This window comes from Solanum lycopersicum, chromosome 10, assembly GCF_036512215.1.
Source record: "Solanum lycopersicum chromosome 10, SLM_r2.1".
In the NCBI taxonomy this organism is placed as follows: Eukaryota; Viridiplantae; Streptophyta; class Magnoliopsida; order Solanales; family Solanaceae; genus Solanum; species Solanum lycopersicum.
In genome coordinates this window covers 57,811,520-57,883,608 of record NC_090809.1, presented here as the reverse complement: position 1 = coordinate 57,883,608, position 72,089 = coordinate 57,811,520, and the positions used below count along the sequence as shown (strand labels likewise).

General features: G+C 33.4%; 7 protein-coding genes across 7 annotated transcripts; 6 read left to right on the top strand and 1 right to left on the bottom strand.

Moving 5' to 3' along the window:
• The first annotated feature begins 3,713 nt into the window (after positions 1-3,713).
• LOC101266879 (non-specific lipid-transfer protein 2) lies at positions 3,714-5,374 on the top strand. Its single transcript, XM_004249003.3, has 2 exons — positions 3,714-4,223; positions 5,092-5,374. Exons 1-2 carry the CDS (start codon positions 3,892-3,894, stop codon positions 5,099-5,101), a joined length of 342 nt encoding a protein of 113 aa, XP_004249051.1. The 5' UTR covers positions 3,714-3,891; the 3' UTR covers positions 5,102-5,374.
• Positions 5,375-26,933: 21,559 nt separating this feature from the next.
• LOC101267363 (non-specific lipid-transfer protein 2-like) lies at positions 26,934-27,765 on the top strand. Its single transcript, XM_004249005.5, has 2 exons — positions 26,934-27,331; positions 27,438-27,765. The coding sequence occupies exons 1-2, from the start codon at positions 27,000-27,002 to the stop codon at positions 27,445-27,447; spliced, it is 342 nt and encodes a 113-aa protein (XP_004249053.1). The 5' UTR covers positions 26,934-26,999; the 3' UTR covers positions 27,448-27,765.
• Positions 27,766-28,394: 629 nt separating this feature from the next.
• On the bottom strand, positions 28,395-29,301 carry LOC101265787 (lignin-forming anionic peroxidase-like). Its single transcript, XM_069290053.1, has 4 exons — positions 29,089-29,301; positions 28,804-28,998; positions 28,545-28,710; positions 28,395-28,405 (listed from the first exon to the last, which is right to left on the bottom strand). The coding sequence occupies exons 1-4, from the start codon at positions 29,299-29,301 to the stop codon at positions 28,395-28,397; spliced, it is 585 nt and encodes a 194-aa protein (XP_069146154.1).
• A 5,364-nt stretch (positions 29,302-34,665) lies between these two features.
• Positions 34,666-38,944, top strand: LOC101248288 (uncharacterized). Its single transcript, XM_069289705.1, has 5 exons — positions 34,666-34,752; positions 35,280-36,696; positions 36,795-37,157; positions 37,286-37,840; positions 37,916-38,944. The coding sequence occupies exons 2-5, from the start codon at positions 35,902-35,904 to the stop codon at positions 38,444-38,446; spliced, it is 2,244 nt and encodes a 747-aa protein (XP_069145806.1). The 5' UTR covers positions 34,666-34,752; positions 35,280-35,901; the 3' UTR covers positions 38,447-38,944.
• Positions 38,945-39,237: 293 nt separating this feature from the next.
• LOC138338954 (AP-2 complex subunit alpha-1-like) lies at positions 39,238-40,688 on the top strand. The gene is made up of 5 exons (XM_069290052.1): positions 39,238-39,729; positions 39,815-39,919; positions 40,034-40,154; positions 40,350-40,529; positions 40,626-40,688. The coding sequence occupies exons 2-5, from the start codon at positions 39,861-39,863 to the stop codon at positions 40,686-40,688; spliced, it is 423 nt and encodes a 140-aa protein (XP_069146153.1). The 5' UTR covers positions 39,238-39,729; positions 39,815-39,860.
• Positions 40,689-45,125: 4,437 nt separating this feature from the next.
• Positions 45,126-46,043, top strand: TSW12 (protein). The gene is made up of 2 exons (NM_001247145.2): positions 45,126-45,547; positions 45,814-46,043. The coding sequence occupies exons 1-2, from the start codon at positions 45,213-45,215 to the stop codon at positions 45,821-45,823; spliced, it is 345 nt and encodes a 114-aa protein (NP_001234074.1). The 5' UTR covers positions 45,126-45,212; the 3' UTR covers positions 45,824-46,043.
• Positions 46,044-67,255: 21,212 nt separating this feature from the next.
• Positions 67,256-68,318, top strand: ltpg1 (non-specific lipid transfer protein). Its single transcript, NM_001247806.2, has 2 exons — positions 67,256-67,707; positions 67,994-68,318. The coding sequence occupies exons 1-2, from the start codon at positions 67,373-67,375 to the stop codon at positions 68,001-68,003; spliced, it is 345 nt and encodes a 114-aa protein (NP_001234735.1). The 5' UTR covers positions 67,256-67,372; the 3' UTR covers positions 68,004-68,318.
• Positions 68,319-72,089: the final 3,771 nt, after the last annotated feature.

Sequence of the window (72,089 nt, the reverse complement as noted above, 5' to 3'; positions counted from 1 at the left end):
CCCTCCAAATTAATAAACCCTTTACATTATTAATGAAACAACATAAAATCTACTGCCAATTGAGTGTTTAAAAATTTGAGGCGAAAAATATCTATAGAAGTAAATTATCATATCTTCAAGTGTCTAAATAAAAATTACCGATAAAATTAAAAATCTAACTATGTTTATCTTAATTATTCTTACATCTCAATTATGTGATGTTACTTCATAGGTAACTTTTTTTCAAAACAATATATTAAAGATTTTAAAATAAATCATAAATATTTATAAAATTATATTTTTAAAAAGTGCATGAATTAATTCGGGATGTAATACTTCTTTACCTTTAATCATAAATTTCTAATTCAATCTTGAAAGAGAATCCTATTGAAAGTGTCCTCCTAAATAAGTGGCTCAACCTAAATTTAATTGGGCTTCGATTCAGACTCGAATAATTTGAACGTCATATTCAAGAATCTATAATTTCGTCGTGTTTTAGTAGTGTGTATGACGATTTTGATATTAAAATTGGATTATTAATTGGGGGGTTTAGTTAGTAATGAATGGGTAGTAGGTTGGTTTATAAATTATAATAATAAATTAAATTATAACCAATAGTTGAACGCCAAGTGTTTTAAAAAATACTTAAAGAGTTTAATTTTAAAACAATTAAAGAAGTTGTCAATTTTGAACCTAAAGGTGAATGACAAGGGTATTTTGGAGCTAATAGGTGGATGAAGGGTAATTTTGTAGCATTTTCAATACTTCAAGAGTATTCTAGGCCCTTTTCCGTAAAATAAATATTGATAGTTTGAATACATTCATAGTTTGAATATTGTATCAACCCTAAAATAAATAGACAAATACAGCCTGTTCAACTTTTTTGTGATTCACAAATTAAATTAAAACATTGATACATATTTGTTTGAATATTGTATCAATTCTAATATTAATGCACACATAATAAATATTTATTTTTTGTAATAGTTGTATCAATTATTTTTATACACAAATACAATATTATAATAATTGAGTCAGTTTTTTTTTAAAATACAGAAATACAATCTGGCACACAAATTCAATAATTTTTTTTATACATTGATACAATTAATTGTATTAATAATATGTATGGATGAAGAAGATACAGCTTGATAATTTTTTTCATTTTTAACGAACTTCTTTTCCCAGATTTTTTTTTCCAATCGCTATAATTTTTCAGTTACATCGCTGCTTGGAAAATTATGCCAAATTAGACAAATTGCTGAACAAACTTGACTAATTGGCACATGATTCCAAAAATCATTTTCTTGATAAGATGGCAAAATAATAGAGATCACAATGAATTTATAAGTTTTATTTTTCAAATTAGGACATAATTTGTAGTCCAGTAAAAGCAAATCTGTAGCAAAATATCATGAGATACTGAAGAAAAGTCAAATGTTAAAGAAATTATTAAGAAAGTTTTGTGAGTATTTTTAAAAAAAATAACAAATGATAATCTCTTAATTTTCTTTTTATAATGAAATTATCGTAGATTTGAACTTTTACTTCCTCATAATTCTATCTTTTATTCACAACTAATAATATACACCTCATTACACTACTTGTATATGCACTATCATGAGAAGTTTCTCTTTTCGATTCATTTTACTTGTCATGTTTTATTTTTTTTATGCATTTTCAAAATCATTAACTACAAAGTTTAGGATCAAATTACCTTCTGAACTATAAAAAAAAGTTTAAATTCATCCGATCTTGAAATCTGAAAAAAAAAGGACATTTATTCCTTTTCGCATAGTTAAGATGAGAAATTATTTCCAATTAGTAATAGCGATGGCATACTTGACCCATTTTAATGGGGGCAAATTTATTCCATTTTACCTAATTCGAAAGTAAATTTGGCCATTTATCCTTTATATTTATGCACATATGACAACTAAAATAGGCCAAAGAAAGAAGACCCTATTAGTTATAGGTGTCGAAAATCTTTCAAAAGAGTAAACAAGAAAATAGTGGGACGGAAATGTAAGTAAATCTCACTAGTTTAAGTATTTACATGTATGTCAGATATATCAATATACATGTATTCAGATATATGAAGTTAAAATTAAGTGTAATTTATTTTAGATATCTTATATTCGAGTGGATTCTCATGTATCAGTGATATATAACAAATCTTGTTCGCCTTTCTCTCATTTCACTCGCTACTTTTCTATGTATCCGGTGTCACAAATACATGTAAATCAATCCAGATACATGTACCTAGTGTATATCTGGTGTGATTCACATGTATTCGATATACAAACGAAACTTGCTTGTCTCCGTCCTATCCAATCTCACTCGCATCTCTCCCTATTTTTTTGCATATGGTAAAAAAAATACATGTATTTAAGTGTATTTTCTTTAATATATAATAAGATACCTATTATTTTAAAAGTATAGATAATAATTATATATATAGCAGTAAAACACGTCTAATTATATACTTAATATTTTGAATGTATAAGTAATAATATAGTATCTATAGGATTTATATTAGGAACATGAGATCATTGGTTCATAGGTAGAAATTTTATACTTTTCATCTATAAATTTCCAAGACGGAAGAGTAACGCAATTTAAAATATACATTAAAAAATATTCTTGATATTGAATTGTCAATATCTCTAACACCATTCACTCGTCTTAATAATAAAAACTACATAATTTATAGATTAGTTGAAGGCGACCTATAAGTTATGAAAAAATGTAATCTTCGCTTAGTAAAATAATTAAATATATTCATAGTCAATAGCGATCTCAGACTCAAACTATAGTTGCTTAAGAGAAAAAAAGAACGTTGTTCACACATGGCTTTAGCATCTCATACGAGATGTTGCTTCTTGGAAGATGATGCAAAATTGAAGACCAATCGATATATGATCAAACTTGACTTAGCATACGAATCCAAACAAGATTTTTCTTCATGCCTTGGCCACGTGACGATGGGTGATAAGTTGGCCAAGTGATAAAGATCATTATGAGATTATAATTTGGATTTTTCCTTCATGTATTGGCCATTTTCTACAAATCAAGACATTTGTGAAAGCAAACAACAGAGGAATAATGTGAGTTACCGACGAAAAGTCTAATGCTACGTACATAGCCATCGATCGTAGACATGGGGCAAGTGTTTGGGCCATTCATATTAAACAGGTGAACTTATATAAATCTTACTAGCAGTTTAGGAGCTAATTACTTAGACACACTTTAGTTTACAATATTACGTATCTTATAAGATTTGGTGTCTTGAGATATGTCCAAATACATGTATATTGGAAACATGGGGTCAAATTAGGTGTAATTTGTTATATTGGATTCACATGTACAATCTCACTCATTTCCCTCGCGTCTCTCCCTGTATCCAATATATATGCATGCAAATCACTCCAGATATATACGAATCTTGCTCTCCTCTCTCTCTATTTTTGTGTTATCGAATAGCAAAAATGCATGTATCTAAATGTAAGATATGTAGAAAAAACTTAATTAGTGGTAAGATACGTAATATTTTAAAAATATAGATAATAATAATATATATGATAGTAAAATATAGCTAATTATGTAGTTTTTCCTATTAAATATGAAAATTTTGTTTTGAGTTTCTGATTTTTGGATCTAAAAAATTAAAAACCAAATAATTATATTTTTTTTAAGTTATATAATTTGAAATTAATCTATTTGAAACTGTCATAAGATTTTGCTTTGTCAGTTGTATCAATAGGTGTTCTGGAATAAATTCCCCTACCATTTTATCATCTTTAGTTCCAATTAATTTCCTCTCTATAAAAACCCTAAGGTACTCACTTAATTTTTCTACCCAACACTCCTCACACTATTCTCTCAATTATATTTCTCTTCTAAAGAAAGAAAATGTTTGTCAAGATTGCTTGTTTGGTGGTTTTATGCATGTTGATTACAAATGCACCCCATGCAAAGGCAGTGACTTGTGGCCAAATTCAGGTTGGGGTAGTGAATTGCCTTCCTTATTTGCAGAACCGTGGGCCAATAGGAGGCTGTTGTGGTGTCATTAAAGATTTGCTTAAGCTTTGTAAGACACCACATGAACGTAGAAAATCATGTAAGTGTGTCAAAAAAGCTGCTAATACTATTAAAGGCATTGATTTTGGTAAAGCTGCTGGTCTTTCTGGAGTTTGTGGTGTCAAGATTCCTTTTGAGATCAGCCCCTCTGTTGACTGCTCCAAGTATGTTTTCAGTTATCGGTTGACCTAATTTAATCTTAAAAGCTGAATATTTAATGTGTCTTTGGTAAAAAAAAGGAAATAATACTTAGAATGAATCTAGATTTGATATGTCATGTCAGATTAAGACTTGACTAGTAATCGACTGACTTAATACCAGCACCACTAAAATAAAGAGGTGGCTTGATTCCTTGGCAACCTGTCCTGGAGGAGGAGATAGATAGCTTGACCTGAGTATGTAACACTATATCAAAAATGACTATTAGCGGCAATTAATTTTTAATTATCGCAAAATATGTATTTTAAGCGGCAATTAACACTCTTTAATTTGTATATGTCCCTAAAATCTTTAGCGACATTGATTCTAATGATACTCAACTAATGCTGGTAAAAACTTTAAGTTGTAGTGTAAACAAGTGGCTTGGTTCCTTGGTAGCCTGTTCCAGAGGGTGGAATAGATAGCTTGACCTGATCAGTTAATTAGTCACATCAACTCTTGGAAAAGAAAATAAATATTGACTCTATAGCATAAACTCAAAAGTTAACTCACTAATAAATACTTGTCCAAGATCATATAAAGAGATCACTTATCCCTTCACCAATAGATGTAGGACACTTCAAGTACCCCTTAATATACAACATAATTATTTCGACTAGTGGCATAACCGTAAATATATATATAAGAGGAATAACTTTTTTTTTTGAACTAATCTAAAATGATATACTTATGATGTAAATTTTAAAATCCGACTTAAATCCACTTTTCAAGCTTCTTTTTAAATTAATTACCCCTACTCCTTCTATTATTATACATATATATAGCTAGGTAGTAAATTTCTTGGTTAATGTTTGTTTTAATGTGACGATGCAGGGTGAAGTGACGTTAATGAAAGAGATTTGTTTTCCACATCATAATATATAGTAGTAGCACAATTATGTGGACAAGAATAAGATAATTAAGTCGATATTGATCCTGCTTAAATCACGGATTGTGTCTGTTTCTCTCTTTAGCTTCTTTGTGTGTTTTTTTAGTATCGTAATTGAAATCTTGTAATAGAACTTTGGAGGTTTGTTATATTACAACCCGATCGTAATAATGTATGTTCTATTTTATTAAGTTCAATGGAAGTGTGATGTACATTACTTGATACAAGGCGAAGCTTAATGACACCATTATAGAAAAATTTAACTATATTACGTTCAACGATATTGTACCTCCAACAAAAGGTTTGAAAACAGAACCACCAGATATTCAGCACAAAGCCTAAAATACATAAAACGTGTTCTGAATGGTGCTTCACTGAATCAAATAGAAAATTGTCACGATCCAAAACGGGTCGTGAATGGCACCCACACTTACCTCCTTAGGTGGGCGAACCAACACATCTAAACCCCAACATATACCAATAGTTCAACTATAAATAATATAAATAATGCGGAAGCTCCAAAAGATACTAAGCAACCAATTTAAATAAGTTTCTAAAGTTTAATACTTATCATCCCAAAATCTGATAGTCATCACATCAAGGACATCTAATCTCCAATACTAAGTCTAAGGATATCGAATACACTAAAATAAAGAATAAAATGGTATGTGTCCGAAAGTATAGGACATCATGTCGTGACCGAGAGAATCCAACACAGCTTAAATGGATAGCTCACCCTGTAACTTGATATGCGGGAGGCTGGCTAGAACTGAGGGAAATCAGAAGTCATAGATACACTCGTTGCATTTCATAAAAGGAAAACAAAGAAGAAAACAAGTAGGACTCAGTACGAGGCAACATGTACTGAGTAAGTATCATCGGTCAATACAAAATAGTAACTAATATACAAAGAATAATAGTATGAACTCAACTATAGCACTTAACATGTGATAAGCAACAAACAACATGAACAAGTGTAAGCACGTATTAAGTCAATGGTATCAAGATCACACATGAGGACTCATGCCTCCAAACCAAACCATTTTGGGAGTTGAGTTTTTGAGATTGAATATCTTCCATTAATTCAACATATTTTTCCTTTAATATTATCGTGTCGGAACGTGACACTCCGATCCAAAAATACCGTGTCGGAACGTGACACTCCGATCCAAGAATACCGTGTCGTAACGTGACACTCCGATCCAAGAATAGCGAGTCGGAACGTGATACTACGATCCAAAAATATCGTGTCGGAACGTGACACTCCGATCCAAGAATACCGTGTCGGAACGTGACACTCCGATCCAAGAATACCGTGTCAGAATATGACACTCCGATCCAAGAATACCGTGTCGGAACGTGACACTCCGATCCAATTATACTATTAATTTATCCTTTATTATCACCGCTTTCAATTCATTGTTATGTTATTTTCATCAAGCCTTCTTTATTCAAGGCATCACTTCGATAGATAGGATTAGAGAATATAAATTCTACGGTCTCAGGATTTCAGACCAATCACAAACCACACAACCAAATCACACAATCACACAGTCAAGTACATAGAGAACTTCACAATATCATTCAAGGCATATCAATCACTATTAAGAGTTTACTATCAAATAGCTTAAACCATAACTTACCTCCACCGAAGAATCGAAGTCAAGCAACTACTTCTCCAATGCCTTTCCTTTCCTTATTGCCTCTGAACCCTTCCAATCTATCAAATATATATATATAAGGTGTAAGTTCACAAGGCCATAAACACTCCGATTATCTGTGCCTAGCCTATACACATCAATTCACCTAATTCTATAATCAATCTCTTAAAGTTTAAGCCTAATGGTAAGTCTTAATTCCTCCTATTAGCATAACTTTAGTGAAATTTAAATAACTCGATACACCTAATATTTAATTACCTAACTCAATATTTTAAAACTTGGCTCATAACAAGATAACTATGGAAAGAATTGGAATTTAAGGTTACGTCTATGTCCAGTAACCTCTACCAGGGAAAATCAAAACAACATATTACATAATTTATAACACCCATATGCAAAAATTCCCAATTTTATCATAGAAATATCAAAGTTTATTACCCCACCTTACTCTCTTATTGGTTATATATTTGGCCTCAATTTTATAATCAATAATTACATAAGAATTTAAAACCTTCTTACTGTTAATTGTTTGTTATTCTTCAATAGACCATTAGGCCATCATTACATGCAATTCAAAACAAAGGCATTTGTCATTCAATATAACAACTTGAATGGCAAAGAACGTGATAATACATAACATACGAAATTTATTTTTAAAATAGTAAACATATGACGGTAACAATTTAATCCTCCATGAACTAATTAAATTTTCTATATATAACTTTCACTTGCCACTCATCCACCAACTTTAAGCCAATTCTACCAAACATTACACTAAGATATATATTAAAATGTACGTCCGATCCCTCTTCACAACAACATAGTACTAATTTATATTTATATGTATACATATATACATACACACACACACACACACACACACACCTTTTCCTTCCAATCAAGAACATAACAATAGTAGTAATAATAATACTCACAAGCAGTTTCTGTACAATCCAATACGACTCCACTAATTTTTCTAGCGTTTATTGAATATCCCTCTTTTCCAATTCAAATATTATACTAAAAATAATTAACACAATCATGCTAATACATTCAAAATCCAACTCTAAATTTGATTACCTGATGGAACAACCGCTTCATGACTGCTGCAGATATGGTTTCTCTTGGCTAAACCCTTATTTTCCCTCTACAGAATATTTCCTCCTAAATATTATATAACTAATTATAAGAGTGGTGAAAGTGACCCCCTATTAATTATAATATTATTTCTTAACCATTAACTAAATAAATTAGTAAAACTACCCCACTAATTTCATAATTATAATTATGAATAGTCCAAAACACTCACTTAAATCTATCAGAATGTATTTTCTAACATAAAAATTTCTGGTGCCCAAACCAACTACACGGTTTTTTACAAAAATGTAACTCAATTAAAAATTGTATCAATTACCAACATATACATCAAAGATTTAAAAACTATTCTTGCTCTTCACGCAGGGAAAAAACAGAAAAATGGGAAATTTAATTTAATTTTTCTTTTAAAAAAAATATTATGTAAATCTCATAGTTTAATTAGGAATTAATTACTTAGATATACTTTAGTTTGTAAAATTTTGTATCTTACCAGATTTTGGTGCTTCAAGATATATGTATCTCAGATACAGGGGATCAAATTAAAGTGTAATTTGCTTTAGATATTGCATACAAATGGATTCTCATGTATTCGAAATATAACAAATTTCACTGGTCTCTTTCTCCATTTTTTATATCTGAATACAAAGATACATGTATCCTAATATAAAATAGGTAGAAAACTCTTGATTAGTGGTAAAAATACGTAATATTTTAAAAGTATATATAATAATATTATATATGATAGTTTGTACCAAAAAATAAAAAAATAAAAACTCAAAGGGTACAATTTCCTAAGGGTGCAAAGGAACCCCTTGTTGGGTTTTAGCAAGTGTGAATGGGAAAAAAAGAGAGAATATGAAAAGTGAGGGAACTACTTTGGAAGAAAAATGAAAAGTCATTTGCAAAATGCAAATGAAAAGTCATTTCTCACATATCGGCAAAAGAAATGGAAATTGTTGTCCTTATAGAAGGAAACACTTCCATTACTTCTTAAAAGAGATAAGAAGAAGATGCCCCCTTGCGCCGTCGTCGCTCGCTCGGCTCGGCTTTGGCTTTGGCTTTGGCTTTGACTTTAGCAAATGATGTGATTGATTGATAAATTTATTGGACAAAATTTATTTAATCAGTTTTTGTTAAATCAAATAAATCCTGTTAATATTATCTCTTATAAATTTGCGGGTAAAGGTAACATTTCGAAAAGTTGTTACTTTTCCGAAAAGTCGTTACTTTCCAAAAAGTAGTTATTTTCCTAACAGACACATTTTTTCAAAAAGTTGTTATTTTTTTCAAAAGACACAACTTTCTGGATAAAATGGGTCTGAACAGATTTCACTGAACAGACATGTTCTTTGCTGAAAATGGCTATAAAAGGAAGTCAATTTTTTATTTTTCAAACACTGAAAATTTTTCTTTCTCTGCATTTATTTTTCTCTCAAATAAAAATCAAAGTGTCCATCGACTGAGTCTGTGTGACTTGTTGCTGTTCTTAAGTTCGCTGAAGTTAAAGAAATTTGAGGTACCGCTATTTCTTTAACAGGTTTAATCCGTTTTATCTTGGGAGAAATTAATCCATAACCTTGGGTACAGTGAGGGGATTAAATTTCTTAAGGACACACAGTAATTTCTGTGGACTCGGATTATTTCTTGTATTTTATATTTTTTTCTGCTTCATCTTATTTCTGTTTTTGTTTATTAACCTTATAAATACAGGTTATTGTAAGTATAACAATCTTAAGAAATTTAATAGTTTCTGTATTTGAGGTTTCTGGAGATTAAAACCTTTCTGGTTTTCTACTCTGCTTGAATTTTTAAAATTCATTCGATTAACGATTAAAAGAACATAAAAACTTTATCGTTAAATCAGAAACAATTTGTGTAAAGATTTGTTCTTTACTGTTAGTATTTTAAATACTTAATTTATCTGCCATTTGTGACAGAAAAAAAAAAGACTAATTCAAGTCAAACAAATTCTGAAACAGTAAGTGCTGCAACAACAACGGTTGCACATAATCGTTCAAATGATGCCTTAGCACCGGTTGAGAAACCTGCAAAGTTTTCTGGAGTCGACTTTAAGATATGGAAGCAAAAGATATTCTTCTATCTCACTACGTTGAGTCTGCAGAAGTTCATCAATGAGAATGTTCCTGTTATGTCAGATGAAACTCCGGCTGATGAACGATTCTGGATAACAGAAGCATGGACACACTCAGATTTTTTGTGTAAAAATTATATTTTGAGTGGTCTGCAAGATGATCTGTACAATGCGTACAACAATGCCAAAACCTCAAAAGAACTCTGGGATGCTTTAGAAAAGAAGTACAAAACAGAAGATACCGGAATGAAGAAATTCATTGTAGCAAAATTTCTGGACTATAAGATGATAGACAGTAAGACTGTCGTCACCCAAGTTCAAGAATTGCAGGTCATAATCCATGATCTCCTTGATGAAGGATTGATTGTGAATGATGGTTTTTCAAGTGGCTGCAATTATTGAAAAGTTACCTCCATTGTAGAAGGACTTTAAAAACTACTTGAAACACAAAAGCAAGGAGATGACTGTTGAAGATCTCATAGTAAGGTTGAGAATCGAAGAGGATAATAAGGCTGCAGAAAAGAGGTCACGTGGTAATTCAGCAATATCTGGAGTAAATTTTGTTGAAGAAGATTCCACAAAATTAAAGAAAAGAAAGAAAACATCTGGTCCAAAAAGCAATCCTCCTAAGAAGAAATTCAATGGAAACTGCTTTAATTGTGGTAAACATGGTCATAAGGCTAATGAATGTCGGGGTCCTAATAAGGACAAGAAAAAGAAAGATCAAGCAAACTTGGCTGAATCCAAAGGAGAAATGGATGATCTCTATGCAATGCTTTCAGAATGTAACTTGGTTGGAAATCCAAGAGAATGGTGGATAGATTCTAGTGCCTCATGCCATGTTTGTGCCAACAAAGAATTGTTTTCATCATATACTCCAGCACTTATAGATGAAAAATTGTTTATGGCAAAATCCGTTGTTGCAAAGATGAAAGGAACTGGCAAAGTCCTATTAAAGATGACATCAGGCAAGGTGGTGACTTTGAATAGGGTCTCATATGTTCCAGAATTGAGAAAGAATTTAGTTTCAATTCAAGTTCTGACCAAGAATGGATTTAAATGTGTATTTGTTTATGATAAAGTAGTAGTAAGCAAAAATGATATGTATGTAGGAAAAGGCTACCTTAGTGATGGCCTTTTCAAACTCAATGTAATTGCAGTTGATATGAAAAAAGATTTTGCTTCTTATTACTTGCTTGAGTCTAAATGTTTATGACATGAACGTTTGGGACACGTTAATAACAAAACCTTGCGAAAACTGATTAACTTAAATATTTTGCCAAAATTTGAATGCAATAAATCAAAATGTCAAATTTGTGTTGAATCTAAGTATGCTAAGCATTCTTATAAATCTGTTGAAAGGAATTCAAATCCTTTAGAATTGATTCACACTGATATTTGTGACATGAAGTCAACACCATCACGTGGTGGGAAAAAGTATTTCATAACTTTTATTGACAATTGCACTAAATATTGTTATGTCTATTTGCTAAATAGTAAGGATGAAGCAATAGATGCATTTAGGCAATATAAAACTGAAGTTGAAAACCAGTTAGATAAAAAGATCAAAATGATCAGAAGTGATAGAGGTGGAGAATATGAATATCCATTTGCAGAAATATGTTTAGAAAATGGAATAATCCATCAAACTACTGCTCCCTACACTCCTCAGTCTAATGGAATTGCAGAAAGAAAAAATCGAACTTTAAAAGAAATGATGAATGCATTACTTATAAGTTCAGGTTTACCACAGAACTTGTGGGGGGAAGCTATCCTTACAGCAAATCAGATACTTAACAGAGTGCCTCACTCAAAGACAAATGTAATTTCATATGAGAAATGGAAGGTAGAAAACCCAATTTGAAATATTTCAAAGTGTGGGGGTGTCTAGCCAAAGTCCAAGTACCTATACCTAAGAGGGTAAAAATAGGACCTAAGACTGTGGATTGTGTATTCATTGGATATGCCACAAATAGTAAGGCATGTCAATTTTTGGTTCATAAGTCTGAATATCCGGATATTCATGATAATACGGTAATAGAATCAGATAATGCTGAATTTTTTGAACATATCTATCCGTATAAAACTAGACTTGAGTCATCTAGTGGGGGATCTAAACAACCCAGAGAAGAACCAAAAGAGAATGAACAAAATGAAGAAAGTCCAAGACGCAGTAAACGTCAAAAGACATCTACTTCATTTGGATCAAATTTTGTTACATTTCTTCTTGAAAGTGAGCCTCAAATATTCAAGGAACCAATGTTGTCTAGTGACTCAACCTCTTGGAAGGAGGCTGTTAATAGTGAAATTGAATCAATCTTAAGCAATCATACTTGGGAGTTGGTTGATCTTCCTCCAGGGAACAAACCCTTGGGTTCAAAATGGATCTTTAAAAGGAAGATGAAAGACGATGGAGCTATTGACAAATATAAAGCAAGACTTGTTGTCAAAGGTTATAGAGAAAAAGAAGGTCTTGGTTATTTTGACACATATTCGCCAGTGACTAGGATTACATCAATTCGGATGTTAATTGCACTAGCTACAGTATACGGTCTTGAAATTCATCAAATAGATATGAAAACAACCTTCTTAAATGGAGAGCTTGAAGAGGAAATTTACATAGAACAACCTGAGGGTTTTGTAGTTCCTGGTAAAAAAAAGAAAGTGTGCAAACTTATTAAGTCACTTTATGGGCTAAAACAAGCACCAAAACAATGGCATGCAAAGTTTGATCAAACCATGTTGTCAAATGGATTTAAGATCAATGAATGTGATAAATGTGTTTACATTAAAGATACTCCAAATCAGGAAGTTATTTTATGCCTATATGTAGATGATATGCTTATAATGAGCAAAGACATTGCTAATATAAAAGCTACAAAGCCTATGCTTGCTAGTAAGTTTGATATGAAAGATTTAGGAGTTGCTGATGTGATATTAGGAATTAAAATTCTTAAAACTCCTAACGGTCTAGCGTTGTCTCAAACTCATTATATTGAAAAGATACTTAAAAAATTCGAATTTTTGAATTTTAAAAGGGCAAAGACTCCAATTGATGTAAATCTTCATCTTGCAAAGAATAAAGGCAAAAGTCAATCTATAATTGGACTATGCTAGCGTATTGGGAAGCTTAATGTATGTCATGAATTGTACACGAACAGACATAGCTTGCGCTATCAGTAAACTGAGTCGATACACAAGTAATCCTAATCATAATCATTGGTTGGCAATGAAGAGAGTTTTAGGATACTTAGATGACACTCAAAACTATGCTTTACATTACAACAGATATCCAGCCGTTCTTGAAGGATATAGTGATGCAAATTGGATTACTGGGTCAACTGAAACAAAATCCACAAGTGGATACGTTTTTACTATTGGTGGAGGAGCAATATCTTGGAAATCATCCAAACAAACATGTATAGCTCGCTCTACAATGGAGTCTGAATTCATTGCTTTAGACAAGGCAGGTGAAGAAGCTGAATGGCTCCGGAATTTCTTAGAAGATATTCCATTTTGGCCCAAACCAATGGCCCCTATATGCATACATTGTGATAGTCAAGCTGCAATAGGAAGGCTGGAAGCATTATGTATAATGGCAAGTCTCGTCACATAAAACGAAGACATAACTCTGTGAGACAACTATTCTCTAGTGGAATTATCACAATTGAAAATGTGAAGTCAAAAGATAATGTGTTGGATCCACTTACAAAAGGCCTAAATAGAGAGGGAGTTGAGAAATCATCGACGGGAATGAGACTATGGCCGAGAACAAGTCATCGTGGCTGTAACTTTACCTAGAAGACTGGAGATCCCAAGATCTAGGTTCAAGGAGATAAAATAAAGTCATTGATGACGGTTCAACATTGTCAAAGAAAAAAAAATTATTATTTTATGGTTCATTCTCATGATGAGACAATGTTTAGTAACTAGGATAAAGACATAAGGATTTTTTAATGGTTTCTAAGTTTGATACAGGAAATATCCAATGGTGTATCTATGGGATAACACATTTAGAAATCACCTATGTAAGTGTGAAGTGTAAGCCGCTTCAAGGAGAATCCGACAAGGCCAGTTCTTTAAGCACTTACTATCCAAGATGTGTTCATGGCTGAAACGAACAAAACAATGAGAACTAAGAACAGTTCAAGGATTGATTGTGTGACATATGTTGTCTAGGTATACACCAAAGCTCGACGGTTCAAAGATATCAAATTTGCCGATTGACCGAGTATATCCGATATATGTTCACTACGGAAAGTTTAAAGGGAAACCTACTTATCCAGATGCGATTAACCTTTACCTACAAGACACACAAGTTTTTTCATGCATATGTTTTAAACAATAGCCTTCCCCATTCATGTGGGGGATTGTTGGGTTTTAGAAAGTGTGAATGGGAAAAGAAAAGAGAGAATATGAAAAGTGAGGGAACTACTTTGGAGGGAAAATGAAAAGTCATTTGCAAAATGCAAATGAAAAGTCATTTCTCCCATATCAGCAAAAGAAATGGAAATTGTTGTCCTTATAGAAGGAAACACTTCCATTACTTCTTAAAAGAGATAAGAAGAAGATGCCCCCTCGCGCCGTCGTCGTCGCTCGCTCGGCTCGGCTTTGGCTTTGGATTTAGCAAATGATGTGATTGATTGATAAATTTTTTGGACAAAATGTATTTAATCAATTTTTTTAAATCAAATAAATCCTGTTAATATTATCTCTTATAAATTTGCGGGTAACGGTAACATTCTGAAAAGTTGTTACTTTTCTGAAAAGTCGTACTTTCCGAAAAGTAGTTATTTTTCTAACAGACACATTTTTTCAAAAAGTTGTTATTTTTTCCAAAAGACACAACTTTCTGGATAAAATGGGTCTGAACAGATTTCACTGAACAGACATGTTCTTTGCTGAAAATTGCTATAAAAGGAAGTCAATTTTTGATTTTTCAAACACTGAAAATTTTTCTCTCTCTGCATTTATTTTTCTCTCAAATAAAAATCAAAGTGTCCATCGACTGAGTCTGTGTGACTTGTTGTTGTTCTTAAGTTCGCTGAAGTTAAAGAAATTTGAGGTACCGCTATTTCTTTAACAGGTTTAATCCGTTTTATCTTGGGAGAAATTAATCCATAACCTTCGGTACAGTGAGGGGATTAAATTTCTTAAGGACACACAGTAATTTCTGTGGACTCGGATTATTTTTTATATTTTATATTTTTTTCTGCTTCATCTTATTTCTGTTTCTGTTTATTAACCTTATAAATACAGTGTTGAATGCCTTGAATCGGACTCGCTACAAACAGAAAGGACGGGATACAATGTTGTTGTATTGGGCCCTTAATTTTCTGTTGATTTTGTATGTTGGGCCCAAGCCTGTTAGGGCGTAGCTTAGCACTATATATAGACGCTATGGGAAACCCTATTCTGTAATTCTGTTTTTGCCTCTCCATAATAAAACTGCTCCCTCTCTTCCCGTGGACGTAGCCAATTTATTGGTGAACCACGTAAATCTGTTGTCTTGTTTTTCGCGTTTATATTTTCTCATATTATCTCAAATTCCGCACAACAAATTGGTATCAGAGCCTCTCGATTAATCGGTGTTCTTGGAGAATTCGAGATGTCTGCTTTGAACGTGAAAATCGACAAATTCACAGGGAGGAACAGTTTCAGTTTATGGCAGATCAAGATGCGGGCCTTGTTGAAACAGCAAGGCTTCTGGGCGCCGTTGTCGAAAGACAAGAACGCCGTCGTTACTCCTGAGATGGCGATTCTGGAGGAAAAGGCACACTCGACGATCATGCTGTGTCTCGCGGATGACGTCATCGCGGAGGTCTCGGATGAAGAGATTGCTGCTGGTCTGTGGTTGAAGCTGGAGAGTTTGTACATGACAAAATCTCTAACCAACAAGCTGCTTCTGAAACAACGTCTATTCGGTTTACGAATGGCTGAAGGTACACAACTCAGGGAACACTTAGAGCAATTGAATACTTTGTTATTAGAATTGCGTAATATCGATGTGAAGATCGAGGATGAAGATGCTGCCCTGATTCTGTTAGTATCTCTCCCAATGTCGTTTGAGAATTTTGTTCAATCGTTCATTGTTGGGAAAGATATTGTGTCACTGGAAGAAGTCAGATCAGCCCTTCATAGCAGGGAATTACGGCATAAGGCTAACGGCACAAGTACGGACATACAGCCTTCCGGTCTGTTCACCAGTAGCGGAAAGGGAAGGAAAAACGGCGGAAAGAAAAATAAGCCGATGTCGAAGGGTGCAAAGCCGGATGATGTTTGTAATTACTGCAAGGAGAAGGAACATTGGAAATTTGATTGTCCGAAGAAGAAGAAGCAATCGGAAAAACAATCAGTGTTTGCTGCTGTTGCTGAAGAAGACACCAATTCTGAAGAAGATATTGCCCTAGTTGCGGATGAGCACACTCATCATTCAGATGTGTGGGTTCTTGATTCTGGGGCATCCTATCACATCTGTCCTAGGAGAGAGTGGTTCACGACTTATGAGCAGGTAGACGGAGGCAGCATCTCGATGGCCAACAGTTCTGTCTACAAGGTGGTTGGGACAGGCTCGATCAAGATAAGGACACATGACGGTAGATTCTGCACATTGAACGAGGTCAGGCACGTTCCATTGATGACGAAAAATCTGATATCTCTCAGTCTTTTGGACAGCAAGGGATTCAGCTGGTCGGGAAAAGATGGAGTCTTGCGGGTCTGGAAGGGTTCAAATTTGATTCTGAAAGGTGTCATGCGTGGTACTTTGTATTTTCTACAAGGTTCCACGGTTACAGGTTCAACCCATGTTGCATCGTCAGAATTTCACCAGAAGGATATGACTAAGTTATGGCACATGAGAATTGGTCATATGGGTGAAAGAGGGATGCAAATTCTGTCAAAGGAGGATTTACTTGCTGGTCATAAGGTTAAGAGCCTAGAGTTTTGTGAACATTGTGTTTTTGGAAAACTACATCGCAACAAGTTTCCAAAGGCCATTCATAGAACAAAAGGCACACTTGATTATATCCATTCTGATTGCTGGGGTCCATGCCGTGTTGAGTCTTTGGGAGGCTGCAGATTTTTTGTGTCCATTATTGATGACTACTCAAGGATGACTTGGGTGTACATGATGAAGCATAAAAGTGAAGCCTTCCAGAAGTTCAAGGAGTGGAAAATTTTGATGGAAAATCAAACAGGGAAGAAGATCAAGAGGTTGCGAACTGATAATGGGCTGGAATTCTGTTGGTCTGAATTTGATCAATTCTGTAAGGATGAAGGGATTGCTCGACATCGCACAGTCAGAAATACACCACAGCAGAACGGTGTAGCTGAGCGGATGAATCAAACACTTCTGGAGAGAGCAAGGTGCATGCTCTCTAATGCTGGGCTAGATAGAAGATTCTGGGCAGAAGCGGTTAGTACAGCTTGCTACTTGATTAACCGCGGACCACATACAGGCATACAGTGCAAGACACCTATGGAGATGTGGTCTGGAAAAGCTGCTGATTATTCAAATCTGAAAGCTTTTGGTTGTACGGCTTACTATCACGTCAGTGAAGGTAAGTTAGAACCAAGAGCTAAAAAGGGAGTATTTGTGGGCTACAGAGATGGAGTGAAAGGTTTCAGAATCTGGTCTCCAGCAGAAAAGAGGGTTATTATGAGCAGGAACGTTGTCTTTGATGAAAGTTCTCTGCTTAGAACCATTGTGAAGCCTACAACTACGTCAGAAACTGGGAGTCTTGACAAACAGGTGGAGTTTCAAGTCATTCAGAACGAGAGAGATTTAAAGGAACCTGAAGAGGAGGATCAAGAGCCACAGACAGAAACTGATATTCCAGAATCTATGCCATCAGATATCCATCAGAGTATAGCTCAAGATCGGCCAAGGAGGGTTGGAGTTCGGCTACCTACGAGGTATGGTTTTGAGGACATGGTGGGTTATGCACTGCAGGTTGCTGAAGAGGTAGATACATCTGAGCCGTCTACTTACAAAGAAGCCATTTTAAGTTCTGATTCTGAAAAATGGTTTGCCGCTATGGGAGATGAGATGGAGTCCCTACACAAGAATCAGACATGGGATCTGGTCATACAGCCTTCGGGGAGAAAGATTATTACTTGCAAATGGGTTTTCAAGAAGAAGGAAGGGATATCACCAGCAGAAGGAGTCAAGTATAAAGCCAGGGTTGTTGCCAGAGGTTTCAACCAAAGAGAGGGAGTGGACTACAATGAGATCTTCTCACCAGTGGTCAGACATACTTCCATCCGAGTGTTACTAGCGATAGTTGCACATCAGAATCTGGAGCTTGAACAACTTGATGTGAAGACAGCGTTTCTACATGGAGAGTTGGAGGAAGAGATATACATGACTCAGCCGGATGGTTTCCAAGTTCCAGGGAAGGAAAATCACGTCTGCAAGTTGAAGAAGTCCTTATATGGACTTAAGCAGTCTCCAAGGCAGTGGTATAAAAGATGATATGTTGATAGCTGCAAAGAAGAAGTATGACATTCAGAAGCTGAAGGGTTTACTTAGTGTTGAGTTTGAGATGAAGGATCTGGGAGCCGCTCGGAAGATTTTAGGGATGGAGATCATTAGAGACAGAGAGAGAAGGAAACTTTTCTTGTCACAGAGAAGCTACATTCAGAAGGTCTTGGCGAGGTTTGACATGTCTTCATCTAAGACTATTGATACCCCCAGTGCTGCCAATATCCATCTCACTGCATGTTTGCTCCACAGTCAGAAGAAGAGAAGGAGTATATGTCACGAGTCCCTTATGCCAGTGCCGTAGGAAGTCTGATGTATGCTATGGTCTGTACAAGGCCAGATTTAGAACACGCAGTCAGTGTAGTGAGCAGATTCATGGGACAACCAGGAAAAGAACATTGGCAGGCTGTGAAGAGAATTTTCCGGTACCTTAGAGGTACATCTGACGTTGGTCTCATTTATGGAGGTGATACTCAGTGCTTGGTTACTAGCTATTCTGATTCTGACTATGCTGGAGATGTTGACACAAGAAGATCGATGACTGGCTATGTGTTTACCCTTGGAGGATCTATCGTCAGTTGGAAGGCAACTTTGCAACCTACAGTGACTTTGTTTACTATGGAAGCGGAGTACATGGCCTTGACAGAGGCTGCAAAAGAAGGGATTTGGCTGAAAGGGCTGGTTAGTGATCTTGGTCTGCATCATGATCAGGCTACAGTGTATTGTGACAGTTTGAGCGCAATTTGTCTAGCCAAGGATCACGTCCATCATGAGAGAACCAAGCATATTGACGTGAGGTATCATTTTCTGAGAAGTGAGAAGAGAATCAAGGTGAAGGAGTAGGAACTGCTGATAATCCTGCTGATATGTTCACAAAGCCGGTTCCACAGAGCAAGTTTCAACACTGTTTGGACTTGCTCAACATCAGAAGAGGGGGAGGCCTAGCACTATCATAGTGCGTCTGAAGAATCTGTTTGGAGAATTCAAGTCAAGGTGGAGGTTTGTTGAATGCCTTGAATTGGGCCCTTAATTATCTGTCAATTATGTATTTTGGGCCCAAGCCTGTTAGGGCGTAGCTTAGCACTATATATAGACGCTATGGGAAACCCTATTCTGTAATTCTATTTTTGCCTCTCCATAATAAAACTGCTCCCTCTCTTCCCGTGGACGTAGCCAATTTATTGGTGAACCACGTAAATCTGTTGTCTTGTTTTTCGCGTTTATATTTTCTCGTATTATCTCAAATTCCGCACAACATACAGGTTATTGTAAGTATAACAATCTTATAACACCCCTTTCCTTATGGATAAGAAGAAACAGATTCCAAATATTAGATCTAAATTTGACAAAGAAGTTATTTTTTTAATTACACCCATATAGCTGAGAGTTATTTATTCCATCAGAAGAGTGCATATATATGGGCAAGCCCAAGTATGAAAAGGCCTTTTGGAAGCCAGCAGAAAAGGCATCAGCTTACAAAAAAAATTGACTTGTCATACATAATTCTAATACTAGGCATTTGCATTTTGTGTAATTGATATGAAATAACATGTTTGGCTAACGCATATACTTCATTCACTAATTATATGTAAGATGTTTTGCTTCATTGTGAATTGTGATCGCAAATCAAGGGTCAAAACTATTATAGAAAAAAGTAATAATAATTGAAATGTAACAACTTAGAATCAAAATCAAGTATAGATCAACATGAACAATTCTACCACTAGACAGTTTATGTTCTTTGATAAAATATTTTCATTTTTTTAATTTATACTCTTCAATTATAATTTTCCTTCAAAAACCAATGGAGATTCGTCAGTTTTAGAAGAAATAATATTGATAAATAATCATAAATTTTTTAAAATTTAACGTGCGTGTTCAATTAACCGAAAGATATTAGTTGATTTTCATTCAAAAATTTAGTTTTTATTTATGACGGACGGCTACTAGGGCTTGAACATACAACATCATATACGTTTTGTAAGCCCCTAACCAATAAATTAGACCTTTAATTTGTCTCAAGAAGTGTCAATTTATGTATTTATATTTATAAAATTAAAATTTAATAACTATTATAACTTAATTTTCCGATAAAGGGATGTCGGTAGGACCAAGGTAGGTCCGCCACTGATTTACTTACAATTTTTTTTAGCATGAAAAGTAATCAAGAAAAGTACATCGCTTTCCTTTAAAATAAGAAAAAATTATCCGAATATACATCTTATTTTATCATAATTTCTAAATTTCCTACTATTTTAAAAAAATTAGAATCCCCCTGATACATCACTTTTCTCTCGTTGATACATTTCTATTCCGCTCTACTCTCTGATGCATTCATCCTCTTTGGATAAATCTCTCCCCATGTATCCAGTGCCCTATCTACTCTCTGACACATCTCTTGTTATGTATCAAAATGTCTGCTTAAGTATTCGATAGTTTAGTGATATATTCAAAATTCATAAATTTTAAAAGATTTTTTGTGATTTGAATTTTTTTTTATGTAATTTAGCTCTTAAAACTTTTATTCGGTCATTACTATGACATATAAGTTAAAACTATCGAATTTAGGTAAATTATACTTAAAATAAACATAAGGATTTCCATTGGTTTCTTTACAATATTTTTAAAAAAATGATCATTCACAAACCGATAGAGTCCCTTCTCTCTCTCTCTCTCTCTCTCTCTTTGGCAGTTATAGTAGTGAATAATGCTTAGAGGCGTGTAAAAATCAAATCGATCGATAAATTGAACTGAGAAAAATGTTATTGGGTTGTTGTTATTGGGTAATTGGGTTATTGGGTTTTTAATGGGTTGATAAAAAAATTATTGGGTTATTGGTTCGATATCGGGTTTTACTATAAGGGTTATTGGTTAAACTGATAACCCAAAAAGATGGTAATAATTTACTATTTCACCCTCCCTGATAATTAAATATTAATAATTTAATATATAACTAGACACTATAACTATATCAAATTATTAGTACTCTATCCACTTCACACTAGTCCGTTTTACTAGATTTTATTGTTTACTAAAAACCTAAAAGCTAATGTAAGAGTTCGCAATTGTAGCTTTTGATTTTAGTTTTAGTTTTAGTCTTGTTGGACTATTTGATTTTAGTTTTAGTTTGTACTTGTAGGTTGTAGCATTTGCATGTTTGTAAAGGTCCATAATTTGATTAACATAAAAAATCTCATACTATGTTTTAGCGGTGACATGTAATTATAACCTTTGTACTACATTTAGATAAGTAAGAAGTCATAATATATTTTACCGATATTTTCTTATTGGGTAAATCGAAAACCGAATCGATAACTATCAAAAATCGATAAATCGAAAACCGACAAAGAATATTTTATTGGTTTGTTATCGAGTTATCATATTTAAAAATCAAAAACTAATAAATCAAATCGATAATACATAAAACCAAATCGGCCAATGCACACCCCTAATAGTGCTTTACTTTATTTTTATTTTTTTGAATAAAGGAGTTTTGATTAAAAAAAAAAGTACTCAATTAATAAGTTTTGAATTTAAAAATGAGTTTTGCAGAATTGTTAATTATTTATTTAAATTGGGCACCGAAGATAAATTGAAAAAAAACCCTTTGAATTTCATATCTCATTTTTTAAAGAGTTTGATGAAGATTAGAGTTGATTTTTGTTGGGATTTCAAAGTGGAAGAAATGAATAATTTGTAAAAAAATTTAAAGATAAGTTTCAAAAATAAAATAAAATTATATTTTTTTTAGTTTTATATATAAACTATTGAGAGTGTGAATTTCACATCTTAACTATTAGTTTTTATATTTTAGTTTTAGAAACACACATCTCTCTTTATACCACTCTCATCATGGTGTGTAATAAACTCTCTCTTTTATTTTACAAATTGGCACATCAGATTTTACATGAACAAAACATTCAACTTTAATAAAAATTAAATAAATTATTAGCATTAGTTAAAACTAAAAATTTAAAAATTATTATCCAAAAAACTAATATTTCTTCATAAAATAAAGGGATAATGCACAACTACCCCTTCAACCTATGGCCGAAATCTCAGAGACACACTTATACTATACTAAGGTCCTATTACCCCCCCCCCCTCAACTTATTTAATAAGTAATTTTCTACCCCTTTTCAGCCTACGTGGCACTAGTTTGAAAAAAAAAAGTCAACCTTCATTGGGCTCACAAAATAGTGCCACGTAGGTAAAAAAGGGGTAAAAAATTATTAATAAAATAAGTTCAAGAGGGTAATGGGACCTTAGTATAGTATAAGTGTGTCTCTGAGATTTCGGGCATAGGTTGAGGAGGTACTTGGGCATTATCCCTAAAATAAAATGTAACATATTTTTATTACCCCACTCCATCACTTCCTCTTACCGTCCGTCCTCGGGCCATTTTTAAGTTTTTCTTTTGTTTAAATTTTCTTTTATAACCGAATTTAATTTTTTCCCTCTACCCCCCCCCCCCCCCCTCAAATACTAATTTAGATATTATTTTATTTTTTTAAAAAAATATTTCTACCCAACCCACCTATTCCTTCGCTTCCAATTTTTGTATCATTTTGTGTTAGATATATACATATCGAAAATATTTTTTACATGCTGCCAGAAAATGTTATTTAATTTTTTACTTATTCATGTTATATTCGGTACACTAGTAACTTTTTTTTTCCGGAGAAATGCATAAGTACCCCTCAACTTATGTCCGAAATCTCAGAGACACACTTATACTATACTAAGTCCTATTACCCCCTGAACTTATTTTATAAGTAATTTTCTACCCTTTTCGACCTACGTGGCACTAGTTTGAAAAAAAACTCAACCAGCGTTGGGCCCACAAAATAGTGTCAGGTAGGTCGAAAAGGGGTAGAAAATTATTAATAAAATAAGTTAAGAGGGTAATAAGGACCTTAGTATATTATAAGTGTGTATTTTAGATTTCGGACATAGGTTTAGGGGGCACTTGTGCATTATCCTTTTTTTTTCTAAAAGTATATGTATGTACATATCTAATACAAAATGAAAAAAAAAAAAAAAACCAAGAGCGGGTGGATTACATAGGTTGGGGTAGAATTTTTATTTTTGTAAAAACAAAATAATATAATTTTTTTTTGAGGGGGGGGGGGGGGAGGGGAGGGTTACGTAAAGGAGTAGTGGAGTGGGATAAGAAAAATAACTTAAATTTCTTTTTAAAAAAAAAAATATTTTTATATAGATAGTAATACTTTAATCTTTAATTTTTAATTAATATTAATTGTTTGTTATTTAATTTTTTGTTAAGATAGAATATTTTATCCTTGTGGATGTCTAGTTTCAGAATTTTTTCAGAGAGTATATTACACACACCATTTAGATATGTTTCCTAAACTAAAAAGTGATAGTATAGATATAAAACTCACACTCTCAATATTTTAGTAAACTAAAAATAAATAAAAATTTAAGTGTGATTTAGACACTTATATCAAAAATTTATGTATATTGACCAGATTTGTATACAGCAAAAATATTGTATCAAAATTTTCATAGCAAATCGAACTGTCTTGGGTCCGCACCTAATGGACCTAAAAGAACATTGAGTGCAGTCTCGTGGGTGCGTAAAATGTGTAAACATAGCATGTTCATCACTACCTTCACATTAATTTTCAATTTCAATTGACTATTCCAATGGCCGTATATGTGTAACACCTGATATGTCTATTTCATATCAACGGAAGTGTTGAATAACTTTTCAATTTGACGTGAAATATTAATTTTATCATCAAATTATTATATTAATAACCTTAAAAATATTTCTTTATTTAGCGAAGTGAACTTAGATACAAATAAAGTGACAAATAAAAGGGAAAAAAGTCTGAAAAATATTTCAACTTTGAACAAAATTGTTGTTACGATATCAAATTTTATGAAGGATTTTTTACCACCAAACTATCTAATAGTGTATTTTAATGGTACATATGTGCCCACGTGGAGTCAAGGGCACATTACTGTTTATTATTATGCAATATTTTTTATGTCAATGTGGGTATAGATAAACCTTTAAAATACATTATTAAATAGTGCAGGGTAAAAAGTCCTTTCCAAAGTTTGATATTGTAACAACAATTTCGATCAAAGTTCATATATATATTTCAGACTCTTTTCCTCACATAAAAACAAGTAAAGCGACAAATAAAAATTAAAATTAATATTTAAAACACTAAACAATTAAAAAATAATGGAAAAAATATTTAATAAGTATTACTGCAAAGATTTTAAAATTTTCTATACGTAACCTTGTAAATTAATGCATTTCCTTTTAGCTAGCAAGCAATTTTATTTTATTTTCTCTTTTAGTGGATTGGAGTTGGGATTTTTTTAGAATTGTGTACCAGAATAAATTAGAAATGTAATTCAAATACCCATTTTTTTATGTGTAAACGTAATTACTACACGAAAGTAGACTATCCGTGATTGAGAGATGTCATCTAGTTTGGCCTAATTCATGTGTTTAGGTTTTGGTCATTAAATTATATATTAATTTCTACCAAACTCAAATTTAGGCCATGGCCGTGACAAGTTCGATCATTAGATTAAGGATGTGTTTGACATGGAGCAATGTTTTTGAATTTTCTCATTTTTGTTGTTCAAAATTTTTAGAAAATATTTGCTTGAAAACAAGTTCTGTAAGAAAAATATGAGAAAAATGATATCTTCTATGCATTTTTGATGATTAACAAAGTAAAATGAAATAGGTAAATCAGCTTGGTACACGGATGCACGGTCTCAACAAGTTAAATTCGTAGCAAGATCAACTAATAAATAAAGAGAAGTGTGCAATAATCAAGGATGGGATGGTAATTTCATGATAAACTCAAGGAAACAAACATGTGTTTGAATTAAAGAGTTGGAGTGCAATTACAACACAAGATTGGACGAGCTTGATCTAAAGAACTAGGGAATTACAATTCAAGTAAAACTTTAGATTAAAAGAGTTTGAATTGATGAGGAGTTTGTACATGTGTTGAATTAAAGAGTTGGAGTTTGACTTTAATATAAAAGAAATAATAAGTTTGTTTTGAAGGGGATTAAAGAGGCAAAAAGTTGAATTGTGAGTTTTACTTAAATATAACTCTATGCCAAGAGAGTTGAGTCAATGTGGAGTTTGAAGCGAAGAATAACTCTAAATAGAAAAAAAATCGTTCAGAATATTTTTGCACTTACTTAGCAAAAAGGGTAATTTTTGCAAGTGCTACTAATGAATTTAAGGAACACATGATCAAAAAAACTTATTCTATTACAGAGTTGATGTATTAGAAGTTTTTCTTTGTGATATAGTCTTGATGTACTCATAGTTCATTGAGTTATAAACAAAACTAGGAGTGTTGCCTTCAAGTTGGGATAACTCTAAGACTTGGGAACACATATCTTGAGTGGTCAGTGTCGAAGTTTAGGAATCAGAGTTAGTTCCCATTCAAAAGTTGTAATTTGAAAGTAGAGTTTTTAATATCTTAAACCGTTGAGGCTTAGAAATTTAGTGAGATTAGAGTTAAATCATGCAGAGTGCAAATCATGTTTTCTTACACCTTTTGAGTTGAGCATTTTCCACACGAAAATATTGTGTTCTGTATTTATTGTTTTTACTACTTTGTTGAAACACGTTGAATAACATGTTTCACGCTTGGCCAAAAGTTAAGTTAATTAAGTAACTGAATTACCTGCATAGAATAACAAAATCCCTAATAAAAGTAGAGAAAATAAGTTTCAACATTATATTCGACATTAATTGAAATATAGTTGTGTGAATTCATATCCGGAGTATCACATAATGCAATAATGACTGGGTGTATCTCTCAATGTAAGGGTAGAAATTTGAATGATATATTTTTGTTGTTTTTATTTTCTTTCTAAAATTAGATAACAAACTTCCCTAAGCTGTAATTGGTAGCACTTTTAACATTTTAATTGATTTTATATATATATAGAGAGAGAGAGAGAGAGAATTTTAAACCTATAATATTAAAATTTTAATCGCTAGAGATAACTTAGAATCGATGATTCATTATTAGATAAATCACAACATTATAGATGTCTCTAGAAACGCTTATACATTATCAAAATATTTGTACCATTTTTCGTGAATGTTATTTTTTAATCATAACGGCGATACCCTCTCCGCTTCATAATATTTGATTTTTGTTGACACTAATACACTCCATAAAAAATCTTTTATTATAAAAGTGTATTTTATTAAACAAATTTTATTATTGGTACTCTGAAACTTTAAATTTGATTATTATAACTTTATGTAATTACTTAATACTAAAAGTTTTTAGTATTAAAAAAGGTATAGAACAAAACCCTATTTATGTAATTAATGTACCAAAGAGAAAAAAAAGGATTGAATTTAATAACCCAACTGCCAACTAATTCTCCCACTCTATAAAAGCCCAAAAGGTACTCAACACTTAGGCAACATACATTTTCTTTTTCTCTAAATATATACATCTCTTTTAAGATTTTTCTTTTTTATAAAAAATGGGTGGGAAAATTGCATGCTTTGTGGTTTTGTGCATGTTGATGGTTGTACCGTATGCATCTGGGGCGTTTAGCTGCGGTCAAGTTCAAGCCGGTGTGGTTAAGTGTCTCCCTTATTTGCAGAATCGCGGCCCCGTGGGACAGTGTTGTGATGTTGTTAAAGGTCTCATTACCTCTGCTAAGACAACACAGGATCGTAGGACTGCATGCTCTTGCCTTAAATCAGCTGCTTCTATTATTAAAGGCATTGATATGAGCAAAGCTGCTAGTCTCCCTGCTATGTGTGGTGTCAAAAGTCCCTTCAAGATTAGCCTCTCTACTGACTGCACTAAGTACGTTACGTTCATTTTAATTTTATTAAGGGTAAAAATGACTAGTTTAAAATATTACTAGTAAGTTTGTTGGCTAATGTTGATTTAATTTAATGTGCCAATGCAGGGTCCAGTGATAAAATTGGTGTTACACGTCCTATCATGGTGGCAAAGAATAAGATGCTTATGGATTGAGTTTAATTATGGTTATGTCTTTTTTTTTTTTTTGGGTTCCATTATAGTGGAGTTATAATAAAACTTTGTTGGTTGGTTGGTCTGTAATTTAATTTTAGCTAAATGAAACTTTGAGCCAACTAAAAGTATTTGTGTAGGACTTTACCCTTTAATTCAATGTCTCTTTCATTTTCTTCATATAATATCCAACCCATTTGGTCCTTTGGAGACTTGATCTTATTTGTAACTATAAAACATGTAAGGATTAAATTTTAATTCAATTATGTCGCTCCGCACGCTTGAGAAGAAAGAGTAATTTCTACAAGAATTTTTGACCAAACTAAGTCATTATATAAAGCAATTCACTAAATAAATATATTTTTTAAAATTTTTACAAAACTAGTATAAACGTATTTCACAATACCGTATTGATAGACGTTACTGTAAGTAACGTTTTACTCCTAAAACGTTACTCACAGTAACAATTTATAATACGTCAAATTTTACTAAAAGCGGATAGTCTTTTATTAGTGCAGTTGTGTTAATCTTCAGTTGTGCATGCTGTCCAATAATGTGAATTTCCTTTCATTTAGCTATTGTAATATAATTCAAGAAAGAATTTTTTTTTTAAGTCTAACTCCTAGAAATCAAAGAAATAGGTCCATTTCGTTGCCCTTCTCTACTTAACAATACGGGACTTAGTTTAGTGGCAAGTAACTGTAAAGCAAATAACATGGCCACCATAGAAATTAGAATGGAAGGACATGCAAAGTGAAGTTAAAAGAAAAACAACTTATAATTAGATAGGGAAAAACTTTTAAATTGAAGGTAAAAGTTATATATGAAACAACTTAGAATAGAGTACAAAACGTTACTCATTAACATTTTATTCTACTGTGAGTAACGTATATCAATCTAACGCTGTCAGCATTTTAAAAATAAAATATACTCTAAAATGTTACTATAAAATACGTTTATACTAGTTTTATAAAATTTTTGATAAATATATTATTTTGATGAATTATTCTATATAATAACTTAGTTTGATGTGTGTGGGCACCGGAGAGAGCAACGAGGTCTTCCTCATCCAAACCTTGCTTCTTAAAGTTGTCGACAAGTGTAGATAAGTCCCTGAACGGTGTTGGAATGTCATTGTCAGCAATGGTTCTACTTGCAGTAGTAGAATCCCTTCTTCCTAGTTCCACTTCCCATGTTGGTCCATGTAACTGTGTCAATGTAACAAAATACTTATCAGTTCAATTATACACTAAATTAACTTTAGCTTACATATATTAGGTGAAAAAATGAGTGATACGCACAGCAACAACAGAGTCACAAGCTGCAACAGCCAATATGTCCGCACAAGATATAACTGGACGTCCACAAACTTTATCAACCTCTGATTTGATTCTATCGATCACCTCAAATCCTCTAGCAGAATTGTTATTAGCAAGAGCAGTCTTCTCACTATCAATAGTAGCCGTTTGATCAAGAGGAATTGAAGCGTCACAACCCTACGTTATTATAAGTATAATTAGTAACAACATTTCAAGCAATTACCAAACGTTAACTAGCTAGTTAGGAGAGAAAGAAATTAAACTCACGTTAACAAAACAATCGTGAAAATGTAAACGTAGCAAAGAGGTGCCCATACGCCTCTCTTGGCTGATTGCATCCTCAACAACCCGTCTAATGGTTGGTAAAGCTTGGGGACAAATATCATCGTAGAAATCATCTGATAAATCCGAAAAAGCCGTGTGTGCTAGACAAAATATGACTAACACATGAAGAAATACGAAGCTATAACTTGAAGCCATTTTCTTTTTCGTACATTTTGTTTATTGTGTTATGATTTTTATAATGATGAGATTAACACAAGTGTGACGCTTGGCCTATTGGTGAAAAAGACATAATTTTCTCAGTCTGCCCATGTTTGAATTCCCATTCTCACATTTTGTTTAAATTTATTTTATCTTAAATTCACTTTGTGAAAATTTTGGGCACGCTACGGTTTCGCATGCATGGACATCATATATATATATATATGAACTGTAGTAAATTAAACTTAATTAGACTGATAATCCACTAGGAAATTATCTTTTCTCGTGTTTGAAAAAATTCTTTCTAAGACAAAAGGTTCTATTTATTTTTTTACCATGCCGAATATCTTCATCTTTTTTTCTTTTTTCTTTTGAAAAAAATCCGAACACACAAGAAAAAGAGGCAAAAAGTTATTGATTTATTATTTTTATTATGATCGATAAAATATTTGACATCTATCATATTTTTATTCTCAATTAAGTGGCATTAATATATTAAAGGTGAAATAGAAGTATAATAAATGCATATAATAATGATAAATTTGTGCAATTCACTAATCTAAGAATAGACTTATCTTGTTGATGATTATACTGCTAATGCAAAAGAAAAATAGTCATGATATTTGAGATAATGTTTAATTACTAGCACAAAATTATAACTTATTGTTTATTTTTTTTAAAATACTAATACTTACTATTTATAATATTAAAAAAAAGTATAACTTATCTAAATCCCATAGTGTAAGATTTAAATTACATTTTATCCATTTTTTTTTTTAAATTTACGAAAATCCCTTAAAAATAATGTTATTCGGATACATAGCAAATAAGTTGGATACATTAAATATGATACATTAAAACAAATTCAGTTACACTTTCAAAGGAAAGAGAATAGAAAATTGATTGTTAGTTCCTCAAATCACGCTAATTTAATTGATTTCAATCTCTTCAAAATCTTATCAGATTTAATCAAATCAAAATTTAAATTTTCTTCTCCAATTCTCATCCAAATCTGTCCGTCTTAATTCAAAATTTAAATTTTTTTCTCTCAATTCTATTTCAAATTCTTATGGTTTCAAACAATTAAAATTTTCATCTTTCAATTTTTTCCCCAATCATAATAGATTTTAAAAGTTAAAACAATAGCCAATACATGATCATGAATACGTTCAAGAATCTGGAAAATCAAGGTGAGTTATGAATGATACATAAGTGGGATTTTAAATTTCTTCTTCCAATTAGTCGAAGATCCTTTCAATTTTGATTCAAAATCACAAAAACAATGAGAAGGTACATCATGAATATATTGATTTTGCTAAGACAATGAAAAATCTGGAAAAAAAAAATCTGACATTCAAAAATCTAGAAAAAATATGAGTCTCGATTTGCAATGTATAAAATAGATCAGAGTTTTAATTGCATAGTAAAATAGATCAGACAATCAGAGGTATGAAACTATATATATTGTGTTGTTAATTCGATTTTTATTTATATTTTTGAGATGACCATTCAATCGTGATACATTAGTATTTGTGTTTCTTGTATAAATTGATAAGTATTATACTCCTATTAATTAGATACATCAAATAAGTAATCTTGGAATTAAAGATCAACAAGTCACTGTGTGATACATGTAATATTAATTTAAATTATTGTTTCATTACCAAATATCTAACATGATACATTACTATTTGTATATCTTGTTGTTTGTGGAATACTATACATTATAGATGATACATTATGCATATATTTTGTTGTAAAAGCATCAAGATGTTCAAGAATGAGGTATGTATCAGATTAAAGTTATATTTTGTACCTGATATAAGTATATAAGTTTAGTTGTTTGATTGTTTATGATTGATGCATAGAAATAACTGTTTTACGGAATGTATCACTAATTTCTTTAATGTTAACAGGTTTTTGAATCATCAGAGTATCTTTATTCAGTCTATGATTCTGAAAGAAAGATATATTGTTTGCCATGAAAGATAAATATGCAATTGTGGAAGATTTCAAGTTGATCAGATGCTTTTTTCTATAATTTTTTTTTTGTTGATAATAATGTATCGGATACAATAAGGTTGTGAAAGAATAGTGTGTGTAAGCTGAAATAAAGTGTATCTATAAAGGTATCATTTAGTAGTTGATTATGTATTTGATACAATAAGATTATCAATGTTTACGTATTTATGTATCAAGATATTTAATTTGATACATAGTGTTTTTATCAAAATAAATGAGATACATTGAAAATTAAGTATCAGATGCGTGAAACAAACAACGATTGTAGCAATAATGTATCAAATCAATAATAAAACTAACAAAACTAATTTAAGAATCAAAATAAATGAGATACATTGTGTCTATGGCAGTGATAATCGTGTAATGACTGATCCAACTATTTTTTTCTTTTTTTGAACTTGTATTTCAATGTAGATTTAAAATTCGAACATGTACAAACATTGCAAATCAAATATGACTTTCTAGTTTTTGATTTATAACAAAAGATTTTTAATAATATGAATGAAATAAGAAAAATATTATTTAATAATAAAATAATCAAATATGAAAAAAAATCCTAATATAATTAAATAACAAATATTCTTCCATAATATAGTAATTTGTGATTGATAAGGTATATCAATCAATTGATTTTCTTTCTATTAGTTGATTTTTATTTTTGTTGTTATTATTTTTCCTATTTCTTTCTCCACGTTATTCTCAAATCTCAATCATTTGTTATTTTTTTTAAAAAAAAATTCATCACCAAAAAGTAAAAGAGTTTTTCTAAATCTTGATTCAACATATAATTTTTTTATGATTCAATCAATTTTAATTTTTTTGTTTTTTATAAGTTTTTTGCTTTTATCTTATTTTTTCATTTTCTTAATTTGATTTTTTTTTTTATAGAAATAACGATTGATTTTTATCAACTTTGATGTTATTTTTATTTTTTACTATTATAATCTGAAATTCTATTGTTGAGAAATAAAAAGTTATTTTTTGAATTTTTGATTCCATTATTGGTGTGGTATAGGGAATGATTTGTGGATTGAAATAAGGAAGGAATAAATATTAATTTTAGGAGTTAGGATTTATGTAACAAATGTTTTGAATTTGGGAATAAAATAAGGGATTTTGAAAAATTTTAAAATTGATAGGAAATAATGGAGATTATGAAAAGAAAAGATGTGTAAAAAAAATTAAGATCATGTGCAAATTTTTGGTAGTAATACTTTTGGACAAATCTTTACCCAAAAGACACTCCTTTAGGATCTGAGAGCTCGGCTTATTATACTAATGGGCTTTTAAATAGTTAGTCTGACAACTCTTTACGGGCCGGCGATATATACTATTTTTAAGTGGCTATATAGCCATTTAAAAATAATTAATTACTCTCCATTGATATAGTTTGATGATTACAATTTTCAGCTATATGTTATATGGAGGAGAGAGGAGAGAGGCGAGAGAGAAGGGAGGGGGGGAGAGTGGGAGAAAGGTGAATTGTATATGTATATTGGTTAGACAATTGTATATTATACATATGTTGTATATATGGCAAGAGAGATTGGGAGAGGGAGGAGAGAGGCAAGTGAGACTGGAAGACAGAGGAGAGAGGCGAGCGAGATGGAGAGAGGTAGGAGAGAGGACAGAGAGTTGGAGAGAGGTGAACTGTATATGTATATAATTGTATATAACTGTATATTATACATATACATTTGTATAAATGACAAGCAATATTGGGAGAGGAAGGAGAGAGGCGAGCGAGATTGAGAGAGGAGAAGAGATACGAGCTAGAGAGGGCAGAGAGTGGGAGAGAGGTGAATTGTATATGAATATAGGTTAAAAATTGTATATTATACATATGTATTTGCATATCCTGACGAATTATACGTATACAAACATGACTACCTATACAAATTCGAAGTCAGCCCACATAATTCATGTATAATATTAGTCGCGAGTGATAGTTATGGAAAACTATAGCTATGATGAGCAATTAAATAGTACAAATTTGCTTAGCAGCATAATTTTTCCCTATTTTTAAAGGCGAATTTTCATAAATAACCTCTATAATAAATTTAATTATGTTGCATAACTATAGTTTGTCTATTAATGAGTTGTAACTATAGTTTAAGTTGTCTCGTTTATATAATTCACAGGTGAGTTCATATAATTTGCGGGTACATTTGTATAATTGAGCAACTTTTGTGTATACTTGAAATAACGAAATTATATAAACATAAACATCTGAACTTTAAACAATATACAAATTATATTATACAAAATACAAATATATTATACAAAATTTGAATTATACAAACATACGAATTATACAAACTCGAAACCCCAGCCCGTGTAATTATCACTAAATATTGATCGTGAGTGATAATTAACTAAAATTATAGTTATGCTCCTAATTACTGTACTCCCTCTATCCACTTTTATTTGTCATATTGTGCTTTTCGAAAGACAATTGACTTATTTTTAAAGTTAAATTAGATTATATTAATTTGATTTTTAAAATAAAAAATTAAGATATTTAAAAACTATACAAAAAGTACTATACATTGTAATTTTTTACATTTCAATATGATGAAAATACATTATCCTAAAATTTTAGTCAAGTTTCATAGTTTGAATCTAAAAATAAAAATTTTGACAACAAATAGTGAACAAAGGAAGTATATGTTTACTTAACCATATAATTTCTCCTTTTCTAATTTTTTTAAATCTTAATTCTAACTTAAACATGTCAAAACATTGATATATCCAATATAATATCATATTGTATTATTAACGAAATCTCAAGTCCAAAATAAACTACTCTAATAACAGGAGGTAAAAAGTGAAAGAGAAGATAGAGCTGCTACACCTTTTAGGGTTGGAAAATATACAATTTGTTAACTTATTTTATAATTTCAACATGACTTTATGTTCAAATTTCAAAACATTTTGGACTTTGTAATTTGATGGGCTAAGTAGATTTTGATTTTGGGCTCATCCTTTGGTAATTTGTACTTTTCTATTTTAAAAAAACGGAAAAGGGCATAAAATACCCTCGAAGTATTGAAAATGATATACAATTACCCCCCATCCACCTATTAGCCCACAAATACCCTTCACATCCACCTTTGGGTCCAAATTTACCCCTTCATTAACGGACCAAAATTAAAAAAAATTTATAATTTTTAATTACGTGGCACTCAACCATTGGTTGTAATTTAATTATTTAAAATAATTAAAACCCACCCATTACCCACCCAAACCCGCCTAAACCCTCCCAAACCCGCCCCACTTACCCAATTTTAAAAAACCCATCTAACTAAAAAAACCCTAAAAATTTATTCATCCAATTTTCACAAACCCACGCTCAAGGTTGTCTTCTTCTTCTTCTTCCTCTTGCAACTTGAAGAAAATTCGTTCACAATCTCGACCTGAACTCAAGTAAGAACTTTTGTGCACTTCAAAATTTCAGTTAGGATTTAGGTTTTAATCGATGTTACTTGTTTTGAGAATCGATTTCAAGTTTATGTTAATTTTTCGTGTATTCTGTGCTTTTTTGACAATTACTTATGGTGATACTACAATTTTGTTTAGTGTTGTCTATTTATATTAGTGTTGTGTGTTATTATGTTGATTTTGAGTAGGATTTTTTTATTGTTGTCTCAAGTTTGTTCTTTTCTGCCTTTACTCGTCGTTTCTCCCTTTATTTCATAATAATTTTCAATTTGTGTTAGTCAGATATGTCTTTACTATTGTTAGGTATGAATTATTTTATTATTAAATGGTCCATTTTTTTAGATTTTAGGTATTATATTATATATTTTTGCGTATGTAAAGTTTTACTTTGAAGCATGTGGTCCCTATTCTTTTACTCTTGGTAGATTCCTCTGTTTTTTAAATATTTTGTTGTTGTCTAATATGGCCCTTTTCTCTTCTTTTTTTTGGTCTATAATGTCCTTTTCTTGAAGAATGGTTGACAAGGTGGACCTATTATTCTATTATGGGGGCAAGTGGGTACTGACGTCTAATGTTATTTACATTAAAAAATTCACTCATGATTGGAAGGAGTATGATCCAGATTTATTGTCATATATAGACATATGTGAAGAGTTCCATGAAAAGTTAGGTTTTAGTAAGGTCCAACAACTTCTACTCAAAGGACCTTCTGGGAGGTATTATTTGATTGAGGGGGATTCTGGCATAAGAACAATACAGACAACACTGTCTATTAAGTCTGGTGTACTTGAATTATTTGTTGTAGATAAGGGGGATGATGTTGTTCCAGCTATTGACATCAGCCACAATGATGAACCATACCTAGTCACGGTAGATGTTGCTACTGAAGGTGAATCAAGTGAGGAAGAAGATGATGAAAATGAACCTAATCTAGTCACATTGAATGAACCTAATCTAGTCACAGTGAATGTTGGAATAGATGTTGCAACTGAAGGTGAATCAAGTGAGGAAGAAAATGATGAAAATGAGCCTTATCCAAGTGACTAGAATAGTGAAGAATTGGAATCCTTTAGGTTGGAAAAGAAAAGAGAAATTAATGATCAACTTGACAACTTTAAAGAGTTGGAAAAAGGTATGAGTTTTAAGAACCTTGATGAAGCTAAAAGGGTTGTAAGTTACTACTCAATTGCTAGGAAGGCTGCCCTTAGAGTTGACAAGAGTGACTCTGTTAGAGTTAGATATAAATGTAATGTTGGTTGTCCTTTTGTGTGTCTTATTTCTGAAGTTAAGAAAGGGCAAGAATTTGAAATTAAGACTTTGCAAACAAAACATACATGTCCAAAAGCATTCAAGAATAGAAGAGCTACTCAACAAGCTCTAGCACACTACTTTAAGAATAGGGTCCAAAATGATCCTAACTGCAAAGTGACTGAAATGAGAAAGATTGTAGATGATAACTTTAACCTTAATATTAGTTATTCAAAAATGAAGAGGGTTAAAAGACTTGTACTGGAAAAACTAGATGGTAGTTATGTTGATGATTTCAATAAATTGGAGGGTTATGCTCAAGAGTTAAGGGACAGTAATCCTGGTACTGATGTAATTATAAACATATCCAAAGAGGCTTTGTTGGAAAATGGACAAAGAAAATTTTTGAGAATGTATATTTGTATTCAGGCTTTGAAAAGTGGTTGGAGAGCTGATTTGAGACCATTTATAGGGTTAGATGACACCTTTTTAAGAGGCAAGTTCAAGGGAATTTTATTGGTCGCACTTGGTCAAGATTCAATGAAGCATTTCTATCCACTTGTTTGGGCAGTAGTTGACAGAGAAACTATTAGAACATGGAAATGGTTCATTGAGTTGCTGAGGAACTCATTGAGGTTGGCAGATGGTGAAGGATTGACACTAATGTCTGATATGCAAAAGGTAATTTTGCAAGTGTTTGACAGTTTTTTATTTATAGTTATTGTATACACTTGAATTTTTTTAAGCTATTCTATTCTATTTTTTTCTTATTGTTACAGGGCTTGATTGGTGCTGTTAGTGCTTTGCTTCCAAAAGTACAACATAGATGGTGTGCAAAACACATAGAAGCCAATTGGTCTAAGTCTTGGAGTGGTGTACAGATGAAGAAGATGTTTTGGTGGTCTGCTTGGAGTACATATGGAGAGGAATTTGAAGACCAATTAAAGTCCATGGGTTCTGTGTCTAAAAAAGCAGTCGAAGGTCTTTTATGGTATCCACCACAACATTGGTGCAGGGCCTTTTTTGACACTGTCTGCAAAAACTACTCCTGTGAAAATAATTTTACTAAGTCTTTCAACAAATGGATTTTGGAAGCAAGGGCAAAACCAATAATCAAGATGCTGGAAGACATTAGAATTAAGGTATTGCCGCTATTTTATATAACTATATGATAACATCTATTAATGTTTAATATGATAGTAATATGTAGGTGAACATGTATAAATTATATATGTCATGTACATGTTATATATTTCATTGTTATCTATAGGTTATGAAAAGGTTGAAAAAACATGAAGAAGAGGGTAAGAAGTGGACGGAAGAGTATAGTCCATATTCTGTGGATCTGTATCATGATTTCAGAATGATTGCTCAAGGTTTTCAAGTTGTTGCTAATGGAGACTTAGGATATGAGGTGGTTGAGGGTGTAGATAGACATGTTGTGAATCTTTCTAGAAAGAAGTGTACTTGTAGGACATGGGATTTGACAGGAATACCATGTCCTCATGCTATTAAAGCATTAGAACATGATAAAATAGAGCCACTAAATGAGATGCATTGGTGGTATTCTAAAGAAGCTTACTTGCTTGTATACCAGCCTAAAATTCAACCTGTTAGAGGTGAGAAATTCTGGAAAATTGATCTTTCTCAAGCTATGCAACCACCACAAATTCATAAATTGGTTGGTAGACCAAAATTAAAGAGAGTAAGGGAAAAAGATGAGGCAAGAAAAAGGGAAGGATTATGGTCGAAAAGTAGAAAAGGATTGCAAATGACATGTGGAAATTGCAGTGCTGTAGGTCATAATCGAAGAAGATGTCCCCTAGTAAGTCGTGTTTTATCAATTTTTAATTACTTTCAATGTATAATTATTTATCTTACACTTTGACAAATTTTACAGCTTCAAGAAGGAAGACAAGTTCTCCCAGATGAACCAATCTTGATGCCAACTCTTGAATTTGTTGCATCTTCTAGTCGACAAACTAGCCATCAATCAAGTGAAGAATTCAATGAAGTTGCTGGTCCTTCAAAATCAAAGAGAAAAAATGTTTCAAAGGACAAAGTTGATGCACTACCAAAGAGGTCTAAAAACGATGGAAAAGAAAAAGTTACTGCACCTTTGATTGCAATTTTTGATCAGGATGAAGTTGAAGACAGTATTGAATCTGAGGATGAGAATACAATCCTTGCACCTAGAGTGATATCTGAAGAAAAAACTAGACTTCAAATGAAAAAGATGCTACAACAACCAATTGGTTTAAGAATGATTAGTTCTAAGGGTGATGAAAATGGTGTTGTTGTCCCTACTAATTTACCATACTCACCAAAAAAGCTAACTTGGAAAGGCAAAGCATGTGTGACCTCAAGTCAGTTGAAAAAAGACAAGGAAAAAAAGATTGGCAAGCTTAAGGCAAAGAGGGGCAAACATTAGAAAGTAGTTGCTAAGTATTGGTTTAAAGAGTTTTCATTTAGTATGTAATGGCACAATGAAACTTCTTAAACTGCTATTTTTGGAGGGGCAAGCATTACAAATTAGATTGATAATGTTTTGTGGGCTGAAAATATTTTGTGACTTGAAAATTTTATGAATTCATTCTATTATTTGGTGGCTTTGTGGAACTGTTGAAACTTTATGGTTGTGGAACTGTTGCAGTTTTGTGGTCTGTGGAACTGTGGAACTTTGTGGTTATGGAACTGTTGCATATGATAAATTGTGGCAAGTGAATGTTTGACTCACAACTATGCATATGATACTGTCAGTGTGGCAAGTGAATGTTTGACTCACAATTATCTCATCCCTGCACTTTGATTTTATAGTACTTTTCTCCTATATTTTGGAAACCATGTAATTGATTTTTCTTAGAATGACCGGAATTTGAAACTGCCTTGCACATGCTGTGTTCTATTTATGAGACTACATTAAAAACTTGCTTGGTGTTATGTGTTTCAGCTTGAGTTTGGTTGGTATCCTCGGAACTCTATTTGAAACTGATGGCTTTTGTTTCACAACAGAAGTACATTAAGTAAAATGTGCTGCTGGAACAACCAAGTTAGTAAAGCTCAATTTTTTCTGCCCAAAAGCTTTCTCAGTGTGACATGTGCATGATTACTCCTTTAAGAGAAAGCTCTCTTTGTCAATTTAATGACATTGGAGCTGAGCTGGACATTCAATATGTCTGCTGTTTTATTTATATGTCCTCTTTTCTGGTGAAATGATGGGAAAATATCGACAATAGCCGCTTGTGTCTGTCTATTAAGTTCCACTTAAGTATTCAAATTGCTTTCTTTACTGACGTTAAGTACTTCAAACAGTATAAGGAGACGTGCGCTTGATTTACTATATGGAATGTGTGATGTTTCAAATGCAAAAGACATAGTGGAAGAACTGTTGCAGGTATCAGGCTTTCATTGCCTCAACCTGACCTGGGTGTCCTAATTTTGTCTTCAAGCTATATCTGCATCACCTAATCTTAGAACTTCTGTGCTATTTCATCTGCTCTTCCAGTTCTAATGTTTAGCTGCCATACAGCCAGAGATAAGCACCCAAGAGCTAAATAATCTTTTTTGTGATTTTTGTTTTGAATGTAGATATCTTCTGTCCTTTTATTGTCAATTTGAAAAAGGAAAAAAATACAGCCATCTTCTGGCCAGAAGGCCTGGATGTAGTCCAAAGGAAATCTTTAGTATCATTCATGAGAAGTTCCCTACTGTTACGTAAGGACATTCAGTGTTTGATCTCAATTTCTTATTGCTCTTTTTTCTCCTGTCTGTTATTTTTACCTCAAACTATGCTATTCAGGACTTCAACAATTCCTATTCTTCTGTCAACATATGCTAAGATCTTGATGCATACACAGCCACCAGATCCGGAGCTACAGAATCAGATTTGGGCAATATTCAGGAAGTAAGAGAATTATTTTATGGTGTTGTAATTTCTGTTCATCCTGTAAGGTTTTTTTTCTTCTGTGGATATATCCAAAGATATTGCAATAATTGCTAGAGCTGCATAATACCCCAGGTATGAAGGCTGCATCGATGTAGAGATACAGCAACGGGCTGTGGAATACTTTGAGTTGAGTAAGAAAGGTGCAACTTTAATGGACATCTTATCTGAAATGCCAAAGTTCCCTGAGCGACAGGTATGCATGCAGAATTTCTTGACTTCTATTATTTATATCTGCAGTGTTCTACATAATTGATGCATTGGTTCAATTTGACAGACCTCCTTTTGCATCATATAGTGTATCTTTCAACTGTTAAGTATGGTATTGTCTTTATTTTGTTATTATTTTTCATCATTGATGTTAAGCCACGATATTGTCTTTACAATGTAGTCGTCACTGATAAAAAAAGCTGAGGATACTGAGACTGATACCTCTGACCGAAGTGTAATTAAGTTGCGTGCACAACAGCAAAATTCTAATGCTTTAGTAGTGACAGACCAACACCATGCTAATAGAACTCCACCAGTCAACCAGTTAGGTCTAGTAAAAGTTCCAAGCACGAGCAATGAAGTAATTTGTCTCTCCGACTATTTTGTAAAAAAATGAGTGTTTAATGTCTATGTTTTCAGTATTAGATGGTATAATAAACTATTTATTTATGGCCAGGATTGTGACTCAGTGGATCAAAGGGAGGCTCAGTCAAATGGAACAATCACTGAATTACTTTGAACAGAGGAAGCAACAATCACTGAATTACTGCCAAATTGATGAGAAATTAACAATGAAGTAGTAGACATAACAATCAAAACAAATGTAGCTTTGCCAGAAAATGCACACACCAATGTATCATTAGTAATAACAATATTGCATAATTCTTCATTAGTAGACACAACAACAACCAACATCATCTTCACAAATAATCAAAATAAAATGCAGCTCACTAACTTAACACAAACAATTGCACTACACTAAATCATCTTGGCAGCTGCAAAACCAAGAATAATAGCCCAAGAAACTGCAAGCAAACTTATCAATTTATGAACTTTCAACTCTAACTTCGAAACTTTTTCATCCAAGCTAGATACTTTCTTCATCTTTGAACTCTCAATTTTATCCATCAACTCCAAATTTGACATTTTTCCCTTCAAGGCAGAAACTTTTGTCAAATCAGAAATTTCATTTTCATTCATATCATTCAACTCAGACATTTCATCGGCGGTCATATCCTTCAAATAAGAATCTCCAATGCCATCCATATCCTCCACAATCTTCTTCAAATGATTTTTTTTCTTTCCGAATTGAATCCAATTCAACTTTTTGATTATGAATCATGGTTGACACATGACGTGGAAGTTTGTCATCAATCCAATTCCAATAACCACAAGAATTTGACCCAACACGACCACATCTGTAGAATCGACGCCCACCATTTTCAAGAGTTGTAGCAGTATAATATCTTGCCAAAAATCCACACTTACATGTACGAGATTGAAGTTCTTCAGGGGAAGAAATCGAAGAAGAAGCTGACATTTTCTTCAAGTTGCAAGATGAAGAAGAAGAAGAAGAAGAAGACAACCTTGAAATCGATTCTCAAAACAAGTAACATCGATTAAAACCTAAATCCTAACTGAAATTTCGAAGTGCACAAAAGTTCTTACTTGAGTTCAAGTCGAGATTGTGAACGAATTTTCTTCAAGTTGCAAGAGGAAGAAGAAAAAGAAGACAACCTTGAGCGTGGGTTTGTGAAAATTGGATGATTAAATTTTTAGGGTTTTTTAGTTAGATGGGTTTTTTAAAATTGGGTAAGTGGGGCGGGTTTGGGTGGGTAATGGGTGGGTTTTAATTATTTTAAATAATTAAATTACAACCAATGGTTGAGTGCCACGCAATTAAAAATTATATATTTTTTTAAATTTTGATCCGTTAATGAAGGGGTAAATTTGGACCCAAAGGTGGATGTGAAGGGTATTTATGGGCTAATAGGTGGATGGGGGGTAATTGTGTACCATTTTCAATACTTCGAGGGTATTTTAGGCCCTTTTCCGTTAAAAAAATAAATACATATAGTAAAAATTACATAAATTTCATAGAATTAAAAATTAATTATATCATGTTTTTATGCTTTTTAAAATTATAAAAATTTCTTAAATTTATACAATCTCGGATATATCAGAAAATTTAAGGTACATAGCTCATGAATTGCGAATAATACATTATTTAATTGGAGATGTAATTGAGAAGGGATAGAATATGTGAGAGGGAATTCTTGTAATGGTAGGAATATTTTTAAGATTATGATGAAAATTAGATGTGTATTCATGTAATTATTCCAAAAATTTATCTAAATTATTTTTTTTAGTTGGCCAACAAAGAGGCCTTGCTTCTAGTCTCACGAGTCGGAATTTATTTGGGATGTGATTAAAAGTTTTATTTTTAAATCAGGTTCAAAAAGCTTAGCTCATCTCTGACACCCCACTTAAGATAAGAAGTCTTATATTGACGAAAAATACAAAAGAGATATTGAGTATATAAGTAAACAAGTCTCACCAACTAGCGACACGCTTTAAAGTTGTGCATCATAAGTCAAAAGCGGACAATATCATTAGCGAGTTGTGCTGTTACAAATGGTATCAAAGTCATTCATGTGTCAGCTTTGTCGATGTTTGCCAGAGTTCATTTGAGTTAAGATGAATCCCAGTAAGACGACACAAACCTCGGGACTGAGTCTAGGCAAATCTCATACGGTCGGACACAAGTACACAATTATACTTTATGCAAGTTTAAGTGTCTTTTAACTTAGCCTCATTTCACATTTATGCCCTTCAACTTTGGGTATATACAAGTAGACACTTAAACTTGTATAAATTTGAACCAGTAGACAAACGAATCTTACATGACACGATACACGTAGGATACCACATAAGATAATAAAATGACATGTACAATGTCATGTAAGACATGCGTGTCAATTTGTTCAACTTTATGCAAGTTTAAGTGTCTACTTATGCACACCTAAAATTAAAGAGCATAAATATAATTTGAAGTAAACTTAAATAATATATTTATATATTATGTCAAATATATATATATATATCACCAATTTATGTCTAATATATATATCACCAATTTATGTCTAAAATCTTAACAAATTTGGTTTATTAAATTCCTCATTCATCCTTTCGAGAATGTACACAATGTGGATCACATATTCACATTGATACAGAGAGATATGGTTATTGGAGTAATTTCAAAATGGCTTATCGATATTCACGTGGGACTGTTTTGTCGATATGGGCACGCACTCCTAGACATTGTAGGAGAAAATGAATGGGGCTAATATGACAAACAAAATTCAATAATTTGGTGAACTTGAGAAAATTTACAGGTTATGTTTTACAACTATAATTTTGTTTGTCATGAAATTATAGTTTGTGTATTTCGCTTGCGAGATTATAAATATGATAAGTATATTCAAGTTATATACTTAAAAAATTTTAGAACTCATTATCTGTATATTTTTTTTTGTCAATGTATAAACGTAATAGTTTATTAATTTTTTTTAAAAAAATTGTATACAAATAGTTAAGATAAATATGATATTTTGAAATTATACAAATAGAAATAAAATTATAGAAATTTTAAATTTATACTATTAAAAAAACGTAATAACAAAATTTCACAAGACCATAGCGTATGCATACAGAAATATTCAACTTATGCATATAGAAACATGATCCCCTAAAGTATACCAAAGTATAGGCCTTTAGCTAGGACTGTGCCTCAAGAAATTTCCTCTTGTTTGGCCTAATTAATATGTTTGGTTTGGGTCAAATCTTAATTCCTACCAAATAAATAAAGATGCACAATTATTGAACCGACATGAACTGAGGCCACAATCGACGAGATTTTGGCAAGTGTAAGAACAAGATAACTCCATAATTTTGGTATTCATTTCATTTTACATATGATATCTATAAATTTAAATCAAGATATAATTTATTTTTACAAAGATGTGCGATTAACTAAAAGCAATTAAAATATGTAAATAAAGTATAATAATACACGATCAAATTTGAATCGATGGTCCATAACAATCAACAGTTTTATGTTAACATACACTTTAACAAAAATAATTTTTAACGACAATAATTCGACAGATTAATAAAGAATACTAAAATTTTTATTGACATATATTAAATGTTAATTATCAATATAAATAAATATTTAATAATAATTATTAATTAATTACCGTTAAAACTCATTTTTAATATAGTGATATACAAATGTGAAGTGCCTAAGTCCATTTAGTAATCAACACAAACGGATCAATCGGCTTAAAGGGGATGGTACACATAATAAAATATATAGCGTAATTAGCTTAGAATTAGTAATTAAGATATTGACATAAATTAAAATTAATTAAATTGTAGTAATCAACTCCAATTTTTTTGAATAGAGAAGACATGATTAGGTAAATGAAGTGCCTTACGTGAAAAAGATAAGAACACATAAAACTACTGCATTTTTACGATTAATATTTGTTTTACTGCAATCATATTTATGTCTCAAATTAACAAGAAGCAAATAAAACGAAAAGAATGATCTTTCTTTTTTTTTAAGCAATTCTTCATTTCAAACTTTTTACCTAACATAACATCGACACATTTGTTTAAGAAGTTTCTTAGATTTTTATAAACATTTTAAAACTTTATCCAAATCAAAAAAGACCAAGCAAATTAAAATAAAGAAACTGTTTTCTCTATTTAAAAAAGAATGACTTTCTTTTTTTTACTCTATTTAAAAAAGAATAACCTTTTCTTTTTTTTTTTGATAACAACTTCCCACATGACATGTTTAATGCCACAAGATTAAAAGGCAATTTTGTAAATTCTACATAAATTTAATTTAGAATTACATGATCAAAAGTCTTTTTTATTTTTTAAATTACGTACTAAATTAAACTGGATCATTTTTTGTGAAGCGAAGGAAGTATAATCTTTTAATAAATAATGTCCATACTACTAGACCTCATGACTTTATAACCTAATGTGCGGCATCTCCATAATAAAATGCATTAAATTTCACCCCAACATCCACCTAACTCTATTGTCCATCTAGTCCAAATTTTTTCCTCTATAAAACCCCAAAGATCTCACTATCTTTTTCACCCATCACTCAAACCAAAACACATTTCATCATACTATACTCTTTACTATAATATTATCCTCTCTATTTTTCATTATCATTAACAATATGGAAATGGTTAGCAAAATTGCATGCTTTGTTCTTTTGTGCATGGTAGTGGTTGCACCCCATGCAGAGGCATTAACTTGTGGTCAAGTTACTGCTGGCTTGGCTCCTTGCCTCCCTTATCTTCAAGGCCGTGGCCCTCTAGGAGGCTGTTGTGGTGGTGTTAAGAATCTGTTGGGTTCAGCCAAGACTACCGCGGATCGAAAGACAGCATGCACTTGCTTGAAATCAGCTGCTAATGCTATAAAGGGAATTGATTTGAACAAAGCTGCTGGTATTCCTAGTGTTTGTAAAGTTAACATTCCTTACAAGATCAGCCCCTCCACTGACTGCTCCACGTATGTTATGAATTTATAATATTTTCATTAATATTGTTGACCTATGCAAATAGGAATGCATATAACATATAGAGTACAATTTACAACATAATGTGTACTAGCACATTATCATAAAATGGAGTAGTAGTAGTAAATTACAAAGTGTGTTCGTAAGTAAGTAAAAAAATATTCATGTGTAATCTAAAAGAACATTAATATTTATGTAGTATTATTTAGTCATTATGTTTTTTTTTTTTTGTTAATATTGGTTTTATTCATCGATGCAGGGTTCAGTAAAGTTGATCATCAGAATATGGAACCATTTGAGGAGAAGTTATAAGAATAAGATGAATGGAGTGTGATCCTGCTTATGGATCCATTAGTTATATGTTGTGTTTGTTGTCTTTTTGTTTCTTTTTTCGTTTTGTCTTTTGGGGGTCTTGTATCGAAACTTCACTATCGATGGATTGTATTACTTTAATCCAATCTTGATAATATATATCTATCTTTTTTAGTATGTTTCTTGTGTACTCAATATACTTTCCTTTCTCTCTATTCTCTTTTCCTATTTTGTAATAGATTTTCGATATATGTGTTGCACATGTATATATTCGAGTGATATATAGTACTCCTCGAATATTAGGCTTTAGCTTTAGATTTAACAAAAAGAAAACACAGTTCATTAAAACTTAAACAAACTAAAATTTTTAGGAGTTATCTAATAGCTGAATAAGAAATAAATTATTTATGTATCAAACTTTCATATAACTTAAAAAAGGAACTATACAGACGAACACAAAAAGACAAAAAACTTAGGCGGATGTTTTTGGGAACTATTTTGAAGTTTTAATGATTTAACGTTACTTCAGGATTTATTGAGGTACAAGATCCTAGGAAAGATTGAAAGTGTTTTTACATGAAAAAGACATTTAAAATTGTAAATTTTGCAACATCTGTTGTGGTTAGTGCGTGTCCTCTGCCGTATTCGTCTTTCAGCCTGAAGCCAAGAGTTTATGTCCAATCCATAAAATGTCCTCTCAACACACAGTAGTTTTTGCATTCAAAAGTAAAAACAATCCTCAAAGAAGAACACTGCTTATACTCAATTGATGTAACGTCTTTTGTTGGATTTTAAGCTTTTGTCTTGTGCTTTTATATTGTAAATCTATTCTTCACTTATAAAGGATACTAAATTGATGGTGCGTCTAAGTTTTTAGTTTGAGTCAAATTAACTAGAGTTAATTAGTATAATCATCTATGTTATAGTAAAGCCTTTTTTCATTATTGATTTGATGTTCTCTTGGGTGGAATTGCTTAGGAGTGTCAACTAGAGTTAGTCAATATGTGGATGTACTAGAGTTGTTGCTTGTTTATTCTTTTATCTTTGAGATCTGAGTTGACTAAAGTTAAGCATTATTGGATTCTTGAAGTCTAAATACAATTAGTTGGTTTAGTAGACAATAGAGTTATTACTCAGAGTAGCAGAAGTATTATAGTGAGGGGGGAGGGATTAATAGTTTAATTCCTCAATGAATGGAGTTTGTAATATGAATTTGTGTTCTGTTTTGAATAAAATGGAGTTGAGTTAAAAATTCTATGAAGACATGTCGTGATTTTCTTCTCCCTTATATGTGTTGATTCACTTTGTTTTTTTTTCTTCATATTGTTATGTTGTCAAAGAACTTGATTCCTTAATTGTTAGTGGACGCATACACTACAATAAAAATAACTTTTAGCGGTAATAAATAGACATATCAATAAAGAGTGTTTAAAATCTTATCAACATTAGTTACGTTTCATTAGATTCAATATCGCTAAAGCCTTTAAAAAAATATACAAAGAGTGTTAATTACCGCTAAAAATATATATATTTAGCACTAATCAATTGCCGCTAAAGCTCATTAATTCTATCATGCTATCTTGGTAATTAATTAAAAAATGTATGGACCTTTTTGTCATGAACTTTTGAACTTGCAACGATGACATCATAAATGGTGTCTCTTCTGCCAATAAAACCAAACTTGTGTCTAAATAGCAAATTGAGTTTTATAAAGTGGCCTTTAAGCCAAGAGGCCCATATTCAATTCGATTAATTCGTTATTTTAAAATAAAATTTAATTTTTTTAATAATTATATGTAAAATATTGTATATTATAATTTATTTCATCATATTAATCTGACAAAAAAAATATTTTAAATATTAATAAAATATTTTATTATTTAGTTCTAAAAAAATGTGACAAAGTATTATAAAACTAAGATAATACTCATTAGGTAGAAGTAGTGTTTTTATCTATCTACCAAATGAAAGAGGTCCCCCGTCAAACATTTCAAAGAAATTTACATTACCAAGTGCATGTATAGTTTATACTCTAGCTCTTTCTTTATGCAATAAAGAGTTGGATGAAAAGAGCGCTCCTAAAAAAAAGATTAAACAACTATACGATATATCGGAATCCCCTATTAGAACTCTGTCAAGCCCTCGCTAAGAGATAGAATTGGCTACAAGCAAGGTACTTCTTTCAAAGAACCTCACTATAATAAAAATAACTGTAAGCTAAAGTTTTATTGATAAATCTATATTAAATTTGGATTAAATTTTAAATTATGATACGTTGATCAAGTTAAATTACTCGTTGCTAAAGTTGGATTAGTATCTAAGTTAAAATTGTATGCCTTAAATCAAATTCAAATCACTTGAGTCAGTCCATTAAGTTGACAAGATGAGCCCAACTCATATTCTTCAGGCCCAGGAATAAAAATTGTTCAGACCAAAATACCTTAAAGCCCTAAATTAAACCTATATATAAGGTTTTTTTCTGACCAAAAAACACACAAATACATATATACAAAAATACATAGTTGCTCTTCAGTGGTATCTGCAAGTGCAAGTATTCTATCAAATCACAAGATCCGCAAGTATTTCATCAAATCAAGATCATTGAAAAATGCAAGTATTACAATAAACATAAGTATTCCATCAGATCAAGATCATTCGTGAAACATCAAACCAAGATCATTTGTGAAGAGAAAAATGCAAGAATTCCATCAAATCAAGATCATCCGTGAAGAGAAAAATCAGAGGATTACATCTTTTATTAAAGATTTCATAAAGTTTGTAACCTTCGCAAAAATCCAAATTCAAATATTATTATTTGCTTGCTATTTTTCCTTTCCTGTTTGCGGTTTTCCTTTCTTGTTTGTTGTTTTTCAGGAACGAAACTTTAGACGCATACAATGACCATTAGCGGTATTTAATTCTTAATTGCCGCTAAATTTGTATTTTTAGCGACAATTGTCACTCTTTGTATATGTCACTAAAGCCTTTAGCGACATTGATTCTAATAACACTTAACTAATACCGATAATGAGTTTAACACTCTTTATTAGTGTCAATATTTGTTGTAGTGCCCGTTGATGGTAGAAACCAAATTTTATACCTAGAAGTGAAATAAAAAGAGCACAATCTTAAATTTTGTGTCATAATTCAAATTTAGTTTACCCGTTAATTGTGTGGAGTCCATACCCATTGTAGATAAACATAGCAGAAATGGTTAAATTTTGTTTGTTGCTTATTGTTAAAGTCAACAAATGCTGCAACAAAATGCAAAGCTCACCATTTCTTTTTTCAACTAAAATCTTAGCAAGAATTCTACATAGGTGAAAAGGTTGAAATCTTGTGTTTTTTGTGATGTCACTGGTGACATCATTAGGAGTAGATTTTCCTATAAATACAGAGCCCTTGCTCATTTCAAAAATTCACCAAAAAGAATTACAAAGGAGAGAAAGAAGAGTGAGGCATCACAGAGGAAAATAATCTTTGAGGAAAAATAGAGAGTGTGAGCGATATTGTAATGAGGTGGAAAAATCAAAAGAGTGTTATTTCTTTTGAATGTGTAGTGGTCTTTGGAGTTTTACTCAGACATACAAGTGTAAAATCCTTATTATAGTGATATTCGTTGCTCCTCTCGGGTCGTGGTTTTTCCCTTATTTAGGAGGGTTTTCACGTAAAATCTTGGTGTCATTATTTCTCTTTTATTCTCGTTGATTAACCGTATTGTTGTGTTCCGCATTTCTTGCCTTTATTACCGCAAATATTATTTTTGTTACGAATTTATTCCCAACAATTGGTATCAGAGCACAGGTTCTGCTCATTTACAGAAATATTTTTTGCAACTTATTGTACTATACTCAATAAAAAAAATGTCTGGAGTAAAGTACGAGGTAGCAAAATTCAACGGTGATAACGGTTTCTCAACGTGGCAGAGAACGATGAAAGACTTACTCATCCAACAGAGTTTGCACAAGGCACTAGGCGGTAAATCCAAAAAGCCCGAATCCATGAAACTTGAGGATTGGGAAGAAATGAATGAAAAGGCTGCTAGTGCAATCAGATTGCACTTAACAGATAATGTAGTTAATAACATCATCGATAAAGAGAGTGCATGTGGCATTTGGACAAAGTTAGAAAATCTATACATGTCCAAAACGCTGACAAATAAATTGTACCTAAAGAAGCAGTTATATGCGCTACATATGGGTGAAGGTACAATTTTTTTGTCTCATTTAAATGTACTTAATGGACTAATCACACAGCTAGCAAACCTCAGAGTAAAGATCGAGGATGAAGATAAAGTCATAGTGCTCCTAAACTCGTTGCCATCTTCCTACGATACTTTAGCAACAACCATTTTACATTGTAAGGGCTCTATTGAGTTGAAGGATGTCACATCAGCCCTTTTGCTTAATGAGAAGATGAGAAAAAGGCCTGAAAATCACGGACAGACTCTCATCACGGAAAGTAGAGGGAGAAGTTACCAAAGGAGCTCAAGTAACTATGGTAGATCCGAAGCTCGTGGAAAGTCCAAGGTCCGATCAAAATCGAAGGCCAGAAATTGCTACAATTGCGGTCAACCAGGGCACTTCAAAAGAGATTGTCCAAATCTAAAAAGGGGCAAAGGGGAAAGCAGCGACCAGAAGAATGATGACAATACAGCTGCCATACTGCAAAATAATGACGATGTTGTTCTCCTCATAAATGAGGAAGAAGAATGCATGCACTTGACAGGTATAGAATCAGAATGGGTGGTCGACACAGCAGCATCTTATCATGCCACACCGGTAAGAGATCCTTTTTGCAGATATGTAGCCGGTGATTATGGAAATGTGAAAATGGGTAACACAAGTTACTCAAAGATTGCGGGGATCGAAGACGTTTGCTTAAAAACAAATGTTGGATGCACATTAGTGTTGAAAGATGTGCGCCACGTACCTGATTTGCGGATGAACTTGATCTCGGGAGTTGCTTTGGACCAAGATGGATATGAAAACTGCTTTGCAAATAAAAAATGGAGACTCACTAAAAGGGCATTAGTGATTGCAAAAAGAGTTGCTAGTGGCACATTATACAGGATAAATGCAGAAATATGCCAAGGTGAATTAAATGCGGCTCATGAAGAAAATTTTGCAAATTTATGGCATAAAAGAATGGGTCATATGAGCGAGAAAGGATTGCAAATTCTTTCCAAAAAGTCACTCATCTCTTTTGCCAAAGGTACAACGATAAAATCGTGTAACTACTGCTTATTTGGTAAACAACATAGAGTCTCATTTAAGACATCATCTGAAAGAAAGTCGAATATATTTGATTTGGTATATTTTGATGTTTGTGGTCCAATGGAGATAGAATTGATAGGAGGTAATAAATACTTTGTTACCTTTATTGATGACGCTTCTCGAAAATTGTGGGTTTATATCTTGATAACCAAAGATCAGGTGTTTCCAGTATTTCAAAAGTTTCATGCTCTGATAGAAAGAGAGACAGGTCGAAAGCTAGAACGTCTCCGAACCGACAATGGAGGTGAGTACACTTCAAGAGAATTTGAAGAGTATTGTTCAAACCATGGAGTCAGACATGAAAAGACAGTTCCTAGAACCCCACAACACAATGGTATAGCTGAGAGAATGAATCGCACCATTGTTGAGAAGGTGAGAAGCATGCTCAGATTGGCTAAATTACCCAAGACATTTTGAGGTAAGTAGTTCGGACAGCGTGTTATCTTATCAATCGTAATGCATCAGTTCCGTTGGAGTTTGACATTCCAGAGAGAGTTTGGACCAACAAAGAGGTGTCTTACTCGCACCTAAAGGTGTTCGGTTGCAAAGCTTTTGCACATGTACCGAAAGAGCAAAGAACCAAGCTAGATGATAAATCAGTTCCCTGCATATTCATCGGATATGGAGATGAAGAATTCGGGTACAAACTATGGGATCTTGTAAAGAAGAAGGTCATCAGAAGTAGAGATGTAATCTTTCGAGAAAGTGAAGTTGAAACTGCTGATGATCTATCCGAGAAGGCCAAGAAAAAGAATGGTATAGTCCCTAATCTTATTACCATTCCTTCTTCTTCTAACCATCCCATAAGTGCAGAAAGTACGATTGATGAAGTTGCTGAGCATAAAGAGCAACCTGATGAGTTTGTTGAGCAGGGGGAGCAACTTGGTGATAATACCGAGCAAATGGAGTACCCAGAAGAAGACAATCTCAACCTCTGAGGAGATCAGAAAGACAAAGAGTATAATCAACCAAATATCCTTCCTCAGAGTATGTCCTTATCAATGATGAAGGTGAGCCAGAAAGTCTTAAGGAGGTGTTGTCTCATCCAGAAAAGAGCCAATGGATGAAAGCCATGCACGAAGAGATGGGATCTCTACAGAAAAATGGCACATACCAGCTAGTTGAACTTCCAAAAGGAAAAAGACCACTTAAGTGCAAGTGGGTCTTTAAACTCAAGAAAGATGGAAATGGCAAGTTGGTGAGGTACAAAGCTCGATTGGTTGTAAAAGGCTTTGAACAAACGAAAGGTATTGATTTTGATGAAATTTTTTCACATGTTGTCAAAATGACTTCTATTCGAACTATTTTGAGCATAGCAGCTAGTCTAGATCTTGAAGTGGAGCAATTGGACGTGAAAACTGCATTTTTTCACAGAGATTTGGAAGAAGAGATTTATATGGAGCAAACAGAGGGATTTGAAGCATCTGGAAAGAAACACATGGTGTGCAAATTGAATAAGAGTCTTTATGGGTTGAAACAGACCCCAAGGCAATGGTACAAAAAGTTTGACTCTTTCATGAAAAGTCAAACGTACACAAAGACCTATTCTGATCCATGTGTATACTTCAAAAGATTTTCTGACAACAATTTTATTATTTTGTTGTTATATGTGGATGACATGTTAATTGTAGGACAAGACAAAGAGCTGATTGCAAAGTTGAAGAAAGATTTGTCCAAGTCATTTGACATGAAAGACTTGGGCCCAGCACAACAAATTCTAGGGATGAATATTGTTCGAGAACGAATAAAAAGAAAGTTGTGGCTATCTCAAGAGAAGTACATTGAACGTGTACTAGAACGCTTCAACATGAAGAGTGCTAAACCTGTTAGCACGCCTCTTGCGAGTCATCTGAAGTTGAGCAAACAGATGTGTCCTACAACAAAAGAGGAGAAAGAGGGAATAGCTAAAGTTCCTTATTCTTCAGCAGTGGGGAGCTTGATGTATGTGATGGTGTGTACGAGACCTGATATTGCTCATACAGTTGGTGTTGTTAGCAGATTCCTTGAAAATCCTGGAAAAGAACACTGAGAGGTAGTTAAGTGGATACTCAGGTATCTAAGAGGTACCACAAGAGATTGCTTGTGTTTTAAAGGATCTGATCCAATCTTGAAGGGCTATACTAATGCTGATATGGCAGGTGACCTCGATAATAGAAAATCCACTACTGGATATTTGTTTATATTTTCAGGGGGGAGCTATATCATGGCAGTCAAAGTTGCAGAAGTGTGTCACACTCTCTACAACTGAGGCAGAATATATTGCAGCTACTGAAGGTGGCAAAAAGATGGTATGGCTGAAACGATTTCTTCAAGAACTTGGATTACATCAGGAGGAGTATGTCATCTATTGTGACAGTCAGAGTGCAATAGACTTGAGCAAGAACACCATGTACCATTCAAGGACGAAGCATATTGACGTGAGATATCACTGGATTCGTGAAAAGATAGAGGACGGATCTATGCAAGTCATGAAGATCCCTACTAGTGAAAACCCTTCAGATATGCTGATCAAGGTGGTATCAAGGGACAAGTTTGAGTTATGCGAAGAACTTGTCGGCATGCACTCAAGCTAGAAACCTAGAGCTACCTCCTTCAAGTGAATGGGTATGGAGGGGGAGATTTGTGGAGTCCATACCCATTGTAGATAAACATAGCAGAAATGGTTGAATTTTGTTTGTTGCTTATTGTTAAAGTCAACAAATGCTGCAACAAAATTCAAAGCTCACCATTTCTTTTTTCAACTAAAATCTTAGCAAGATTTCTACATAGGTGAAAAGGTTGAAATCTTGTGTTTTTTGTGATATCACTGGTGACATCATTAGGACTAGATTTTCCAATAAATACAGAGCCCTTGCTCATTTCAAAAATGCACCAAAAAGAATTACAAAGGAGAGAAAGAAGAGTGAGGCATCACAGAGGAAAAATAGAGAGTCTGAGCGATATTGTAGTGAGGTGGAAAAATCAAAAGAGTGTTATTTCTTTTGAATGTGTAGTGGTCTTTGGAGTTTTACTCAGACATACAAGTGTAAAATCCTTATTATAGTGATATTCGTTGCTCCTCTCGGGTCATGGTTTTTCCCTCATTTAGGAGGTTTCCACGTAAAATCTTGGTGTCATTATTTCTCTTTTATTCTCGTTCATTAACCGTATTGTTGTGTTCCGCATTTCTTGGCTTTATTACCGCAAATATTATTTCTGTTACGAATTTTTTCCCAACAAATTGGGCATACAAATTATTTTTTACATTTAGAAATAAAATTGTTAGTACATATTTATGTTGCTCGAACTTTTGAAAATATCAGTTGTTGTTGATTAGATTCTCTAAAAATAGTATATTTTTGAAGAATTCGACGCAAATATGACATCAAAAGTAAAAAATCCACGTACTTAGATTTTATATATTGTCGTTAAATTTTCATTTCAATTCAAAGCTGAGTTTTTCAATTTTAATTTGAAAAACTGATTCAAATAACTTTTTTCTTACAAAATTTTATAATTTTTTTTAGTAAAATACATGTTTCAATAAAAAGTAATTACTATGCAACAAGTCTTGTGGTAAACGTTTGTTGATTGAGTTGTAAAAGTTTTCAAGAATACAATAAAGTTTAACAGTGCCAGTTTTAACAAGGAAAGTTAAGATTTTAGAGTTTGTGTAGATTTGAAGCAAGTTCTATAGACAGTACATGATTTATTTTATTTTATTTTATTTTTTGAGCAAGAAAGTGATAAAATTCTCTGTGTTCGATCTTTTTGTAACGACCTGTTTAGTCGTTTTGAGCAGCAGATTTTATTTCTGGAAAAACAGGCTGAGACGACGGAACCCACGACGGAACGTCATGGGCACGACGGACCGTCGAGGGTGTCTCGTCCCAAAACACTTAGAAATTCTGAAATTTGGGTGCTGAAATCGACTCTCTGAACTTTGTAACGAAATGCCAGGACGGACCGTCACAGGCCCTTGGTGGAAATTTGGGTCTCTTAACTTTGCGACGACCTGCAGGACGGACCGTCGCAGGCACGACGGCCCGTCACAGGTTGCGCAATCCCAGTCCGGGTCGGATTTCTTGATACGTTTTAAGGGACATTTTTGACTATTCTTGCCTTAATTATAAAGTTAGTGGGTTAATGTTAATAAGTCTAATTACTTGGGGGTTAAAAGAGGTAACCTTAAGTTAATTAGTGGGGCATTATTGCCATCTTTTATCCTTAATCATATACTAGTTAGGGTAAAAGAAAGAGGGTTTGAATAAAGAAAATAGAAAGAACAAGAGAAAGAGAGAGAAAGTTGAACGAGAAAGAGGAGAGACGAAGAGGACACAAAGCTTTGGGAATTTGCTTGCTTGATTTCTAATCTTCGGTGGAGGTAGGTTATGGTTTTCATGCTTTCATAGTAAACTCTTAATAGAGAATGATATGTATTGGTAGTATTGTAAACCCTGCTATGTGCTTAATTGTATGCCTGCATGAACGTGATTATATTAAGCATGATGAAGTTATTGAATCCCAAATCTTGATAAAAACCTAATCTCTTTTTAATGATGATGCCTTGGTAAGGGAGAAGGCTTGATGAACTAAAGTAATGAGATTGATGATGCCTTAGTAAGAAAGAAGGCTTGATGAATTGATGGAAGGAGATTAGGGGATCGGGTGTCACGACCCGACACGTAGAATTAGGGGATCGGGTGTCACAAACCGACACGTAGAATTAGGGGATCGGGTGTCACGAATTGACACGTAGTATTAGGGGATCGGGTGTCACGAACCGACACGTAGAATTAGGGGATCGAGTGTCACGAACCGACACATAGATTTAGGGGATCGGGTGTCACGAACCGATACGTAGTATTAGGGGATCGGGTGTCACGAACCGACACGTAGATTTAGGGGATCGGGTGTCACAAACCGACACATAGATTTAGGGGATCGGGTGTCACGAACCGACGCATAGATTTAGGGGATCGGAGTGTCACGTACCGACACAAGAGGATTAATGAATATTGAGGGAGCGGAGTGTCACGTACCGACACAAGAGAAATAAAGATAATGAATCTTGAAAGATGTTAATATACTCAATCTAATGAACATGATTCCCATATGAGTATGGTATCGAGGCTTGAGTCCTCATGTGTGAACTTGACGGTAATTGTTAACGATATAGTATTTGTTGTTGCTACATGTTGAGTATCATAGTTGATTTTATGATATTACTTGGTATATATTGATTTCTATTTTGAGTTGGCCGATGATATCTACTCAGTACCCGTGTTTTGTACTGACCCCTACTTTTATGTTCTCTTCTTGTTTATTTGTGGAGTGCAGCAAACGTGCCATCGTCTTCAACTCAACAGTAATTCAAGCAAGTCTTGCTACATCGGAAATTCAGGGTGAGCTAATGCTTCTAGCTTGGACTGGATCTTCTTCTTCAAGTTTTGATGCCTTGAACTTCCGGCATGGACTAACTTCTTATGTATTTTTAGCTTTTAGAATACTCTTAGTTTAGTCGTTTGATCGTAGATGTTCTTGTGATGATGACTTCCAGATTTTGGGGAATAATAGATGTTGAATTTTAGAAGTTAATGAATTGGTCTTTATTTAATGAGTTTAAGTCTTCCGCATTACTTTCTGTTGATATTATATTGAAATGTTAAGGTTAGATTGGTTGGTTCACTCACATAGGAGAGTAAGTGTGGGTGCTAGTCGCGGCCCGGATTTGGGTCGTGACAAACTTGGTATCAGAGCATTAGGTTCGTTGGTCTCATCACACAAGAACGATTCTAGTAGAGTCTTAAGGAACGGTAGGGGGACGCCTTTACTTTTCTTTGAGAGGCTATAAGACTTTAGGAAAATTCCATTATTTCATTCTTTCTTTCGTGCTACTACTTGAATCCAATTGGTATCTAGGTGATACAAATTGGTATCTGACCATCTTCACTCTCTTTCACAGATGGTTAGAACTAGAGCAACGACTACGCCAGCACCAACACTAGCACCGGCGGGACAGGGTGCGTCTGAGCAAGCCACTGGGGCTGTTGCTCGAGGAAGAGCAGCGGCAAGAGATCGTGGTAGAGGTCGTGGGAGGACGTCCTCTAGGGGAAGAGGACGAGCACCTAGCCCATCTGATACTAGGGCAGTGACTCCTCCATTGACTGAGGAAGTAATAAGAGAAGGGGAGGATGGGGAAACTGAACAAGTGCAGAATGAGGGATTGCCACCCCAACCTACCCCAGAGATGATCAATCAGGTTCTCACCTATCACAGTGGGTTGTCTGATCAAGGTCTGGCACCTCCAGTGTTTTCTGCGCCAACACCTCCGGTTTCAGAAGTGCAACATGCAGCCACTATGGCTCCTCGTATGGATGCCTCATTGGACATAGGCACATTTCCACGTCTGACTACTGGGCCTATAATGACAAATGATCAGCATGAACTTTTCAGTAAGTTCTTGAAATTGAAACCTCCAGTCTTCAAGGGTGCTGAATCTGAGGATGCTTACGATTTTCTGGTTGACTGTCATGAGCTACTACACAAGATGGGTATAGTAGAACGGTTTGGTGTTGAGTTCGTGAGTTATCAGTTTCAAGGGAATGCCAAAATGTGGTGGCGGTCACATATTGAGTGTCAACCAATGGAGGCACCACCTATGACTTGGGCCTCATTCTCTAGCTTGTTTATGGAGAAGTATATCCCCCAGACTTTGAGGGATAGGAAAAGGGATGAGTTCTTGAGCCTAGAGCAAGGTAGGATGTCGGTCAATGCATATGAGGCTAAGTTTCGTGCTTTATCCCGGTATGCCACCCAACTATGTTTCAGTCCACAAGAGCGGATTCGCCGTTTTGTGAAGGGGTTGAGGTCAGAGTTGCGGATTTCAGCCTTACAGGTAGCGGCTACGGCAAAATCCTTCCAAGAGGTGGTAGACTTCGTGATAGAGGTGGAAGGAGTGAAGCCAGATGACTTCACCACGACATCGACATCAAAAAGGTTTCGAAAGGGAGGCGAGTTTAATGGTTCTTACTCTAGAGGACAAGGTTCTGGAGGTTACTCAGTTCGACCCATTCAGTCTTCACTACAGACTGTAGTTGGGGGTCCACCTCAGACCGGTCAACACTTCTCTGAAAGACCTATGCTTGACTCCAGAGAGTGTTATGGATGTGGGGAGACTGGACATATTAGGAGGAATTGTCCAAAACAGAGTTATAGACCCCCAATGGCTAGAGGTAGAGGTGGTCATGGTAGAGGCCGTCATTCTGGAATACGTGGTGGTCGAGGTAATGGTGGTCACCAAAATGGTCGAGGTGATGGGCAAACTGGAGCCACTACATCACAACATGGTAGGGGCAATGGACAGATGAACGATAGGGCCCATTGTTACGCTTTCCCTGGGCGGTCTGAAGCGGAGGCATCTCACAGGTAATCTTCTGGTTTGTGATTGCATGGCTTTTGTATTGTTTGATCCTGGATCCACATTTTCTTATGTATCTTCCTCATTTGCTAACGGTCTAAATTTACATTGTGAATTACTTGATATGCCTATTCGTGTTTCTACTCCGGTGGGTGAGTCTGTGGTAGTTGAAAAGGTGTATAGGTCTTGTTTGGTGAACTTTGTAGGGAGAAACACTTATGTAGATTTGGTTATCTTAGAAATGGACGATTTTGATGTAATTCTGGGTATGACTTGGCTTTCTCCGCAATTTGCGATTTTGGATTGTAATGCTAAAACGGTGACGTTAGCCAAGCCTGGGACAGATCCGTTAGTGTGGGAGGGTGACTACACTTCCAATCCGGTGCGTATCATCTCCTTTCTTCGTGCTAAGAAAATGGTTAGTAAAGGGTGTTTAGCTTTCTTGGCACATCTCAAGGATGACACTACCCAAGTACCCTCGATTGAGTCGGTTTCGGTGGTCCGTGAGTTTCTGGATGTGTTCCCTGCAGATCTTCCTGGTATGCCACCAGATAGGGATATTGATTTTTGTATTGACCTTGAACCGGGTACTCGCCCCATTTCGATACCCCCTTATAGAATGGCTCCCGCGGAGTTAAGAGAGTTAAAAGCCCAACTTCAATAGTTGTTAAACAAAGGCTTTATTAGACCAAGTGCATCTCCTTGGGGTGCTCCAGTTTTGTTTGTAAAGAAGAAGGATGGGAGTTTTCGAATGTGTATAGACTATAGACAACTAAACAAGTTAACTACAAAGAACAAGTATCCTCTTCCCCGCATTGATGACTTGTTCGATCAGTTACAAGGTGCTTGTGTCTTCTCTAAGATTGACTTTAGATCCGGTTATCATCAATTGAAAATACGGGCAATGGATGTGCCAAAGACTGCTTTTCGAACGAGGTATGGGCATTACGAATTTGTAGTGATGTCTTTTGGTCTTACGAATGCCCCTGCTGCGTTCATGAGCTTGATGAACGGGATTTTTAAGCCATATTTGGACCTCTTCGTGATCGTATTTATTGATGATATATTGGTATACTCAAAGAGCAAGAAGGAACATGAAGAGCATTTGAGAATGGTATTGGAAATGTTGAGGGAGAAAAAGCTTTATGCCAAGTTCTCTAAGTGTGAGTTTTGGCTAGATGCAGTGTCCTTCTTGGGGCACGTGGTTTCTAAGGATGGAGTGATGGTGGATCCTTCTAAGATTGAGACAGTGAAAAATTGGGTAAGACCTACTAATGTGTTAGAAATAAGGAGCTTTGTTGGGTTAGCTAGCTACTACTACCGATTTGTCAAGGGATTCTCTTCTATTGCTTCCCAATTGATGAACTTGACTAAGCAGAATGTTCCATTTGTATGGTCGGACGAATGTGAGGAAAGCTTTCAGAAGCTCAAGACTTTGTTGACTACCGCACCTATCCTTACCTTGCCAGTAGAGGGTAAGAACTTCATTGTTTATTGTGATGCATCCTATTCTGGTTTGGGTGCAGTACTAATGCAAGAGAAGAGTGTGATTGCTTATGCTTCAAGGCAACTAAAGGTGCATGAACGTAACTATCCGAACCACGATTTGGAATTGGCTGCGGTGGTGTTTGCATTAAAGCAATGGAGACACTATTTATATGGGGTTAAGTTTGAGATCTATACGGATCATCGTAGCCTACAGTATGTCTTTACTCAGAAAGATTTGAACTTTAGACAGAGGAGATGGATGGAACTACTGAAGGACTACGACATCACTATTTTGTATCATCCGGGGAAGGCGAATGTTGTAGCGGATGCTTTAAGTAGAAAGGTGGGAAGCATGGGAAGTCTAGCTCACTTGCAAGCTTCTAGACGCCCATTGGCTAGAGAGGTTCAGACTCTAGCTAATGACTTGATGAGATTAGAAGTAAATGAGAAGGGAAGATTGTTGGCTAGTGTGGAGTCAAGATCTTCTTTTCTTGACAAAATTAAGGGAAAACAGTTTGATGATGAGAAACTAAGGCGAATCCAAGATAAAGTATTGCGAGGGGAGGCTAAGGAAGCACAAATCGATGAGGAAGGTGTTTTGAGAATCAAGGGAAGGGTATGTGTACCCCGCGTCGATGATTTGATCAACACTATTTTGACAGAGGCTCATAGTTCAAGGTATTCTATACATCCGGGTGCAACCAAGATGTATCGTGACCTAAAACAACACTTTTGGTGGAGTAGAATGAAGCGTGATATTGTTGACTTTATTGCCAAGTGTCCAAACTGTCAACAAGTAAAGTATGAACACCAAAGGCCCGGAGGAACACTTCAGAGAATGCCCATTCCGAAATGGAAGTGGGAAAGAATTGCAATGGACTTTGTGGTTGGTCTTCCAAGGACAATGGGTAAGTATGACTCCATTTGGGTGATTGTTGATAGGTTAACTAAATCTGCTCATTTCATTCCGGTAAAGGTGACTTACAATGCAGAGAAGTTAGCCAAGATCTATATCTCAGAAATCGTTCGATTGCATGGGGTTCCACTATCCATCATATCAGATAGAGGTACGCAGTTTACTTCTAAGTTTTGGAAAACATTGCATGCGGAATTGGGTACTAGGTTGGACCTTAGTACTGCGTTCCATCCTCAGACCGATGGTCAGTCTGAAAGGACGATTCAAGTGTTGGAGGATATGCTTCGTGCATGTGTGATAGAGTTTGGTGGCCATTGGGATAGTTTCCTACCCTTAGCGGAGTTTTCATACAATAATAGCTATCACTCAAGTATTGATATGGCCCCATTTGAAGCATTGTATGGGAGGAGATGTAGGTCTCCCATTGGTTGGTTTGATGCATTCGAGGTTAGACCTTGGGGCACTGACCTTTTGAGGGATTCGATAGAGAAAGTGAAGTCTATTCAAGAAAAGCTTCTAGCGGCGCAAAGTAGACAAAAAGAATATGCAGATCGAAAGGTTAGAGACTTAGAGTTCATGGAAGGTGAACAAGTCTTGTTGAAGGTTTCACCAATGAAAGGGGTGATGCGATTTGGTAAGCGAGGTAAACTTAGCCCAAGGTATATTGGTCCATTTGAAGTACTTAAGCGAGTAGGGGAGGTGGCTTATGAGTTAGCCTTGCCTCCAGGGCTGTCCGGAGTGCATCCGGTATTCCATGTGTCTATGTTGAAAAGATATCATGGGGATGGAAATTACATTATCCGTTGGAATTCAGTTTTGCTTGATGAGAACTTGTCTTATGAGGAGGAGCCTGTTGCTATTTTAGATAGAGAAGTTCGCAAGTTGAGGTCAAGAGAGATTGCATCCATCAAGGTGCAATGGAAGAATCGACCGGTTGAAGAAGCCACTTGGGAGAAGGAGGCAGATATGCAAGAAAGATACCCACATCTGTTTACAGATTCAGGTACTCCTTTTCGTTCTTGTTTTTCCTTCTTGTGATCGTTTGGGGACGAACGATGGGTAAATTGGTATCTATTGTAATGACCTGTTTAGTCGTTTTGAGCAGCAGATTTTATTTCTGGAAAAACAGGCTGAGACGACGGAACCCACGACGGAACGTCATGGGCACGACGGACCGTCGAGGGTGTCTCGTCCCAAAACACTTAGAAATTCTGAAATTTGGGTGCTGAAATTGACTCTCTGAACTTTGTAACGAAATGCCAGGACGGACCGTCACAGGTGTGACGGACCGTCACAGGCCCTTGGTGGAAATTTGGGTCTCTGAACTTTGCGACGAGCTGCAGGACGGACCGTCGCAGGCACGATGGCCCGTCACAGGTTGCGCAATCCCAGTCCGGGTCGGATTTCTTGATACGTTTTAAGGGACGTTTTTGACTATTCTTGCCTTAATTATAAAGTTAGTGGGTTAATGTTAATAAGTCTAATTACTTGGGGGTTAAAAGAGGTAACCTTAAGTTAATTAGTGGGGCATTATTGCCATCTTTTATCCTTAATCATATACTAATTAGGGTAAAAGAAAGAGGGTTTGAATAAAGAAAATAGAAAGAACAAGAGAAAGAGAGAGAAAGTTGAACGAGAAAGAGGAGAGACGAAGAGGACACAAAGCTTTGGGAATTTGCTTGCTTGATTTCTAATCTTCGGTGGAGGTAGGTTATGGTTTTCATGCTTTCATAGTAAACTCTTAATAGAGAATGATATGTATTGGTAGTATTGTAAACCCTGCTATGTGCTTAATTGTATGCCTGCATGAACGTGATTATATAATTGTGATTATATTAAGCATGATGAAGTTATTGAATCCCAAATCTTGAAAAAAACCTAATCTCTTTTTAATGATGATGCCTTGGTAAGGGAGAAGGCTTGATGAACTAAAGTAATGAGATTGATGATGCCTTGGTAAGAAAGAAGGCTTGATGAATTGATGGAAGGAGATTAGGGGATCGGGTGTCACGAACCGACACGTAGAATTAGGGGATCGGGTGTCACGAACTGACACGTAGAATTAGGGGATCGGGTGTCACGAACCGACACGTAGTATTAGGGGATCGGGTGTCACGAACCGACACGTAGAATTAGGGGATCGGGTGTCACGAACCGACACATAGATTTAGGGGATCGGGTGTCATGAACCGACACGTAGTATTAGGGGATCGGGTGTCACGAACCGACACGTAGATTTAGGGGATCGGGTGTCACGAACCGACACATAGATTTAGGGGATCGGGTGTCACGAACCGACACATAGATTTAGGGGATCGGAGTGTCACGTACCGACACAAGAGGATTAATGAATATTGAGGGAGCGGAGTGTCACGTACCGACACAAGAGAAATAAAGATAATGAATCTTGAAAGATGTTAATATACTCAATCTAATGAACATGATTCCCAAATGAGTATGGTATCGAGGCTTGAGTCCTCATGTGTGAACTTGACGGTAATTGTTAACGATATAGTATTTGTTGTTGCTACATGTTGAGTATCATAGTTGATTTTATGATATTACTTGGTATATATTGATTTCTATTTTGAGTTGGCCGATGATATCTACTCAGTACCCGTGTTTTGTACTGACCCCTACTTTTATGTTCTCTTCTTGTTTATTTGTGGAGTGCAGCAAACGTGCCATCGTCTTCAACTCAACAGTAATTCAAGTCAGTCTTGCTACATCGGAAATTCAGGGTGAGCTAATGCTTCTAGCTTGGACTGGATCTTCTTCTTCAAGTCTTGATGCCTTGAACTTCCTGCATGGACTAGCTTCTTATGTATTTTTAGCTTTTAGAATACTCTTAGTTTAGTCGTTTGATCGTAGATGTTCTTGTGATGATGACTTCCAGATTTTGGGGAATAATAGATGTTGAATTTTAGAAGTTAATGAATTGGTCTTTATTTAATGAGTTTAAGTCTTCCGCATTACTTTCTGTTGATATTATATTGAAATGTTAAGGTTAGATTGGTTGGTTCGCTCACATAGGAGGGTAAGTGTGGTGCCAGTCGCGGCCCGGATTTGGGTCGTGACACTTTTTTAATCAAGTTCTTCCATGCATTAGGTGGCAACTTAAAAAAACAACAATTTTTAATTTAACTTCATGATTTTTATTTGAAATATCACCATAGAGCTGATCAAATCAAATCGAGATTGATATTTTATTATTGGGTCAAAGATTCAGATTAATAATTTAACGGTTCGAATCTCAATTTATTATAAACTTTTCATCGTCTTACCGATTTGGATTTCGGTTTAGCCATATTTCTAATTGAGTGTCGTGATAACCTAATAACAAGTTTAGTATCTTACATTTATATCACTTAAGGCCTTAGGAATTTTTAGAGTTGCGACATCACTCATTAATTCACTGTCACTGCTCCCACGCCAAAAAGTTATACTGAATAGCATTTTCTAAGTGTCTAAAATTGAGGTTAAGATGGTTGGTTCCCTTACTTTAAGTGTTTGTTTTTATCTTCTAGTTACAGTGAGTGAGTCAATGAGATATGTCTGTATATCGCCCTATGCTAGAATTTGCAAACGAAAAAGCTTTTATTAGTAAGTCTCATGATCATTAATGATTTTTGTTAGCAGTGTCGTAATGGTTTCTCTTTATAGTTCATATCAAAATTGGCTTGGTTGTTATGAGAAATCCTTTTGAATTTGCTAGTTTGGGCAATATTGACATCTCTATTTGAATTAATATGGAGTTTCATTAAGTATTTTATGTAGATAGACTAACCGGGGAAAGTTCATAGTGACTACTGACTACTGCGTATTGTAATGAGTGATTAGTCCATTAGTAATTCTCAATGGGAATTGTTTGAACTGTTAATCCAATAATCAAATCGATAGCGATCACTAACTAATAATCCAATAATCGATAAATTAATATTTTAACTGTTCAATAACGGTTAAAATATGATTACAAACCAATAATCAATAAATAAAACTGATAAATTCTCAAATCGAACCACACCAATCAATACACAACCTCGTATTATTAATACACTATTTAAACAAATAGTCAAAATTGATATATGAAACAACTCAGAGAAAATCAACCTAAAATTATAGGTCAAAAAATAATCCAATCTGGAAAGGTCAGTAAATATTATTTTATTATCTTAAAGAAAATCATTTATATAAAACTTATATAAACTTTATAATACTCATACATGTGAAACATATCCCCACATTATACACCAAATTATAGGCCTCTAGGTAAGACTATATGTCTCAAAGAAATTTCCTCTTGTTTGGCCTAATTAATGAGTTTGGGTGGCTCAAATCTTTACTCAACTTCTACCAAATTAATATTGGGACCGACACAAATTTATACTACATGGACCAAGAGAAAGCATGTAATAATATAGCTGAATTCGTGGTCCAATTAGCAATCAACACTTTGTGCAACATATAAGAAACGTCAAAGTGTCAGGTTCTGTTTCTTTTTTCCTACCTGAATCTAGTTAAATCTAGGTCTGCGCGATTTTAAAATATGTCATTAAAATGTAAAATTTGCTTATTTATATAATTTATGTTTTCATCAATTGATTTTGTTGATGTTACACTTTTTATCTGGGGTTTCACATGCACCTCCTCTTATATAGACGCAGTGGTTTACTCCACCACATGAGATTTTGCCTATATGTAGAGCTTTGGTCCATATATATCAATAAAGATGACACATGAGTTGAACAGATATCATTTTTAAAGGTTCAAGTCATTAGTAATATTGTCCATTTTAGATTTAAGCCCATATAATTTTATAACGCATCACTAACGTATTATATATATATTCCATTCGTCTCATTTTATGTGACACTTTTTGAATATCGAGATTCAAACAAATCTATTTTAATCGTAAATTTTTTATACATTTTAAAAATATTTTGAATTATGACTTATAATACTTTTACGTAGTTTATAAGTATATATATACATTTCATTTCAATAAAAAGAAAATTCCGTGTGTAAATTACTAGTCAAACTTAAATTGTTTGACTCTTAAAAAACGAAAAGTATCTTTCATGTATTTGATCGATGTAAGACTTTTTATCCTAAATTGCACTACCACAAAAACAGCTTTTGACGGTAATAAATGCTGACATTAACAAAGAGTGTTAAAGTCTTTACCTGCATTAGTTAAATGTCGTTAAAATCAATGTCGCTAAAGACTTTAGAAACATATATAAAGAGTGTTAAATTCCCGCTAAAAATGCATATTGTAGCGGTAATTAATTGTAGTGTTGGTACCATAAAAAAATGACTAATATGACTTTATAATTAATATGATTTAAACTCAAAATCTATATTAATGAAATGCCTATTTATAAAACCACCGTCATCTTTGGTGATTAAAGGGTTAAGAAATACTAAGAAACAAGTATACGTTATAACTATTGATCGTGTATTGATATGATTATTTCTAAATGTATACATTTAATAAGGAACGTGTTAAGGATAATTTTGAAAAAGAAAATGGAACACATTTTCAACTTTATAAAATATAATACGTAGTCATTTTGTATCAATTTTTAAGAGATAAAGCTGGTAAGTAGAAAAAGCATTAAAGACTTGGGTGGTTAAGTGTCTAAACACTAATGAAGACCTTGATTAATTAAACGTTGTTGTAATCCAGCTAAGAACGCCAGAAGTAAAATAAACTTCGTCACTTCCCAAATTTAAATTTATGGTCGTAAAATATTTAACTTGAAGTTGTATTTAAAATCTTAATTATTTTTTTTATTTTTAAAGCTATAATCACATCATTTTTATTCTTTCGTAAAAGTATTATCCAATACAATTTCATCTTTAACTCTATAACTTCATAATTTTTTTTAAAAAAAAATCTTCGATCAAACTGTTAGAGTAGGTAAAAGTCTCACGTTAATCAGGAAATAAACTGATGATTTACTTATAAGGATGTGGACAATACTCCTCTCATAAGCTAGCATTTATTATTAAATTAGATCTAAAAAACATATCTTAACATGATATTAGAGTTATATTCATTCCTGTTTGAATTTTCGATCCACATCTCAATTGGATCTACGTAAAAAAAGGGATATTAAAGTAGGTAAAAGTCCTACATTGATCGAGGAATCTATTTATGGGAACTTTGGTGAGAAAAAAAAACTCCTACACGTAAGATGTTAGAACTAGCTACCACATGACTTTAGAGCCAGCAAAATAATGTACAACCATAAAAATGCTTTAAATTTTCAACCTAACAACCAACTACCTCTCTCACTCCTCCATTGGCCATCTACTCCAAATTTCCCTCTATAAAAACACTCAACCAAAACACATTTCTTCTCATCCACTACTTCCTCATAAACCTCATAATTACTATTCTAATTTTCATAAATCATTAAGAATGGAAATGGTTAACAAGATTGCATGCTTTGTGCTTTTATGCATGGTAGTGGTTGCACCCCATGCAGAGGCTTTAACTTGTGGTCAAGTTACATCTACCTTGGCTCCTTGTCTCCCTTATCTAATGAACCGCGGTCCTCTCAGAAACTGTTGTGATGGTGTTAAGGGTCTTTTGGGTCAAGCCAAGACTACAGTAGACCGACAGGCCGCATGCACTTGCCTAAAATCAGCTGCTTCTTCTTTTACAGGACTCAATTTGGGCAAAGCTGCTGCTCTCCCTAACACTTGTAGTGTCAACATCCCTTACAAGATCAGCCCCTCTACTGACTGCTCTAAGTATGTTAAATTTTTCATCTTTTTTTACCTATAACAACACCTAACTCTTCGTAGTATGAAAAATAAAGTAACAAAAAAATGATATGTGCTAGCACCTACAAGTGTGTTTGGTTTTCTCAAAAAATAAGTGCATTTTTTATTTATATTTTACTGTTAAGAAATATTAGTTTCAAAATATTTATATATGTAATTATATAATAAAAAAAATACTATTATAGTTAGTACATTATGTTTTTGTTATCATCATTATTATTATTAATGTTGGTTTTGTTCATTATCAATGCAGAGTTCAGTAAAGCTGATCATCAGAATTTGGTTTCATGAGGAGAATTAAGAATAAGATAGATAGCATTGATCTTGCTTATGGATCCTTTCTTTCTATGTTGTATCAGTTGTCACTTTCTCTTTTTTCTGTGTTTCGTTTAAAATCGTATGTACTCGAGTCTTGTTTCGAAATTTGACGATTGATTATATTATATCAGTTGTTACTTTCTGTTTTCCTGTGTTTCTTTTAAAATCGTGTGTAGTCGAGTCTTGTATCGAAATTTCACGATTGGCTATGTTGTATTAATCTAATCTTTGATAATACACATCTATCTTATTTGGTATATGTACTCTCTCGTCTATTCAATATTTTTGGTCTACTTTTACTAGGGTTCTTTTAATATGCATTACACATATATATCAAATTCGAGTAATATAGTATACGCTATTGTGTGCTCATTCATCTAGGTACCTCCTTTTTCTAACCACTTCTTACACGTATAATGCTAATTATTGAGAAATATACTTATAACATCATCACCATCACAAATGCCTATAAAAAGTATACTTTTAAATAAATTCATGAAGGTACAAATTCACCATGCAATATATATTAAACTTTTTCGGTCCTTTCCAACTTATTATTATAAGTCCATTAATTAAAGTAAACAACGTATTAAATGTCGCAAATTATTCAGGGTTTACTCACTCTTCATCTTTTGGAGATTAGATCCGTAATGATATATATTCTCTGTTTCAAAGAGAAAATGATTAAATGCCCTCAACGCTATACAATTAAATTTCACGGGGGTCTAATCATCCCTTGTACTATTCAAAATTGAAATAATTAGTTCCCTAAATGTATTTGACTCTCTCTGGAGAGTGAGCACCAAAATCTGTTATTAAAACTTTATTTGATCTTTAGAGTTTAACTGCTATCCACCGACGGTGGACAAAAAAATTACACGGACATTTTATTTTTGGAAATATTTAATTTTTTTAATTAATATATTTTAATATTATTAATATTAAAATAAAAATAATAACATAGTGTTATATGGTAACTTGAATTATAAATTAATTGTACAAATTTAATTAGGATTCTTATTTGTCTTACCAAAAATAAAAAATACATAATTTCTTGTGTTTTCTTAGTTGGATTAACGTTCTTCTTTTTCTACATAAACCATTGAAGCAACCAACTATCCACCATTGAAGCAATTTGAAACAATTATCATGGTAGCGTTTTCCTCGTATATCTTTTTTTACATAACTTATTAAATCTTTTTCGCAACATGAATAAACGTTTCAAAGAAATATTCTTGTTTTAATGTATGAAGAAATTTATGTTTTGTAGTGATGAAGATATTTAAAGAATACGTTTAAGAACTTTTTAGCAAATTGAAGAAGTTCAATACATTAGCCATGAAAAATATTTAAAATTTTAAAGCTAACTTACCCTATTAGTCTAATATCTAATAATTGTGTATTGCAGGAAACTTTTGAAATCTCTAATTTAGAAGAGCAAAATGCAGAAGGAATTGAAGATTCCTTGGAGGATATAGAAAGCAACATGAATGCAGTTGTATCTTTTGTTCCTCAACTAGGTGAGCAAGAATTAAGAGAGTCTTACATCGGTATGGAATTTCAATCACTTGATACTAGATTTAAATTTTATCTTGATTATGCTCATCGTAATGGTTTTAGTGTGCGCAAAAATCGAATTAGTAGATCAAGAAAAGATAAATCCATTATTGGTCAAGAGTTTGTTTGTTCAAAAGAAGGATTTCGTTTAAAAAAATGTAACCAAGCATGCAATTGTGATTAAATCATGGGCCGTATTTAATAGTGTTTGATTTTGTTTGCTTACTCTTATAAGTTTGAATATGTTGATTTTGTTGCACTTTATGTTTCTGGAATAGTTTCTTATTAATATTTTGCTAGCATTGCTTCAATGGCAACAAGTACCGGTTCTTATAAAAAAAAATATGTTGGCAATGATTTTCTTTGAAGGATTGAAGTGCTTTCCAATAAGAAAACACAAGAAATTATGTATTTTTTGTTTTTGGTAAGACAAATAAGAATCCTAATTAAATTTGTACAATTAATTTATAATTCAAGTTACCATATAACACTCTGTTATTATTTTTATTTTAATATTAATAATATTAAAATATATTAATTAAAAAATTAAATATTTCCAAAAATAATATGCCCGTGTAATTTTTTGTCCACCGTCGGTGGATAGTAGTTAAACTCTTTTTTATTTAAAAAAGAGTGACATTCTTTCCATTTTAGTTTATTTCCAAAAGAATGACCTCTAACATTTTAACTTTAGCTTTCCACGTGCCATATTTAAGACCATAAAATTAAAAGATAATTTTGTACATTTGACATAACTTTGATTTACGACCACAAGATTCAAAAGTCTTCTTTATTTACTTAAACTTCATGTCAAGTCAAACCAAATCATTTTTTGTGAAACAGATGGAATATCTTTTTTCAACAAATATATGCATTTTTAATTATTTGTTTGTTTTCTTTCTTGTCCATCAATATAAACAAATCTCTCAATCACCTAAGTCTTACAGCCACCATCTTCACTTTCGTCGACTCCAAACAAATTTTCAAACATTTATAAAGCTCTTGCAAAATCAATCAACCTAAATCAATTGATGACATATATTTATATCACCCCAAGATGCTTTGGATCTGATTTGAGAAAAATTAATATGAGTTTACTTTGAATCTGATTGGGCCAACCAGAAAAAAATAATTTTTTTCTAATATATCCTTTAATTACTAATATCAAATCTCAATTAATCAACTATATCTCAAAAATTCTAGCTATTAATCTAGTTAGTCCATCAATTGTCGTATAATCGGTGTCTTCTTTTTTGAAATTGTCGTCGCTATAGATGACAATGTGGAAGACATGGTAGGCTCCTCTTCCTCATCTTTCTTGAGAGGATTTCTTATCTTCGGTGACCACCATTAATGGCAATATTCCATCATATTCGTCTTCTCTTCCCCCTTCAACTTTTTCTAATTTGATTTTTAGGTTTCAAATGAGCAAAATCCAAATATCTTTGAACGAGCTCTGAAATTATTATTATTCCTTAAAGACCCAATTTTAATGGACTCGTGGTGTTCTAGTAATGGTGAAAATGGTGAAAATATCTTCAGTATTTCAAGAGATAGGTAAGAATATATAAGAAAAGAATTAAAAAAATAATAATTTGATGATGTGGTGAAACTCACATTCCACCATAGATTTGGTGGTTATGGCTTTTTAACGGTATAATTATTTCATTTTTAAATAGTTCAGAGGGTGATAGGACTCCCATAAAATTTAAGTGTATAGTTGAAAATCCGGTTATACGTTAAGGGGTCATTTGATCATTTTCTCTCATTTCAAAAAATAACAATCTAATTTAACTTGATACAAAGTTTAAAAAGATAATTTAATCTTGTGATCCTAAATTGAAGTTATGTCAAATATATCAAAACGACATTTAGTCTTATTATGACCTTAAACATGTTACCTAAAAACTAAAAATAAAATATTTCTAAAAAAAGAGGATTATAAAAGCAAATTAAAAAGTATGTTATCAAACAATTTTGTGCTTTCGTAAATCTCCTCTCTCTACACAACCCATCTATCACAACACGGTACACATCTAGTGTGCCTCAAATTTTTAAATTTTTTTGACAAATTATTTTAAGTTTGTAATGTCATTTTATAATAAACATATTCCTTTTTAAAAAAATAGCTTATAAAGTAATTAATATCAATTCACAACAAAATAAAAATATGGGTAGGAGCAATATGTTATGAATCAAGTTTAACCAAATATAGATATTAATGTCATATAAGTTGTTATTGGGCTAAAAATATAGGACCAGGTTAATTTGGGATTCGAATTGAGTAGTGGGTATAAAACGGTTCGAACTTTCAATATAAGTAATACGTGATTTAGGGATTACGTAAATTATTGTAGAAAAGTGTCTAGTCCTCTCATTCCTTTTTTTGAGTCTGTGTTTCTCATCTCCCTTCTAGTAGTCTTCTTCAATGGTTTCTTTGTTTTACTAGTTCATTATCGTTTTACGATTTTCTT

Coding starts and splice junctions, on each gene's coding strand:
- LOC101266879 (XM_004249003.3), top strand. CDS start 3,892: ATGTTTGTCAAGATTGCTTGTTTGGTGGTTTTATGCATGTTGATTACA.
- LOC101267363 (XM_004249005.5), top strand. CDS start 27,000: ATGGGTGGGAAAATTGCATGCTTTGTGGTTTTGTGCATGTTGATGGTT.
- LOC101265787 (XM_069290053.1), bottom strand. CDS start 29,301: ATGGCTTCAAGTTATAGCTTCGTATTTCTTCATGTGTTAGTCATATTT. Junction 28,999..29,088: donor TTCACGATTGTTTTGTTAAC/GTGAGTTTAATT, acceptor ATAATAACGTAG/GGTTGTGACGCTTCAATTCC. Junction 28,711..28,803: donor CTTGTGACTCTGTTGTTGCT/GTGCGTATCACT, acceptor ACATTGACACAG/TTACATGGACCAACATGGGA.
- LOC101248288 (XM_069289705.1), top strand. CDS start 35,902: ATGAGTTTTAAGAACCTTGATGAAGCTAAAAGGGTTGTAAGTTACTAC. Junction 36,697..36,794: donor TAATGTCTGATATGCAAAAG/GTAATTTTGCAA, acceptor TTATTGTTACAG/GGCTTGATTGGTGCTGTTAG. Junction 37,158..37,285: donor TGGAAGACATTAGAATTAAG/GTATTGCCGCTA, acceptor TGTTATCTATAG/GTTATGAAAAGGTTGAAAAA.
- LOC138338954 (XM_069290052.1), top strand. CDS start 39,861: ATGCATACACAGCCACCAGATCCGGAGCTACAGAATCAGATTTGGGCA. Junction 40,155..40,349: donor CAAAGTTCCCTGAGCGACAG/GTATGCATGCAG, acceptor TTTACAATGTAG/TCGTCACTGATAAAAAAAGC. Junction 40,530..40,625: donor TTCCAAGCACGAGCAATGAA/GTAATTTGTCTC, acceptor ATTTATGGCCAG/GATTGTGACTCAGTGGATCA.
- TSW12 (NM_001247145.2), top strand. CDS start 45,213: ATGGAAATGGTTAGCAAAATTGCATGCTTTGTTCTTTTGTGCATGGTA.
- ltpg1 (NM_001247806.2), top strand. CDS start 67,373: ATGGAAATGGTTAACAAGATTGCATGCTTTGTGCTTTTATGCATGGTA.